This window comes from Mustela nivalis, assembly GCF_964662115.1.
Source record: "Mustela nivalis genome assembly, chromosome: 8".
Lineage (NCBI taxonomy): Eukaryota > Metazoa > Chordata > Mammalia > Carnivora > Mustelidae > Mustela > Mustela nivalis.
Genome location: NC_139027.1, coordinates 107,613,192 through 107,685,280, shown reverse-complemented (window position 1 = coordinate 107,685,280; position 72,089 = coordinate 107,613,192). Strand labels below are relative to the sequence as shown.

The window sequence follows — 72,089 nt, the reverse complement described above, 5'->3', positions numbered from 1 at the left end:
TTTGGCATTTATCTGGTTTCAAATTTATGAAAACACATGGAACAGAGGTGAATGTGATCTAAAGCCAAGTCCAGCCCTGCCCACTCAAACCAAGGTAAACCTGACCAAAAGTGACCAAACCACAGCTGATCTTTATTTTTTTTGAAGATTTTATTTATCTATTTGACAGGCAGAGATCACAAGTAGGCAGAGAGGCAGGCAGAAAGAGAAAGGGGGAAGCAGGCTCCCCACTGAGCAGGGAGCCCGATGTGGGGCTCGATCTCAGGACCCTGGGATCATGACCTGAGCCGAAGGCAGAGGCTTGAGCCACCCGGGTATTCCCCACAGCTGATCTTTAGAGAAAAATAAGAAAAGTAGGCATTTGTGGTTGTAAGCCACTGAGATTTGGGGAGTTACTCATACAGCATTGTCATGGTAAAATCCAATCGAGGAGGTGGCTACGGGTAAGGTATCAAAGATATAGAGCTTCCAAATATAAACTGGTAGTCAGTCAGTAGCTGTTGAATTGGGGGAAGGAAGAAAGCAGAGTGTTCTTGCTGGAAAGACACTGAGTAAAAAAACATAATCTCCTGAGAGTGACCAGGTGGGATGGCTGCCCTGTGGCATTGAAACTTTTGATTACAGGCTTCTTCCCTGTTTGGAGACATGCTCTTTGCTCTCACAGGGCCAGTCTGCTATCCTTCAGATGTAAAGTTTCCAATACAGTCTGAGGATAAAGGGTGCAGAGGAATGTTTCAGAGAGTGAGGTTTGGAGCTCAGCTACATGGGCTTCATTCCTGGCTATGCTGCTTTCCTGACTTCGGCAGATTATTTAGCCTTTTTGTGTCTCAGTTTCCCTATCTGGAAACTGGGACTAGTAATAAAGTGTACGTACCTCATGTAATCATTGTGAGGATTAACTGTTTTAATAGGTATAAAGTACCTAGAACAGAATCAGGAATGTAGTAAATGCTTAGTAAGCATTAGCTAGTATTATCGTTATGGTTACTATAATTTCACCGAAATTGAGGGCACAGGACCCACTGCACTGTGCTGCATGTCCTGTGGGGAATTCAAATAGATACCTGAAGACATGGCCACCACCCTAAATCAATGTGTAATCCAAAGTGGGAGATGATACTATATAGGTACTTAGTATATACAATAGTAAGCACTGTCCCCCCAGTGCTTCACAGGAGGGCCCATGTGTTTTGAACCCACCCATACTGAGAACTCATTTGGTCCAATACTGAGATGAAGATGGGGAATAAAAGCTGAATTCATAATAGAGATCTGACCAAAGGGCTATGAGAATGTGGAAGGGAAGGCAATTGCAAAGGTGTGGGGAAGATGGAAAATCTCCGCAAAAGGTATGAGATTGAGTTTAGATCAGAGAATGCTCTCACAGAGAAAAACAGTTAAGGATGAGGAAATGTCAGTCAGAAGAAGCTTCTGTAGAGAATCGAGGAATGACAATTATTGTAGACTTGGGAAACTGATGAACTGGGGTCCTGGTCACTGTGTGTGTGTGTGTGTGTGTGTGTGTGTGTGTGTGTGTGTGTGTGTGTGAAAGGAAGAAAATGCAATTGAGAGAGGTTGAGGAATCTGCCTTATATCACGCAGAAGTTTGGAGGCTAGGTGAGAACTCGGGGTCTTTCTTTCTTTCTTTTTTTTTTTCTTCTAAGATTTTATTTATTTATTTGACAGACAGAGATCACAAATAGGCAGAGAGGCAGGCAGAGAGAGGGGGTGGGAACAGTCTTCCTGCTGAGCAGAGAGCCCGATGTGGGGCTCGATCCAAGGACCCTGAGATCATGACCTGAGCTGAAGGCAGAGGCTTAACGCACTGAGCCATCCAGGCGCCCCATTCAGGGTCTTTCTGACCCTAAGCCTTGTATTCTAATATACAGCATTTTGTCACAGATGCCAGTAGAAATTAGAAAGGAATACCAATTGGGGTCATATTTGGAGGGTCTTGAAGGTCAAGCAAATGAATTTGATCTGTAATTGCTAGTCAACAAGGGACCTTAAAACAGAGAGGGGGCACCACACTAACTGTGCTTCTATTAGGCATATCATTTTATGTCTGGTGGGCCAAGTGATCAGAGCGGGAACATTTGAGAGCTGAGAAGTCACAGTAGAAGCATCAGTAGAGGTGTGCAGGGCAGGTCACTGGTGCTTGCTGGAGTCAAGTGACAAGGAATGGCCTCCATTTTGTTCAGCTGGCAGGGACTCATTTTGAGATAACAGTATTGGTATATTTGTACTGAGTTGCCCTATTTTTTTTTTTTAAAGCATCTTAACATAAAGACATTTCTGTCTAAAAACTTACAGAAAACCTGCTGGAATACCCGGATTTATCTTTTGTTAACATTTTGACTTAATTTGTTTATTTGCCTTTTCTCCTCTCTCTCATTCTAAATATGCATAATATGCATGCATACATACATGTATAAACTGATTTTTATAAACCATTAGGGTGTAGGTTGCATACATTATAACTCTTCACCCCCTAGATTCTTAAGTATGAATCTAAGGTTGAATCTAAGTATAAATCTAAGAATTCAAGGTTTCCTAAGGATGAGGACATTCTTTAAATAACCATGGTCACTTGTGAATTTCAGGACATGTATAGCATTATTTTCCTTCTAGTATAGGAGGCCATCTAAGATCACATATTTCACTTAATTTTCATATCTTTTTAGTTTTCTTTCATCTGGAACTGTTCCTCAGCCTATCTTTTTAGTTATGACATCGACAATTTTGAATAACACAACTGCCTCCTTTATTGGAATAATCCTCATATGGGGATTTCTGAAAGTTCCTCATCCCTAGATTGAGGCTGTGCCTTCTCAGCTGGAATACTGCATTGGGGATATTGGGCCCTTGTCATGATATCACATTAGGATACATACTTTGTCCACTGGCTCCTCGTTAGTTATGTTGATTTTGATCAATGAAGGTATTGTCCAGATTTTTTCCCCACTAAGGGATTGTTCAATTTCCTTACAGTATATTAATAAACTTCTTTTTCAACTAATAAAAGTTTATTGAAGACACTTAAGACCATGCAACTATCTTGCTCCTCAACAATATTTCTCCATGAATATAACTCTGATAATTCTTGCCTGATCCTATATTTGCTATGATGGTTGCAAAATAATGATTTTCAGGGCTGCCTGTGTGGCTCAGCTGGTTGAGCATCTGACTTGTGATTTTGGCTCAGGTCATGATTTCAGGGGTGTGAGATTGAGCCCACATTGGGCTCCCTGCTCAGCGGGAGTCTGCTTAAAGATCCTCTCCCTCTGTGTTTCCCTCCGCTCATGCATGTGCATGCTCTCTCTCTCTTTCAAATAAATAAATAAATAAATAAATCTTCAAAAAATAATAATGATTTTCTAACTACATTTCATCTGCTGCATCTGCCATCCAGTAATCAGCATTCTTTCTGAGCCTTCCTTTCCTGCTGTTTTTTTTATTATTTTGTCCACCTACTTTTGGTACAGATTCGAAGATTAACTTCCTTAAATATTTTGGTGCTCCAATTGTCTTAGATCTGGCCTCAGGAGTTCCTTCAAACTTCTTCCTGTGGCCTTGTGATACAACCTCATTTTATTTTTTTTCTTTTGTGTAGTTTTTAAAACTTTCTTGCTTAATCAACAAACCTGAACAGACTATTTTCTATGGTCATGTTTCAGAAACTCACAAGCTCATTAAATAAATAAATCCAACTACTAACCTTCATTGATTCTTGTTTAGAAGCCACTTTCCCTGAAAATCATTCACTCTTGTTTATAAACTATACAGAGCTCATCTAAAAATTTTTCTTCTTACAGATGGTCTTGGTTGATTCAGAATTTCAGCACCAAAGCCTGGGCACTTACCCAGTGCTCATTCTACTTCTGTGCTCAGATGTTTCCTGTAGTTTGAACTCAATGGATGGTTAAGCTAAAATGTTACTAGGCAACAAAGATCATGGCCCATGAATTCAGACAAGCATATGTTCTGATCATGATATTCTGTGGGGAAGACAGAAGCTGCGGTTAAAAATGGGAGAAGTTTCAGAGAACTCAACACTCTCTTGGCAATATTCTTGCTCTCAAAGGACTTGGTCCAAAGTGTCCCATTTAGAGATGTGAGTTGGAATATATTCTCTACCAGCTCATCCTCGGTTGGGGAGACAGGAGGCAATTAAAGAAATAATAAGTTACCAAAATATCCTTCATTTATAAAAGCCTAGGATATATATGGTTATCTAAGGTGAATACCCAAACTCATAGGTAGTAGGCAGTAAAGGTACCCCATCTAGGTTCCTCATATTAAGATGGTACACCATGCCCAGCTGCTGTGAATGTTGGCCACTAAAGGCTCACACCTGCTCCATTCTTCAGAGAATTGCCCTAAGGTAATGGGAACCTTCAAACCCAGGTAATTAGGCTTCTATGCTTAGCCCCAGGACAGCCTGAAGTCAAGGACTGATGGATTCAGGGGTCAAAAAGTTGATCCTTTTACCTCAAATTGAGACCAATTCTGTGATGCTATCCATGTTCAAGACATTCCCATGGGACCAAAGCTGAGGCTGGAACTTGATAACTAGTTTCCTTATCCCACCTGCTTCTTTCCCTCCCTTACGAATTTCTCCCAAGAGCACTCTCAATAAATCATGTGCCTTGGGACCCAAATTCTAATAAATTCAAGCTACTCTTCTAATAAATTCAACCTAAAGAATCCAACCAAATTAATATGGGAAATGTCTTAAAGTTATAAATAATCTCTATGTGATTTTCAGAGTAACAGAAATGTCTATTTTTGATATGAATCATTTGACATAAAGAAAAAAATATTTAAAACCATCTCATAATATCCTAGTACTAATACTTTTTGAGCAGTACCACCATCTTCCAGTGATATTGGTTAGAAATCTCAACAATACCTTTGACTTTTTTTCCCACTGACTCACCTCCAGTCACCCAATTCTGCAGGTTCTTGAACACATCTGGTCAAGAACCTCATGACCTCTCTTTGACACGTTCTCCTCACTGACATTTTGCCTCCATTCTTCCCCTCTTCTGTTCTCCATAGTTTCTACCATGCAGTCATTTCCCTTTGAGGTAAAGCCCACAATGGTCCAGTTTGGACTGCCCACCCTCTTTCCAGGCCCACAGACCCGTGAGGCCAGTTGCTCTCTTTATATTCAAATAACACATTGCAAGGAGTCTTCATATATTCTTACCTTTCTTGTTTTCGATCATGCTTTTCCTTCTCTCAGAATTTGTCTTCCCACTTCTCTGCTTCTTAAAATGCTATCTATAAAAATCCAGTTTAGGGGCGCCAGGGTGGCTCAGTGGGTTAAGCCGCTGCCTTCAGCTCAGGTCATGATCTCAGGGTCCTGGGATTGAGTCCCACATTGGGCTCTCTGCTCAGCAAGGAGCCTGCTTCCCTCTCTCTCTCTCTGCCTGCCTCTCCATCTACTTGTGATTTCTCTCTGTTAAATAAATAAAAGCTTAAAAAAAATCCACTTTAAACGCTTCTTCCCCTCAAAGCCTTCTAAGAGTCCCTAAATCAAAACCAACTTTTCTTTTTCCCATGGGAAAAGTTGGTTTTGATTTAGGGACTCTTAGAAGGCCATTCCCTCAGGGCCATTGTTTCTTTGGGAAGGCTTACCCCCTACACCTGTATGCTTGTGTTTATTACCAGTGAATGCATCTAACTTTTCCACTGTACTCTAAGGCGCTTGAGGAAAATAACTACATTATTATCAACAAAATAACTACAAAGATCCTTCTGATATTATTGCTCACCCAGCTTCCCTACATTCAGCATGGTCCACAAAAGATGGCAGCAGAAAACTGTCTGCCCTAGGGAATGCCCCAGTCATTCCTCATGGACATGCTGCACCTTGCTGCTTGATTTCAGAGCTGTGTGCCCCTATCCACTCTTGCTTTTTATTTTTATTTTTTCCCTGTTTCTTACCCCCTTCTAATTTAGTGAAATTACCACTTGTCCTTTTGAACTTTTGTATTTGGGTTCTAGGTTGGCTCTGGATTCAACCCATTTCAATATCCCTTACAGCCTTGGATAACGGTTGCTTTTCCCAAAGCACATGCTTACTGAGAATTCAGTAAATACATGTATTCTGGACCCCATAGAACTACACTGCCCTGTTTGCTTTCCATAAGCACTCAGTTTATCAACAAGGAGTCACAGGAACCAAGAAGCTGGTCAATGGGTAGATTTTACAGTCAATAAGTGGGACGCCCTATCTCACTGGGTGGACTCTGGCTCACCCAAACTCAAGCCATTAGCTTTTACAGTGGTTTGGCAGATTCAAGTCCTGGTTCATACCTTTAATTTATTTTCTCCAAGCTCAGTACACATACAAGTTCTCTTGGAGAGTGATGGTGGCCATGATTTTAAGTTCAAAAACATTAGCACGAGAGATTGTGGCAAAGGGTGGGGTGTCCTGGTTTTCCTTGGAGTCAGTGGACTCAGATGTACCTAGACAGGCTTTTGCTGATTCGTGGGCAAATGTCCATGCAATTCTCTGTTCCTACTTTAGTAGCTTTTAATACCATTTTCAGTACTGTCTAAGTTGACCCCTGAATGGATCTTTCTAAGTGAAAGTGTGTTATCAGTTGCAAAGCACTATGAAAATGTTAGTTGCAGCTGTTTTAGCAACTGGTATTTCGAGGCAGGAAGAGAAATTCATTTTGGCTCTTCTCTTCTTAAAATTGAGAGGCTCTGAACTCTGACACTTAATTGTTCTCATAATTACAGCAAGAGAGAGAGAGAATTAAAACTAAAATTCAAGTAATTACACGTGCAAGGGCAAAAGTGGCGATTGTGTTAAAATGCATGGCCTGTTTTCACATTAGTTAAGACGGCTCTTAAGGAAAAAAAATTCTGAGATGCAGGAGGTGGGGGCAGGGCCTATCATGTGAAGATCTTGACCTCATAGTCCCATGACTGTGTTTTTAATTCTTTCAGCCCCAAATAAATGTCTTAGATCAAAGAATTATGTGTGAGTCGTGATGAATTTTTGCACCTTTACAGAAAGACAAGATTTATCCTTAAGAAATGTTTCTAGATCTTTGACATTTGATTTATTATGTAGTCATATCTTACATATAGTTATCAGAAACTTAAAATGTCTCCTCATTATCCAAATGCCAAGACTACATCTAGTTAGAAACCAGGCAAATTAGAGGACAGAGTTATAGCCAATGGAATCTTAGAAATAGTTTGCGATAAAAAATAGAGAAAACACATTTTCAGTTGAAAGGGCCCTGCTTCCCTCCTATTGTGGATAATGTTCTCTTTGTTGATTTGCTCATTTATACCTCCTGATGTTAATGCATCTTGGAAACTTTCTTGTTTTAACCTTTTATTGTGAAATAATCACAGATTCACAGGAAGTTGACAAGAAAAGTGCACCAAGGTTCTGTGTACTCTTCCTTGGGCCTCCCCCCAACACTTGCAACTTGCATTAACTATTGCATTAACTATTAACTCCAAAGTCTGGAGATTACTGTTGGTGCAATTCATAAAGCTTATTCCAATTTCATCAGTCAGGCTTGCACATGGGTGTGTGCACACACATTTGTGTGTTTAGCTCCATGCAGTTTTCTCACTAGTGTAACTCTGTATAACCACTACCATAATCAAAGTACAGAAAAACTTTTATCCCCATATGATCCTCTCATGTTATTTATCCATTTTTACAAAAATTTTTATTTATGTATTTATTTATTTTAAAGGGAGGGGGTGTGGGGAGAGGGAGAAAGAGAAAGAGTCTTAAGCGGACCCTGTGATCCCAGATCACAACCTGAGCTAAAACCAGGAGTCAGACACTCAACCAACTGGGCTACCCACATGCCCCTTATTTTCCTTTTACAGCCATACCCATCCTCTCCCCCATACCCAATCCCTATCAACCACTAACCTACTCTCCATTGTTCTAATTATGTTATTTCAGGAATGCTATATATGCATGGAAAAGTTAGAAAACTATATAGCTAATCCATGGCCATTCTGTACATTGGGAGCCTCAAGTGTAAATTTAGTGCCTCAAATCCTGGTTCTGATTTCGCTTTCCTAAGCAGCATCTACAAATATCCAGGAGAAGTCATGATCATACCTTTCATGGGGTAACCTGGAAGGCTGCCTCATTCTGATTCTCTCTCTTTATTCAAAACTAGTACTCTTGGAAATCAAACCCTAATCCATAACCAACAGGCTCTGAGCTGAATCTCTTCATGCTTAATGCTAGTAAGCCGTTTAGTTAAAATACGTACACATATATTCTTAAATAAATATTTGTCTTTCAATGTGCTTCAATGGGTGGATGGTAAAACAAACTGTGGTACATCCCTAGTAACCATACCCCTCAATAACAAAAAGGCACAGATTCTTAATACACAGAAAACAAACAAACAAACAAAAAAACCCAAAACTGGATAAACCTCAAATTATGCTGAGTGAAAACAGCCAATCACAAGAGGATGTATACTTCATGATTCCATTATATAATGTTCCTGTGGAAATGCAGATTCTAATTCAGAAGATCTGCATGAGCCTGAGTTTCTACAATTTTATCAAGCTCTCAGAATACTGACAGTGCTGGCTCATAGAATTCTCTTCGCTCAACAGTGAATAAGAGGATACCCGAGTTTCCCTTACAACATTTTTATTTTAATGTTAGTATTTTTAATAATCAATAAAGTCAATTAATCATGATTAAAAATCAAACATAAAAATTTCTACTTTTTGCTTTTGCCCCCTCCATTTAGAACTTATTTATAGCCTGATAATTCAAAGGTCCCTATGTTTATGAAAAGCTGGACAGAAATAGCTCTAAGATCCCATTCAGAACTTGATATTAATCTAAGTCTTTTGGCTCCATTTATCCTGAGAGCAAAGAGCAGGACAAAGGATTTGAGTACTGTTAGTTTATCTGGGAGATTATCCAAGGTAGAAAAGAATGGGAAAGTGCAACAGTGAAGAAGCAACTTTGTCAAAGAGGTACATTGTTGATATAATTGTTGTGGATAGAAAATGAAGGCTTGCTTTTACTGAAAGGTCCTGAGAAACTTCTTTAAGTTGTCCTCATGAAGACCTGAAAACTGACAATTTTATCTATGGTTCTTTTTTCTTTTTGCTGGGGGGAGGGGGTTTGGGAGAAGGGGGTGGGATTATGGACATTGGGGAGGGTATGTGCTTTGGTGAGTGCTGTGAAGTGTGTAAACCTGGTGATTCACAGACCTGTACCCCTGGGGATAAAAATATGTTTATAAAAAATAAAAAATTTAATTAAAAAATAAATAAATAAATAAAATCTAAAAAAAACCATAGATAAAATTGTCAGTTTTCCCTTACAACTTTTATTTATTTATTTTTTTAAGATTTATTTATTTGAAAGAGAGAGAGAGAGTGCATGCACATATATGAGCAGGGGGTGGGGCAGAAGGAGAGGGAGAAAGAATATTCAAGCTGACTTCCTACTGAGCATAGAGCTAATGGCGGCGGGGGCGGGGGGTGTCCAATCCCACAATCAGTGAGATCAGGACCTGAGCTGAAATCAAGAGTCAGGTGCTCAACCAACTGAGCCACCCCACCCTTATAACTTAAAAATACTTATTGCTTCCTTTAGACAAGTTTATAGGCTGAGGAGTGAAAATGCTGGGTACAGAAGGCTACATAACCAGAATTCAGTTACTGCAGATGTACCATTGAGAAAACTGGGATGCCAGCATGCCGGCCATTCTGCTCCACAGGGGCTCACCTGACATTGCCCAAATCACTGTCTGTAACTCCTCCAGAACCACAGCTTTGGCCCCTGCAAGGAGCCAAGGGCAGCAGCATGCTTGATGGGACTTGGTGAGTCTCGGAGGTAACCAGCTCTTACATGCTCTTATTCTCTTCATGTGGAGCAGCACACAACACCTCATGCGTGTAGTATTAACAAAGAATTTTCTTCTCATTTCATTTTGCCTTCATGCTTGAAAGGAGTAGACTTATTCTAGGTCATTTTAATAGAGCATAATTAGGCCCAGTGGGTTGGAGATTTGAGTTCAAAATAATGATAATTTTGATGATTGTTGCTGTCAAAGTTAGAGGCCTGCTTGTGAAGTGATGAACTCCCTGCCATGACAGGCGTGAAGCACAAAGCAAGATGATGGTTTACTGGGTCTATAAAAAGATTGTGTGGGACGATGGCCTAGATCAGGGGTCATCCATTTTTTTAAAAGGTCAGATAGTAAGTAATTTAGGCTTTTGGGCCAAATGGTCTGTCACAACAATTGTGTTGTAACCCCCCGAGTGGCCACAGACAATAATAAATGCTTTCTAAAAATAAAGCAAAACATTATTGATGGATGCTGAAATTTGAATTTCATATAGTTTTCATGTTTCATGAAATATTGTTCATCATTTGATTTTTTTTTTTCCCTACCATTTTAAAATGTGAAATCGGTCTCAGCTCACAGGCTGTACAAGAACATGGTGGTAGGTTGCTCTTGGCTTGTGGCCCTTTGTTTGCCAACCTCTGGCCTTAATGAACCTCAAAATGTCAGGAGTCTGAGGGTGTGGGGATTCTGGCCTTGCTTGGAATACTCTGGAAGGTGGCTTCCTCTAGCTGAGAAAAAAAAAAAAGATTTGCTTTTATGGGTAAATTCTTGCCTTCCACAGGTAAATGTGGTTCAGAGGGATGGATGTTTCATTGAATCTCACCGTGCTGGAAGTGTTTGCTCTTTCCTGAGAGAATTGGGATCTTTTCTGGCAAACGTTACCTTTCTCTGAGTCTGAAGGGTAGACTCAACCCACAGCCCAGAGTCCTAGCTCAGACGGTTTCACCTTTGTTGAGTTTCCAGGTGTTCTTTCATCTGGTTTCATCTAGAGAGCAAGCTGTGTATATGGGCAGCAGCCCTTAAGAATAATCTCGGGCCTTGTTAAGATTTTCTGAGACTGACCTTCACAGGGTTTTGAGTTACTGTTACTGGCTGTGAATGCACACCTTGGTGTAAAATGTACTTGCAGGGTGAACAGCCTGCAATAGCTTCAGGCATTGTCCCCCCCCCACCCGCCACCCCATCTGATATGGGAATATTTCCTGGGTGGATTTTTAATCTTTTTTTTTTTTTTTTTTTAAGATTTTATTTATTTATTTAACAGAGAGAAATCACAGGTAAGCAGAGAGGCAGGCAGAGAGAGGAGGAAGCAGGCTTCCCGCAGAGCAGAGGATGATCTCAGGGTCCTGGGTGGATTTTTAAAATGGCTTTCTTTCTTACTGAAGGTCATCTTTTGTCTTGACCTTTCCGCTGCCTTTATCTCATCAGTGAATTTTTTTGGATCAGACCAAGGGGGCAGAAAATTATTTGATCCCTGATTATGGAAGAAGAAATGGAGGGGTGCCTGGATGGCTCATTTGGTTAAGAGCCCGACTCTTGATTTCAGCTCAGGTCATGATCTCAGGGTTGTGGCATTGAGCCCTATGTGGGCTTAGCACTCAGTGTGGCATCTTCTTGTCCCTCTCCCTCTGCTCTGCCCCACCCCCAATAAACAAACAAACAAATAAATAAGATCTTTAAAAAAAAGAAAAAGAAATAGAAATTTTATAAGAACTTTTATAAGAAAGTTCTTATAAGAAATTTTATAAGAACACTAACACATGGGGTACCTGGATGGCTCAGTCAGTTAAGTATCTGCTCAGGTTATAATCCCGGGTCCTGGAATTGAGTCCTGCACCAGCCTGTGTGATCAACGGGGAGTCTGTTTCTCCCTCTTCCTTCTGCTTCCCCAGCTTGTGCTTTCTCTCTCTCACTCTCTCTCTCACATAAATAAGTAAAACCTTAAAAAAAAAAAAAAAAGAAAGAAGGAAGACTAGAGCATTTACTTGCTCAAGTAATTTCAGTGAAATCAGGAAAAGAATTTAAGGATGAAGAGAATATCATTAGCGTACAAATGCATGAAATAAATTTTAAAAGCACATGAACTTTATAATTTATAGAAAAAAATGGTTAAAAAATTTGAGAAGGTGGGAAAAACCTCCAGAATACAACGAGAAATCACAGATTTGCATTAAGTTCATTAAGATTAAAAAATTACATGATTTAGGGACACCTGGGTAGCTCAGTGGGTGAAGCTTCTGACTCTTGGTTTTGGCTTTGGTCATGATCTCAGGGTGGTGAGATGGAGCCTGCATTGGGCTCCATGATCCTTGTGGAGTCTGCTTGTTCATCTGCCTCCCCTTTTGTTTGGCCCCCTACCCCCCGGCATTGTGTGCATGCGTGAACACATACTCTCTCTCTGAAATAGATCAATAAAATCTTTAATAAAACAACACAATTTAATAAAGCCACAATGAGGAAACACACCTAGCAGAATGGCTAAAATAAAAAATAGTTAAAAAAATGCTGGCGAGGATGAGGAGAAACTGTATCACTCATACATTGTTGATGAACATGCAAAATGGTATGGCTTCTCTGGGTCACTTTTGACAGGTGTTCCTAAAAATAAATATATAACCACCATTTGACCAGAAATTGCTCTCTTGGGGGCATTTATCCCAGAAAAATGAAAATGCGTGTTTAGACAAAACATGAACACAAAAGTTTTTACTAGTTTTATTCATGATAACCCCAACCTGGAAGCCACCCAGATGTCCTTTAAGAAGTAGATGGTAAAAAAAAAAAAATACTACATTTTTACCATGGATTATTACTGGTGAAATACAAAGGAATAAACTACTGACAAATGCAACAACCTGGATGCCTCCAAAGAATTGTGTTTATTGAAGAGATGCAAGTCTTAAAGGGTTACATACTGCATGATTCCATTTATATGATATTCTTCAAATTGCAAAGTAATAGAAATGGAAAACAGGTTAGTGCTAGCTGGAAAGCAGGAGGGGTTGGGGACAGGAGGAAAATGTTTATGTCTATAAAAGGGCACCATGAGGAATCCTCTGGTAATAGAAATGTTCTGTGTCATGACTCTATCAGTATAATACCCTGGTTGTGATATTCTACTCAAGTTTTGCAAGATGTTATCATTGGGGTAAGTTGGGTAAAATGTATTATTTCTTGTAACTGCATGTGATCTATAACTATCTCAACATTAAAAGTTTAACTAAAACTATGATTCTGAGAGCTAAAAGAGATATAAAGAAGTCTCTTCTTGCTTACATATTGGGAGTGGTGCCATTATCATAGGTGGGTATTTTTGGAAATATTTTAACAACGTAAAACCTCAATTTTTTTCCTGTCTGTCTTAGCAATTCTACTTATACAAATGCATTTTGGGAGGATCATTGAACACTCCTATAAAGACTTATGTATAAAAATATTCAATGTAGCATTACTTACAAGAGGAAAATATTTCAGACAGACATAATATTATATGACTAAGCCATATTGAAATATTTGTGCTGGGTACATATCATGGACTCTAATGCAGAATTCAAACTCATCTTTGTGGAAGAGAGAGAGGCAGTAGAACCCAATGGAGTGGTTAAGCACATGGACTCTGACACTGTAATTCATGGTATCAAGTTGTGACAGCCCTGCCTCTGTGCTTTGTGATCTTAGACGAGTTACTGAACGTCTCTGTGCTACATTTATCCCTTTGTAAGTTACAGATAATGAGGTTGTTGCGAGAGCTAAAAAAGTAAAGGCTGGTGTTCCACAAATACCAACTGATGTGTCTCACATTTTGGGGCCCTTTTTGAAAACGTCCTAGAATGAGCATACTTTATTTTTATAGGTTTGAAAAATGAGAAGGAAACAGATATTGTGAAATAAAAGACAGGCAATATAATACACTAATTCATGATGGTAACAAGTGGGGAAGGATCTTATTTTTCTGCATGGTTTCCCAGATGGTTTGTGATGTGAGTTAAGTACACTTATAAATGAAGCCTTTATTAGTCAGAAAACACAGAATGTTCTACATATGAAGTCTGTGCACCTCTTAAATTTGTCGGAGCTCCCTAACTACAGTCCAGTTTCTCTCCCATAGCTTAACGATCTTTACTATTCATTGGCCCCGCCCGACCTTATAGCCTTCATAACCTGGCCACGCTATTCTCCTGCTTCCCACACGATTCCTATTGCCAAATTTTTGTTGTTGTTATTGTTTTGTTTTGTTTTTCAATGCTGTCTAATTGTAAGCTTCATTTCTTTCACAAAACCTTGCTGCAAATACCTTCCACCATGGCCTGACTTCTCTTAAAATTCTTTCTCTGTTCAGTGTCATCCCAAATGATTTAGCTCTCATGGTTGCCATGTGGAATGCTATTTTATGGTGGTGTTTTTCTGCACGAAGCTGCAAATGGATACTTCTTATACCCTTAACTGAAATTTAAGCCTTTGTGGTCAAGGGCTGTTTTTATGCTTTTGTGTTATGCAGAGAGAGTCACGGTTGAAGGAAAGAGAGCCAAGGGGAGCCTGACTGTATGGGCTTAGTCTTCAGTGCAGATGAGTGGAGTCGGTTTCCTCCTAAGCTTAGGTAGTTGGGCAACTATCCTCCAAGAGACAGGAAGTGGCTTTTCTTTTCTCAGAACCATCATGTAGCAGAAGATAGTGTTAAGGGAGACATCCTAAGATCTGAATTGTGAGACTTGAAAAATCCCAAGTAAAAGTAGCTGGGAGATCTGGAGGTACAGAGTAACTGTGTCTATATTTGGGGGTTGAAGGGCAGCCCTGCCAGGAGGAAGAAAGGGAGGTAAAACATTCTCTTACAAAGCAGAGCGTTGTAAAACAGTGAGATGCCTTGTTCATATGTAATCTTATGCAATCCCAATACCTAAAAAATCACAAATAACAAGTTTTGTTTCAAATAAGCATCTTTGCTAATTTCAACTTTTAAACTTTACAACATCAATGATATCAATATTTCTATCAAATTAAAGAGCTAAAATAGCAATTATAGATGCCAGTTACATCTTAATATTCACTCTGCTTTCTGATTTATTTCTCTATGTTGTATTGAGCTGCAAAATCACAAAAAGTTTGATTCAGTAAATTTAACAATTGTAAATTATTACAAAATGATGGATTCTGTTGTTCTGTTTTTAAGGAGCTTGTCTTGCAATCTTGAGATTTTAAAAAATTTTTTCTTAAAGATTTTATTTATTTACTTGACACAGAGAGAGAGAGAGAGAGAGAGAGAGAGAGAAATCAGAAGTAGGCAGAGAGGCAGGCAGAGAAGAAGCGGAAGCAGGCTCCCTGCTGAGCAGAGCCTGATACAGGGCTCCATCCCAGGACCCCGAGATCATGACCTGAGCCAAAGGCAGAGGCTTAACTCACTGAGCCACCCAGGTGCCCCAATATTGAGATATTCTTTTTTTTTTTTTTTTTTTTTTTTTTTTTTTTTTTTTTTTTTTCTTTTTTTTTTTTTTCATTTTTTGACTTTTTATTTTTTATAAACATATATTTTTATCCCCAGGGGTACAGGTCTGTGAATCACCAGGTTTACACACTTCACAGCACTCACCAAAGCACATACCCTCCCCAATGTCCATAATCCCACCCCCTTCTCCCAAACCCCCTCCCCCCAGCAACCCTCAGTTTGTTTTGTGAGATTAAGAGTCACTTATGGTTTGTCTCCCTCCCAATCCCATCTTGTTTCATTTATTCTTCTCCTACCCACTTAAGCCTCCATGTTGCATCACCACTTCCTCATATCAGGGAGATCATATGATAGTTGTCTTTCTCTGCTTGACTTATTTCGCTAAGCATGATACGCTCTAGTTCCATCCATGTTGTCGCAAATGGCAAGATTTCATTTCTTTTGATGGCTGCATAGTATTCCATTGTGTATATATACCACATCTTCTTGATCCATTCATCTGTGGATGGACATCTAGGTTCTTTCCATAGTTTGGCTATTGTGGACATTGCTGCTATAAACATTCGGGTGCATGTGCCCCTTTGGATCACTACATTTGTATCTTTAGGGTAAATACCCAATAGTGCAATTGCTGGGTCATAGGGCAGTTCTATTTTCAACATTCTGAGGAACCTCCATGCTGTTTTCCAGAGTGGCTGCACCAGCTTGCATTCCCACCAACAGTGTAGGAGGGTTCCCCTTTCTCCACATCCTCGCCAGCATCTGTCATTTCCTGACTTGTTGATTTTAGCCATTCTGACTGGTGTGAGGTGATATCTCATTGTGGTTTTGATTTGTATTTCCCTGATGCCGAGTGATATGGAGCACTTTTTCATGTGTCTGTTGGCCATCTGGATGTCTTCTTTGCAGAAATGTCTGTTCATGTCCTCTGCCCATTTCTTGATTGGATTATTTGTTCTTTGGGTGTTGAGTTTGCTAAGTTCTTTATAGATTCTGGACACTAGTCCTTTATCTGATATGTCGTTTGCAAATATCTTCTCCCATTCTGTCAGTTGTCTTTTGATTTTGTTAACTGTTTCCTTTGCTGTGCAAAAGCTTTTGATCTTGATGAAATCCCAATAGTTCATTTTTTCCCTTGCTTCCCTTGCCTTTTGCGTTGTTCCTAGGAAGATGTTGCTGCGGCAGAGGTCGAAGAGGTTGCTGCCTGTGTTCTCCTCAAGGATTTTGATGGATTCCTTTCGCACATTGAGGTCCTTCATCCATTTTGAGTCTATTTTTGTGTGTGGTGTAAGGAAATGGTCAAATTTCATTTTTCTGCATGTGGCTGTCCAATTTTCCCAGCACCATTTATTGAAGAGGCTGTCTTTTTTCCATTGGACATTCTTTCCTGCTTTGTCGAAGATGAGTTGACCATAGATTTGAGGGTCTATTTCTGGGCTCTCTATTCTGTTCCATTGATCTATGTGTCTGTTTTTGTGCCAGTACCATGCTGTCTTGATGATGACAGCTTTGTAATAGAGCTTGAAGTCCGGAATTGTGATGCCACCAACGTTGGCTTTCTTTTTCAATATCCCTTTGGCTATTCGAGGTCTTTTCTGGTTCCATATAAATTTTAGCATTATTTGTTCCATTTCTTTGAAAAAGATGGATGGTACTTTGATAGGAATTGCATTAAATGTGTAGATTGCTTTAGGTAGCATAGACATTTTCACAATATTTATTCTTCCAATCCAGGAGCATGGAACATTTTTCCATTTCTTTGTGTCTTCCTCAATTTCTTTCATGAGTACTTTATAGTTTTCTGAGTATAGATTCTGTGCCTCTTTGGTTAGGTTTATTCCTAGGTATCTTATGGTTTTGGGTGCAATTGTAAATGGGATTGACTCCTTAATATCTCTTTCTTCTGTCTTGCTGTTGGTGTAGAGAAATGCAACTGATTTCTGTGCATTGATTTTATATCCTGACACTTTACTGAATTCCTGTATAAGTTCTAGCAGTTTTGGAGTGGAGTCTTTTGGGTTTTCCACATATAGTATCATATCATCTGCGAAGAGTGATAATTTGACTTCTTCTTTGGCAATTTGGATGCCTTTAATTTCCTTTTGTTGTCTGATTGCTGAGGCTAGGACCTCTAGTACTATGTTGAATAGCAGTGGTGATAATGGACATCCCTGCCGTGTTCCTGACCTTAGTGGAAAAGCTTTCAGTTTTTCTCCATTGAGAATGATATTTGCGGTGGGTTTTTCATAGATGGCTTTGATGATATTGAGGTATGTGCCCTCTATCCCTACACTTTGAAGAGTTTTGATCAGGAAGGGATGCTGTACTTTGTCAAATGCTTTTTCAGCATCTATTGAAAGTATCATATGGTTCTTGTTCTTTCTTTTATTGATGTGTTGTATCACATTGACTGATTTGCGGATGTTGAACCAACCTTGCAGCCCTGGAATAAATCCCACTTGGTCGTGGTGAATAATCTTTTTAATGTACTGTTGAATCCTATTGGCTATTATTTTGTTGAGTATTTTTGCATCTGTGTTCATCAAGGATATCGGTCTATAGCTCTCTTTTTTGGTGGGATCCTTGTCTGGTTTTGGGATCAAGGTGATGCTGGCCTCATAAAATGAGTTTGGAAGTTTTCCTTCCATTTCTATTTTTTGGAACAGTTTCAGGAGAATAGGAATTAGTTCTTCTTTAAATGTTTGGTAGAATTCCCCCGGGAAGCCATCTGGCCCTGGGCTTTTGTTTGTTTGGAGATTTTTAATGACTGTTTCAATCTCCTTACTGGTTATGGGTCTGTTCAGGCTTTCTATTTCTTCCTGGTTCAGTTGTGGTAGTTTATATGTTTCTAGGAATGCATCCATTTCTTCCAGATTGTCAAATTTATTGCCGTAGAGTTGCTCATAGTATGTTCTTATAATAGTTTGTATTTCTTTGGTGTTAGTTGTGATCTCTCCTCTTTCATTCATGATTTTATTTATTTGGGTCCTTTCTCTTTTCTTTTTGATAAGTCGGGCCAGGGGTTTATCAATTTTATTAATTCTTTCAAAGAACCAGCTCCTACTTTCGTTGATTTTTTCTATTGTTTTTTTGGTTTCTATTTCATTGATTTCTGCTCTGATCTTTATGATTTCTCTTCTCCTGCTGGGCTTAGGGTTTCTTTCTTGTTCTTTCTCCAGCTCCTTTAGGTGTAGGGTTAGGTTTTGTACCTGAGACCTTTCTTGTTTCTTGAGAAAGGCTTGTACCGCTATATATTTTCCTCTCAGGACTGCCTTTATTGTGTCCCACAGATTTTGAACCGTTGTATTTTCATTATCATTTGTTTCCATGATTTTTTTCAATTCTTCTTTAATTTCCCGGTTGACCCATTCATTCTTTAGAAGGATACTGTTTAGTCTCCATGTATTTGGGTTCTTTCCAAACTTCCTTTTGTGGTTGAGTTCTAGCTTTAGAGCATTGTGGTCTGAAAATATGCAGGGAATGATCCCAATCTTTTGATACCGGTTGAGTCCTGATTTAGGACCAAGGATGTGATCTATTCTGGAGAATGTTCCATGTGCACTAGAGAAGAATGTGTATTCTGTTGCTTTGGGATGAAATGTTCTGAATATATCTGTGATGTCCATCTGGTCCAGTGTGTCGTTTAAGGCCTTTATTTCCTTGCTCATCTTTTGCTTGGATGACCTGTCCATTTCAGTGAGGGGAGTGTTAAAGTCCCCTACTATTATTGTATTGTTGTTGATGTGTTTCTTTGATTTTGTTATTAATTGGTTTATATAGTTGGCTGCTCCCACGTTGGGGGCATAGATATTTAAAATTGTTAAATCTTCTTGTTGGACAGACCCTTTGAGTATGATATAGTGTCCTTCCTCATCTCTTATTATAGTCTTTGGCTTAAAATCTAATTGATCTGATATAAGGATTGCCACTCCTGCTTTCTTCTGATGTCCATTAGCATGGTAAATTCTTTTCCACCCCCTCACTTTAAATCTGGAGGTGTCTTCGGGCTTAAAATGTATTTCTTGGAGGCAACATATAGATGGGTTTTGTTTTTTTATCCATTCTGATACCCTGTGTCTTTTGACAGGGGCATTTAGCCCATTCACATTCAGGGTAACTATTGAGAGATATGAATTTAGTGCCATTGTATTGCCTGTAAGGTGACTGTTATTGTATATGGTCTCTGTTCCTTTCTGATCTACCACTTGTAGGCTCTCTCTTTGCTTAGAGGACCCCTTTCAATATTTCCTGTAGAGCTGGTTTGGTATTTGCAAATTCTTTCAGTTGTTGTTTGTCCTGGAAGCTTTTAATCTCTCCTTCTATTTTCAATGATAGCCTAGCTGGATATAGTATTCTGGGCTGCATGTTTTTCTCGTTTAGTGCTCTAAAAATATCATGCCAGCTCTTTCTGGCCTGCCAGGTCTCTGTGGATAAGTCAGCTGCCAATCTAATATTTTTACCATTGTATGTTACAGACTTCTTTTCCCGGGCTGCTTTCAGGATTTTCTCTTTGTCACTGAGACTTGTAAATTTTACTATTAGTTGACGGGGTGTGGGCCTATTCTTATTTATTTTGAGGGGCGTTCTCTGAACCTCCTGAATTTTGATGCTCGTTCCCTTTGCCATATTGGGGAAATTCTCCCCAATAATTCTCTCCAGTATACCTTCTGCTCCCCTCTCTCTTTCTTCTTCTTCTGGAATCCCAATTATTCTAATGTTGTTTTGTCTTATGGTGTCACTTAATTCTCGAATTCTCCCCTCGTGGTCCAGTAGCTGTTTGTCCCTCTTTTGCTCAGCTTCTTTATTCTCTGTCATTTGGTCTTCTATATCACTAATTCTTTCTTCTGCCTCATTTATCCTAGCAGTGAGAGCCTCCATTTTTGATTGCACCTCATTAATAGCTTTTTTGATTTCAACTTGGTTAGATTTTAGTTCTTTTATTTCTCCAGAAAGGGCTTTTATATCTCTCGAGAGGGTTTCTCTAATATCTTCCATGCCTTTTTCGAGCCCGGCTAGAACCTTGAGAATTGTCATTCTGAACTCTAGATCTGACATATTACCGATGTCTGTATTGATTAGGTCCCTAGCCTTTGGTACTGCCTCTTGTTCTTTTTTTTGCGTTGAATTTTTACGTCTTGTCATTTTGGCCAGATAAGAGTAAATGAAGGGGCAAGTAAAATACTAAAAGGGTGGCAACAACCCCAGGAAAATATGCTTTAACTAAATTAGAAGAGATCCAAAATCGTGAGTGGGGAGAAAGGGGATAAAAAGACGTTCAAAAAGGAAGAAAGAAAAGAAAAAAAAATTTTTTTAAAAGAAGAAAACACCTGAGAGAAATGTAAAAAAGAAAAAATATATATATTAGATAAACTAGTAAAAAATCGTTAAAAAAGAAAAAGGTAACAGTTAAAAAAAAAAAATTTTACCCGAAGGCGAGAAGAAAAAGAAAAAAAGAAAAAAAAAATGAAAAAGAAAAAATTAAGTTAACTGCAAGACAAAAAAAAAAAAAAAATCACAGGAAAAAAGCCATGAGTTCCGTGCTTGGCTTTCTCCTCCTCTGGAATTCTGCTGCTCTCCTTGGTATTGAAACCGCACTCCTTGGTAGGTGAACTTGGTCTCGGCTGGATTTCTTGTTGATCTTCTGGGGGAGGGGCCTGTTGTAGTGATTCTCAAGTGTCTTTGCCCCAGGCGGAATTACACCGCCCTTACCCGGGGCCGGGGTGAGTAATCCGCTCGGGTTTGCTTTCAGGAGCTTTTGTTCCCTGAGCGCTTTCCGTAGAGTTCCGGAGGACGGGAACACAAATGGCGGCCTCCTGGTCTCCGGCCCGGAGGAGCCGAGAGCCCAGGGCCCCACTCCTCAGTGCGCCCTCAGAGAACAGCGCCCAGTTACTCCCGTCTGCCTGACCTCCGGCCGCGCTCCGAGCTCACCGAGCCTGCGATCGGTTCAAGGTAACACCGAGCTGTGAGCTTACTGTCGGCTCTGTTTCTGTAGCCGGCTTTCCTGTTCCAATACCCGCAAGCTCTGCGACACTCAGACACCCCCGATCCTTCTGTGACCCTGCGGGACCTGAGGCCACGCTGACCCCGCGTGGGCTTCGCCCCGGTTTAGCCTCTGGACTGATGTCCCTCAGCGGAACAGACTTTTAAAAGTCCTGATTTTGTGCGCGGTTGCTCCGCCGCTTGCCGGGAGCCGGCCCCTCCCCCCGGGGTCTATCTTCCCGTCGCTTTGGATTCACTTCTCCGCCGGTCCTACCTTTCAGAAAGTGGTTGTTTTTCTGTTTCCAGAATTGCTGTTCTTCTTCTCTTCGATCTGCCGATGGATTTTCAGGTGTTTGCAATCTTTAGATAAGCTATCTAGCTGATCTCCGGCTAGCTGAAGCAGTCTCAGCTTGCTACTTCTCCGCCATCTTGACTCCTCTATTGAGATATTCTTAATTCAGCTTGAAGACTTGAGAAAGAAGTAAGATATTTATGGTTAATGCATGAAATCCCTGTACTGTTCAGTAACCATTTATACCATATTCTCTATAGCTCCTTTTCATTTTGAAAAGTTCAAAAAATTCAGAAGGATACAGAATAGTTTAACAAAGACCATACCCTCCACTATAAAAATGAACAAATATTAGTGTTTTATCCTTCTTGCTGCAGATTTACTTTTATAGTTATAGACATGACATTACAGATATTTGAGCCAACTCCAGAGTCAGCCACTGTCAGGAAATTTTTTTATTTCCTCCAGCCATCTATGTTATATTTTTAACAAATACATGTCTGTATAAAATGTAGGTCTATAATATATATTTTCCAAGCTTTAGCAAGTATTAGAATCTACTTCAGGGCTTATTAAAACAGATTGCTGGGCCCCACCTACAAGAGATATCTCAATCAGTAGGTCTGGAGTTGGGCCCCAAAATTTACACTTATGTTTTTAAGTAATCACCACACTCCATGTGGGGCTCAAACTCACAACCCTGAGATTAAGAGTTGCCTACTCCACTGGATTGAACTAGCCAGGTGCCCTAAGAATTTGTATTTCTAACATGTTCCCAGGATGTGCTGATGTTGCTAGTGTAAACATGAGATTTTTAGGATGATTTATGTATATTCTTATTTTTTAAAATTACTCACAGTATAATTTATCATTAAAAAAAAACTTTTAAAAGCACTCTGTAAGTAATCATGTATCACTTGTTTTAATTCAAAATCACGTTCTCATTATCTGTCCATGTGAGACATATCTATGCATAGTTTATTCAAGTACTCTAGAACAATTCTATGTCCTTTTCTCCTGTTATTCTGGTTTTTCCCAATTTTTGCTATATAAACAAGGCCACACTGAGCACTTTTCTACATGTCTACTAGTATAAATATACCATAAAGCAAAATGGTTGAATACTAGTGATGTGCAATTTCACATTCTCTAGATACTGTCCAGTGGATCTTCAAGGCAGTGGTTCTAGTTAATAAAGGTTCCCAACGTTTGCTATCCTTGCTGACCCTCAGTTATGTCACACTTCAGTCTTTCGCACAATTGATTAATATTGTTAGTTCATGTTTTAATTTGCATTTCCTAACTTTTTAGTGAGGTGGAGCATCTTTTTGTATTTATTGGTTACTCAGATTTCAAATTCTCTAAATTAAATATTCAAATATTTTCCTTTTTATTTTGCATGTTATCCTTTTATTACTGATTTTAAATAAGTTTCTCTTGTATGTTCTTTACTCATTCTTTGAGATGTACATACTATGAATATTTTATCCTCCTAAAATAACAGTAAGAAAGAAACACTAGTTTTTAAAAATGACAAAAGTGTAGAATGCATGTCATAAAAGAACATACATGAATGGCTAATAAGAGCATGAAAAGGTGTTCATTATCACTCGTTATTGGGAAAATTCAAATTAAAACACAGTGAGATATCACTCTAAACCCACGGGGATCCCTGAAATCAAAAAGACCATCAATAGCAAGTGTTGGAACAGATTAAGAATCACAGATATTCTAATAGATTGCTAATCAGAATGCAAATTGGTAGAACTACTTTGGAAAAATCATTTGACAGGTTTTTTTTTTAATTGAGGAATCATTGACATAGCATATATTAGTTTAGGGTATAAAATATAATGCTTAAATATATACATATTAGGAAAATAATGAACATAGTAAATCTAGTTGACATTCATAACCACATGCAGTTACAGATTTTTTTTTTTCATGATGAGAACTTCCCAGATACAAACTCTCCTAGGTACTTCCAAATATGCATACAGTATTATTAACTATAGTATTTGGCAGTTTTTTAATAAAGTTAAACATGCACCTATTCTATGACCCAGCAATCCCATGCCTAGATAGTGCCCAAGAAAAATGAGGGCATGTGTCTACCTAAGCCATATATGCAAATGTTCATGACAGTGTGATTAATTATTAACTTCAAACTGGAAACAACCCAAATGTCCATCAGTGGGAGATGCCTAAATAAATTGTGGTTTATTCATATAATGACTATGCTCCATAATAAAAAGATTGATTTACTGACAGATGTGTTTATGAATCTCAAAAACATTATGCTGTATAAGAGAAGCCAGACACAAAGGAACACACTATATGATTCCTTTTATTAAAAGTTCAAGAATCATCAGGATAGTGGCTGTGCTGCTAGGAATATGGTGGATATTGATTAAGAAGGGGCCTGAGGGAACTCTCAGGGCTGTTAAAATATGGAAATAACTTGAACCGCTGGTGGTTCTGAGACTGCATACATAGGTAAAATTCCTATACACTGAGAAGCTGTGTATTTTGGTATATGCAAATAATTATTTGCTAAAGCAAATCGTAAAGAATAGAATATCTAAAGCTCTTATTTTATTGAAATGCCAAGAAAAGTATTTCTTTGGGAGAAGAAATGAGTGGTAACTTGCTTTCATATAATAAAGAAATAGGTGTTTGATAATGACTGCTGGCATTTTGAAGATAATCACTATAGGAATTAGAAAGTACACTGCAATGTCCATAGAAACAAGGATTAAGAGTTGAGAAAGCAAAATTAAAAAAAAAATGCAAAATGTAAAGAAAGGTGAACAGAATAAAATGAATGTTTAATTGTTACTTTAAATGAGAGCAAGTTGAATTCTCCTATGAAAAACAGAGATGATTAATTCATTTACAAAATATAGTTTTCCATTATTTCATAAGCTATAAAAATGGGGGCAGAAACATTACTAGAAAATATAAAAAAGAGATCAAGTGGGGAAAGATGACAGAAAGAGATGGTGTGCCAAGTGTAAAAGGTATTATTTATCAAGAAAACACTTGTCTTACTCTTATATTTACTAAACAACAAAGAAAATTATATATGTATATGTACATATATATGTATATATAATATTGTTCTATGTAAGTTGTTGCCTTTCAATTTTTATTTATTGTCATATATTTAAAAATAGATTATACAATTTTTTGGATTTTTTAAAAACATTTTTAAAATTTCTTTTCAGTGTATGGTGCATATACACAATTTTTAAATATGTGAAATGTATAAAAATGGAAAAGCTGTCATTTACATTGAATGAAGTTATAAGCATATTTTATGGCTTTTTTTTCCATAAAATTTCTGACAATGATTAATGGTTTGACTTTTAATAAATGAGGCAAAAATAATTATTTTTAGGTTGAGATGATTTTGTATAAAAATTACATTGTTACTTCATAGGAATAGCTATAAGATTATTTTGCAAAAATTCTAAAGGTGAACCATGATAACAAATAACTATCATCACAGGATGACATGGAGGACAAATTTTCTGGCTTTCTCCCACAGGCATCTGAAAAAGAATGATAGATATTCCCTCCCTGATCACTGCAGCTCCTCCAGACCCCTTCACCAAACACAGGCAACACATTGAGTATGGGACACTTGGGATAGGAAAACTTGCTGTCCTGCCATCTGAGTTTCTCTGGCTCCAGGGGAGAATTTCCAGTTATCTTTGAAATTTTGGCTTTTGTGGGTTCTAGAGCAAGATTGTCTTAGAAGACGAGAAACTTTAGGGCTATGGAGGGTGAAGGCTAGGGTTGGAATCATGGTGGGAACTTGCATCCCACTGCCATACAATATTCTGTGAGTTGCAGGACCTCTAAGACTGTCAAGAATGTGCCTATACCATTATCAGAAAGCTTCAGGTTCTGGGAGCAAAATCTAGGAGTCCTCTTTGGTCAAGGCTATGTGCCCATGAGCTTGGTCACAGCTCTTTTTTTTCTCAGTATCAGTGCCCAGACTGCAACAAAGATCACCACTAATGACAATAGAATGTAGCCAAAGAAGCATAGAAAAAATGATAAATCTCCCTAGACATGGCTTGGAGTCAGGTGAAATTTACCTTAGAAAAGTTTTAAAAATATGATGGTTCCTTCCCTGCAATGTTTGGGAGTGAATTCATACTGCCCATATAGTATTTTATTATTTTTTATTTATAAGCAACTAGTGTGTGCATTTTTTTATATTTGTTTTAAGTTACTGTTTTTGGCATGATTAGCATCAGCTCAAGAATCCACCTGGTACTAATAGAATGTGATTTCTAGCTTCATCTTGAGCATTCTTGATCTTGCCATTTGCATCATCAAATTTTCATTTCAAATAGTCTGGTTTTAATCAGCAAACCATTTCTTGCTTAAATAACTATTGTTTGACTCAACAGAAAAAAGTATTAAAAATAAAATAGATAAGAACCACATTAAATATATAGCGAATATAAAATTTTGCATAACGTACTTCCACCCTGACGGAGCATATTATACATTTTCTTATTACTGTACAGCCAACTGGGATTTCACAACAGAATGATATGCAAAACTGATTTGCCTGGGTCTTACTTGTATTTAATAGAGCACAGTGTCCTTGTTCTGTAGGTTTGAACTTACTTGTACATTTTTAAGTAGATGGATGTGCACGGGCCTGAAGTTACAAAAGGTCAGTGCAGAACAGCAACCTTTCATTTCCATAACACATTTACACCAAGTTCAGATACCTAAGATCCTCTGCAAACTCAGGATACACTTTAATTAAACCAAGACAGCAGGAGGGCTTTTATTTAGAGAATTGCACAAAAACGAGTCGCCCACAAGCATAAATTACAACATTGGTAAACCTCAGTGTATTCAGCCTATATTTTAATAGATGTGATTTTTAAAAACCATTTTAAGAGGAGTTCAAAATATTCAAAATGGAAAAGTTGAAGTAAGAAATTGTGAAGCTCAGTCATATCTCTACAGAGTTCTGAGATGTTTAGAGAAGTAAGTTAACATTCTAATTTGTTGACACTTTTACTCCATATTTTCATTGAGTACTGGTTTATTCATATTATTATACAGGGCCTCGTGAAATAGGTTGGCCTACTCCAAACTCAAGCACTATGTAAAGTAAAAGTCACACACACAGTAGAAGCTCATGTAATTCTCATATTCTGCATTTGAGTATAGTGACAAGATCATTTCAGGGGATGTAGTATGCTGGTTGAATTGGGTGAATCCTAATGGGTTTTCTTAGAAAAATGCATTTTGTGAACAATCACAATGAGAGGGTAGGACTTCTTCATTTCTTATGTATAAGTGATTATTTTCCTGAGAAAATTACCCTCAGTGCTTCTCTGAACTATAAAAAGTATTTAATATTGTTTGTATATTTATATTGAGAGTATAATCACTTGTATCATATATATATTATTTGGCAGTGTGTTTGAAGGCAAAATTCCCAAAGAGAAGGTGGAAAATATCTCAGGAGAACATAATTTTTTAAATAGCTTTATTGAAGTAGGGTTGACATACAATAAATTGAACATATTGAAATTTATTAAGTTTTGATGTATGTGTAAATCCATGAAACCAACACACCAGCATCAAGATAATGAACAAGATAATGAAAGTTCATTACTTTCAAGAGTTTTGCCATGTCTCTTGGTAATTCCTCCTTCCTGCTCTTCCATTTTGGATATGGATTTGGTATTCTGAAGTCTTTGTAAACTTACTTATTAGTTTTAGTAGCTATTTTTTAAGAAAGATTTTATTGGATTTTCTAAATTCAATTTTGGGTAGAGATGATGAGAGTACATATCTCTGCCTTTTTTTTAGATCTAAGGAGAAAAGTATTTAGTCTTTAAATGTTAAGTATGACATTAGCTGTAAGTTTTGGATAAATGCCCTTTATTAGGTTAAGGATATTTCTTCTATCCCTACTACATTAGGAATTTCTATCTGGAATGGATGTTGGATTTTGTCAAATGTTTTCTTCTACATCTGTGAAGATAAGCATAAGGCTTTCCTTACTTAGTTTTCTAATACAGTGACATACATTGATTTTCTGACATTAAACCAACCTTGCCTTCCTGAGATAAACCTTATTTGGTCAGGATGTGTTACCCTTTTTGTATACTTATGTCATCCTTATCTTTCTCTTTCTGTATGTAACATATCTTTTCTTTTTTTTCTTTCTTTTGTTCTTTCTTTCTTTTTTTTTTTTTTTTTTCTGGCTGCCTCGAACATTTTCTCTTTATCAGTGATTTTGAGTAATTTGATTTTAATGCACTGTGATGTCATTTGCCTCTTATTTATTGGGGATGTTTTTTTTTTTTTTAAAGATTTTATTTATTTATTTGACAGACAGAAACCACAAGTAGACAGAGAGGCAGGCAGAGAGAGAGGAAGGGAAGCAGGCTCCCTGCCAAGCAGAGAGCCCGATGTGGGGCTTGATCCCAGGACCCTGGGATCATGACCTGAGCCGAAGGCAGAGGCTTTGACCCACTGAACCACCCAGGTTCAACCCTATTGGGGTTGGGTTATTTGGGCTACTCAGATCTGCCAGTTTTCATCAAATTTGGGGAATTTTCAGCTGTTACCACTTCAACATTTTTTTTTCCATCTCCCCCTTTCCCCTCCCTCTGGGCACTTCCCTCACATATGTATGAGGCCCTTTCATGATTTTGCACAGCTCACTGATGTTCTGCTTTATTGTCATTGTTCTCTTTTTATCTCTTTCATTTTGCTTCACTTCTATTGCTACTCTTTTTTTTTCCTGCATATCTAAACTGCTGTTAATCCCATTCTGTGTAATTTTCTTTTCACACATTGTAGCTTTCATCTCTAGAGGTTTCTTCACGTATATGTACTGATCAGTTCTCAGCTAAAAGCTCAAGTGGAACCTTCTGCTTATTTCTCCAGTCCTCTCTATATTCACTTCTCCCTTTTCTGGTCCTCGGTTCCTGAACTTTATTTACATTGGCATCCCAAGACTCTCATCTCTGTCTTCTCAACTCAGAGAGTCTACTGGTCTCATCCTGCATTCTCTCTCCATACACCATGGACTGGAAACTCTCTAGGCAGTCACCTGGGACAATCATAGAGCTAACCTTGTTTGTTTCTTGTCTCTTCAGGATCACTGTTCTTTACTGACTGATACTGAGTTTCTTGAAATATGTTTCATATATCTTATATGTTTTCTGGTTGTTTCAGATATCAATACAAACATGGTCCCCATAACTCCCATCTTGGCCAGAAGTGGAGTCCAAATCATTTAGTTTTAATTTCCTTTTATACAAGCCAGTTTTTGTCTATGCACATAATTAGCCACACTAACTCTTTTGGTTAAATTCTAAATCTTTAATAGAGTGGTTAAATTTCACCACTTTGAGTAATATTTCAAGTGCTTCTCCCAGCACAAACCATTGCCCTTTTAAAGTGATGTGTGGGGATTCTGCACAGGATTATTACCATCCACACTATAGGGGCAGCTTTCTTAAAAATAAATTGGGGGCTGCCTTGGTAGCTCAGTGGTTTAGCCTCTGACTTCGGCTCAGGTCATGATCCCAGGGTCCTGGGATCAAGCTCCACATTGGGCTCTCGGCTTAGCAGGGAGCTTGCTTCCTCCTCTCTCTGCCTGCCTCTCTGCCTACTTGTGATCTTTGTGAGTCAATAAATAAATAAAATCTTTCAAAAAATTAAAAAAAATAAATTGGATATATGAGGATATTGATAGTTAAAGAGTTACTTTAAAATTTCCTCATTTTTGTGTAGGGATAGAGGGCACATACCTCAATATCATCAAAGCCATCTATGAAAAACCCACCTCAAATATCACTCTCAATGGAGAAAAACTGAAAGCTTTTCCGCTAAGGTCAGGAACACGGCAGGGATGTCCATTATCACCACGGCTATTCAACATACTACTAGAGGTCCTAGCCTCAGCAATCAGACAACAAAAGGAAATTAAAGGCATCCATCTCGGCAAAGAAGAAGTCAAATTATCACTCTTTGCAGATGATATGATACTATATGTGGAAAACCCAAAAGAATCCACTCCAAAACTGCTAGAACTTATACAGGAATTCAGTAAAGTGTCAGGATATAAAATCAATGCACAGAAATCAGTTGCATTTCTCTACACCAACAGCAAGACAGAAGAAAGAGATATTAAGGAGTCAATCCCATTTACAATTGCACCCAAAACCATAAGATACCTAGGAATAAACCTAACCAAAGAGGCACAGAATCTATACTCAGAAAACTATAAAGTACTCATGAAAGAAATTGAGGAAGACACAAAGAAATGGAAAAATGTTCCATGCTCCTGGATTGGAAGAATAAATATTGTGAAAATGTCTATGCTACCTAAAGCAATCTACACATTTAATGCAATTCCTATCAAAGTACCATCCATCTTTTTCAAAGAAATGGAACAAATAATTCTAAAATTTATATGGAACCAGAAAAGACCTCGGATAGCCAAAGGGATATTGAAAAAGAAAGCCAACGTTGGTGGCATCACAATTCCGGACTTCAAGCTCTATTACAAAGCTGTCATCATCAAGACAGCATGGTACTGGCACAAAAACAGACACATAGATCAATGGAACAGAATAGAGAGCCCAGAAATAGACCCTCAACTCTATGGTCAACTAATCTTTGACAAAGCAGGAAAGAATGTCCAATGGAAAAAAGACAGCCTCTTCAATAAATGGTGCTGGGAAAATTGGACAGCCACATGCAGAAAAATGAAATTTGACCATTTCCTTACACCACACAAAAATAGACTCAAAATGGATGAAGGACCTCAATGTGAGAAAGGAATCCATCAAAATCCTTGAGGAGAACACAGGCAGCAACCTCTTCGACCTCAGCCACAGCAACATCTTCCTAGGAACAACGCCAAAGGCAAAGGAAGCAAGGGCAAAAATGAACTATTGGGATTTCATCAAGATCAAAAGCTTTTGCACAGCAAAGGAAACAGTTAACAAAATCAAAAGACAACTGACAGAATGGGAGAAGATATTTGCAAACGACATATCAGATAAAGGACTAGTGTCCAGAATCTATAAAGAACTTAGCAAATTCAACACCCAAAGAACAAATAATCCAATCAAGAAATGGGCAGAGGACATGAACAGACATTTCTGCAAAGAAGACATTCAGATGGCCAACAGACACATGAAAAAGTGCTCCATATCACTCGGCATCAGGGAAATACAAATCAAAACCACAATGAGATATCACCTCACACCAGTTAGAATGGCTAAAATAAACAAGTCAGGAAATGACAGATGCTGGCGAGGATGTGGAGAAAGGGGAACCCTCCTACACTGTTGGTGGGAATGCAAGCTGGTGCAGCCACTCTGAAAAACAGCACGGAGGTTCCTCAAAATGTTGAAAATAGAACAGCCCTATGACCCAGCAATTGCACTATTGGGTATTTACCCTAAAGATACAAACGTAGTGATCCAAAGGGGCACGTGCACCCGAATGTTTATAGCAGCAATGTCCACAATAGCCAAACTATGGAAAGAACCTAGATGTCCATCAACAGATGAATGGATCAAAAAGATGTGGTATATATACACAATGGAATACTATGCAGCCACCAAAAGAAATGAAATCTTGCCATTTGCGACAACATGGATGGAACTAGAGCGTATCATGCTTAGCGAAATAAGTCAAGCTGAGAAAGACAACTATCATATGATCTCCCTGATATGAGGAAGTGGTGATGCAACATGGGGGCTTAAGTGGGTAGGAGAAGAATAAATGAAACAAGATGGGATTGGGAGGGAGACAAACCATAAGTGACTCTTAATCTCACAAAACAAACTGAGGGTTGCTGGGGGGAGGGGGTTTGGGAGAAGGGGGTGGGATTATGGACATTGGGGAGGGTATGTGCTTTGGTGAGTGCTGTGAAGTGTGTAAACCTGGTGATTCACAGACCTGTACCCTGGGGATAAAAATATATGTTTATAAAAAATAAAAAATTAAAAACTAAAAAAAAAAAAATTTCCTCATTTTTCACAAAGATTTGCCTTTAAATTCCTGCCTTCCAACTGCAGTTTCCTTGCTTTTAAAAAATTTACATTCAGTTTTTGTTACAAATACTTCATTTTAAGAAGACATAAAAATTAATTTGTACAAATTTTTCAGTAACTTATCTGTTGAGAAGCTGCAGTAGTTCAAGGGCAAAATTGGGAAGCTCTTGGCAGAAAATATGAAAGCCACAGGCTGATGATGTGTGCTGGATTGTGCAATGGAGTCCTGCCAACATGTCTTCCAACCATGAGAAGTCTTTCCAAGGAAAATGACCCTGGCAACCATAGAGAGCGATCCTTGTTTGCACACCTGGTAAGTTGGTAGGTTTCCTGCAGAAGAGGTTAGTTCATCCCATGTTTCATTGCACAGAACATTTGGAGGGAAGACAAATTAGAGAAAACTATGATATATTTATCTAGTCTTTTTAGAAAATAAAAGGGAAATAAATAATTTGTTAAACTGGGTTCCTTGGAACTTTAAACATCTATAAAAGAATGATGTTACCCTTCTGGTCAGACCGATTGAGAGGGGCACAAAGGAGCCTTCTAGGGAGCTGGATATATTCTAGGTTTTGCTCTGGGGAGTGGCTATAAAGGTTCATGCCTACAAACTAATTGAGATTTAAGATTCATGAGCATTACCATATCCCTGTCATTTCTAAAAAATATATTTTTTAAAAGGGAGGTAAATCTAAGACTACAGGGTCTGTTAATCCTGGAAAGGTATTTGAATATTCACAAGGCACTTATCACATTTTATATTTTTCAAAAGGCTGTCATTTGGAAAGATAATGTCAAATAGGTATTATGTTTGTAAGTAACGAGAATACTAAAATCAAGCAAAGTTCTTGAGAAGTTGAAAAAAATGGTTTTAGTAACAAATGGAGCATTAACTGTGTATTAAATGGTAAAATTCTAACTTTGTCTTTGGGTAGTATCAGTAAGTATATAACAGCTAAGTTATGAGTACATACATTCTGAAAGGGAATCACTAAATAGAACTTGGGTTTCAGGAAGTCTTGCTTAATGTTTGAGGTTGACATCATATGGGACAGTTAGGCTTTCCAACTAAATTCCCTTATTGCCACAATCAGAGAGGGTATATAGCTAGGGCCAGCAAACTATGCCTCACAGCAAATCTGGGATGCCACCTGTTTGTGTCCGCCCGAGATGCATAAGTTGAATCCTAACTCCCAAAGGAATGCTATTAAGAAGTGGGGTCTTTGGGAGGTGATAAGGTCATGGGAGTAGAGCCTTCTTGAATGGTGTTTGTGCTCTTATAAAAGGAGATTCAGTAAGGTCCTTTATGTCTTCCATCATGTGAAGACACAGCAAGAGTTTCCAAATATGAACTATGAAGAAAGTCATAGAATGCATAGAATACAACCATGCAAGCACCTTGATCTCAGACTTTCAGCCTCCATAAATAAATAAATGTGAGAAATAAATATTTGTTGTTGATAAGCTACTCAGTCTGTGGTATTTTGTTATGGCAGCCACATAGACTGAGATAGCATTTATATTTAGAACTAAGTTTTATGGTAACACATCCACACTCCATTTATTTAGTATTGTCTTTGGCTACATTCATACTACAAGAGCTATGTTGAATGATCAGGCAAACACCACATTGCTTGCAAAGCTAAAAGCAGTCACTATCTTGTCCTTTGTTGAAAAATTTTGCTAACTCCTGGTCTACAAGAAGCATCACCCATAATTACCACTCTATAATTTTTATTTTGTGTACACAGAAAAATGCTGTATATTATGCTCAGACCATGATGTAAGCACCTGTAAGGGAGAAAGCAGGCTCACAAAAATCCTTGTATTTATTTCTCATAAAAGTTCTGTGATATAAAGGTGTTTTCTCAGTCAATTGAGCAAATGCATATTAGGGAAGGTAAATACGTAGTATCTTTCCTCAGCCCTCATATCTAAGAAGTGGCTAAATCCAAATTGAACTCATATCTGACTTGCTGCAACCCCTTTCTCATATAACATGGAATTTCCAATTCAGATTTGCAAACTATAAACCTTAGACCAACAGTGGGGTGAGTATGGAAATGCTATGTGCTTATACCAGGTTATGAGCAGTAAGATGGCAACAAATAAGACTGTGAAACCAAGATTTGAGAAAATAAACCATATGTGAGCTATATTCTGAGTCTCTTGTCAGATCTTTAAGAAATAAGACCAAACTCTGTAAGTCATAGAATCATGAGGAGATTAATCTATGCATGGGCCTTTGTTTTTGCTTTATGTAATTTTCTTCTTTCTTGCATGCAAGAAGATCATTTTGTTTTGCATAACATTCGTGTCTCTGATCTTCTCTGCCTCTGAATTAAAGGTTGGGACAGCTTGAGTGATGTTGGGGAGCATGGACTTATGGAAAGAATGAAATAAGAGGTGAGTATCATTTAAAACAACACTAACCTCTGGCTCTAGGAGGGATAGAAGGGCAGACAGAATTCTAGAAATCTCCCCAGGTCTTTTACCAGCTCTCAGAAACTGGCTTTTCGTTTCTCTGCAGGTGCCAGGTACAGTGTGCCTCAACAAAATGTTGATGGCCCAGCTCGTGGTTCTTACACATGGTTGAGGCAGAGGAACACTGATCATGGTCTATATAGAACCTTCTTGTTTTCTAAATAAAGGAATAATGCCCAAGTTTTTGCTATTTGGGAACACTCTGATGACCTGGGCCCTAGCCACACCAATTCAGGGCCCACTGAAATAATCTCAGTTCACAAGAAAAGCCCAATCCCTTATCCAAAGTATGTTGGGTTCTGCTCCTGAAATGGAAGAGGTTAATCTTGGGGAAAGGATAAAAATTTGGAGACGTAGATTGTGCTTATTTCTGAAGACTGATGTAACAAATTACTGTAACCTTGGTGGCTTAAAAGAACACAAATGTGTTCTTACAGTTCTTGAAGCCAAAGTATGAGATCAAGGTGTTGGCAGGGCCATCACCCTCCAGAGGGTCTCGGGGAGATTCATTCCTTGCCTCTTCCAGCTTCTGGTGGTATTGGCACGCCTTGATTTAAGGTCACAACACTCCAACCTCTGCCTTTGTTGTCACATTGCCTCTTCTTTTATCTGTCTCCTTCTCTGTATGTCTCAACACTTCTGCCTCTCCCTTATAAGGATACACATGATTACATTTAGGGCCCATCCAAATAATGCAGGATAGATTCCTCCTCAAGATCTGTTAGATAATCACACCTTCTGCCACATAATCTTAGGTTCTGGGTAGTTAAGATGTAGACATATCATTTTTGGGAATACCTTTCAGCCCATTAGACAGACTTTTAAGGAAAACTTTATGAGAATCTTCCTCTCTGAAAATCAGAATGTCTTTGTTTATCTCTGACTCTGAGACCTAGAAAAGCCTGGGGAGTGTAGGCAATAATAAGCTGGTGGCTAGCCCAGTTGAGATTTTCTATGGACCTGGTCTTGGGCGGTTGTTGCCTATTAGGCTGTGGTCATGCTTCTCTTACATTATCTTTAAACATTGGGGACACTTTTTAAACGTTATGGGCAGGACTCTAGTGTATTCTGAGGAATCAGGATGGGACTTGTGCTCACATGTGGGACAAAGAGATACAGTGATGGCTGTGTCTTAGATTTCCAGGGGTAATCTCACCCAGCAGAGTTGGCTGATATTAGAATATAGGGTAATCCTATGAGAGCACTGGGAAAAGGGAAAGTCACTAGATGGCTAAATTGGAAAGACAGGGCACAGGAACATGAAGGCTTTGAGTGCCATGAGGCAGTGTCATGGAAAACTCCACAAGGCAGCTAGGGGGCATTTTGAGGGGACAGGAGAGTGTAGTCTTTTCCCAACAACATCCCAGGAGACCAGAGGCTCAGCCCATAATAATCCTCTTGGACTTACTCATCGGCATCTGAGTTATTGTTTATAAAGTAAGCATAAGAAATATTGCTATTTGGGGATGGAGTGATGACTTCCAATACAAGGGTAATTTCACCCCAGGTTCACTTCAACTAAGATATGTTGAATACAACAAGATATCCATGTTATTACTGGAGAATGGAGGTTTATGATTTGAAATAAATATAGCTTAATTTTTTGTTCATCTATGTGATTTTGTTATGTGTCATTGGATCAACTACACACCTCCTATTCCCTTTGTAGAAAAAAATACATGTAATTTCACAGTTGAGAGCCATAGTCTTGGGGAACATGGGCACATCATAGTGGCTGTTAATTCAGGCCTACAGCAGGGCTGTCAAATGCAAACAGTGAATGGTGACGCTACAGGGAAATTGAAATAGAAAGAAGCCAAACTCCTTTTGTAAAATTTAAGAACTATGAAAAGGCAATTTAAATACAGAATTAACCCTGGTGAATCATTTGGCAAGATGTATTGGCGTCTTCTAGGTGTGGGGTTTATAGGCAGATTCAGTGCAACAGGCAGGAAATGGACAGACAGTGGGTGTGAAGCACAAGACAATGGGGTCCTTTGTTCAAATATTGCCGTGATGTGATTTTTCTGGATTTTATGTCATACTGGAAGAAACGGTGATGCAAGTTGGCGGTAGGATATGTCAATATTTTCCATCTCCAAAATGTCACCAGCAGTTAGGAAATGGCAATTCCGGTCACAAATCTCATGGACACTATTTATATTTTAAGTAGAAGGCAATTTGAAAATACATTGCATATTGTAAATCTCTATTGCTGAGTTAACTCAGTATGAGAATCCTAGAACTGGTTTTTACTTTAAAAGGTATCCAAATCAACATGTGCCATAATATGTAAATGGCCAGGGAATGCTGCTGATGTTTGGAGTGGGTGGTAATGAGTAGGTGCACTGCATGATCTGGGTGTTGAGAATTATACTTCCATAGCCACCCCCGGTAGGGTTTATGTAAGCATCCTTTACCGACCCAGGTATCAGTAATTCAGAACAACAGGGAAAGGTTGTACAAAGAGTTTTAACATGTATTAATCAACTGTTGTGTGCCCGGTATGTGCTAAGAACGGTCAGGTGTGATATTTAATTTATTCCTTTCAATATCAATTTTAGGTATAATTACTGCATGTTTTATAGATTAAGATGTAAGGAGAAGAGAGATAAAAAAAAAACAACTTGAACAAGTTCAGTCAGTAAACACAGAATCAGGACTTAAATTTGAGTCTTTCTGAGTATTGATCCTTTCAATAACATGATACCTCTGAAACAAGTAGAACACTTACTAGTTAAGTGAGTAAAAATTTTAATTTAAGATGGATGCCTCCTTATAAATATTCTTAAAATACTCTCATACAAGCTCCTTAAGATGGTAAACCTGTAAGGACTTCCTTACTCTCAGCTGGCTATTAGTTTATTGCTTTGTTATCATTGTTAAGCAGTTAAATCACTGGTTTCCATGGTTTTTAATTATGCAACACTATTAGTAAAAATTTTGTTATTATGTACATGTATTTATATATTCTGCTATAGTATACTTATAACACTATAAATTGAATATATGACCTACTACAATAAGGTAGATTGTACATTATAAAGCTAAAACAAAATAGAAATGTAAAAACTGAGAAAAGATGGTATAAATATTTTAAATCATTATTACAATGTATTCTATACTGTTTTATTATGTATTGTCATTATATAATTATGTTATTTGTTTTATGAATCATGCACACATAAAATATTCTTAGTAATAATAAGATCAAGTTATTTTTATTTATTTTATCATAATTTTTTAAACTCTTGGCTTGAAACTTACAATAGCATAATTTTAAAGTTTTAGCCTCAATTCAGTATATAATTTTATTTATATAAATACATTTTTTAATACTTTTAAGGCTTGAAGTATAATTAACATACAATGTTATATTACTTTCAGGTACATAGCATATTGATTTGACAATTCTATACATTACTCAATGCTCATCACATAAGTAGTCACCATCTGTCACCATACAATGTAATATTATTGACTTTATTCCTTATGCTGTATTTTTCTTCTCTGTGATTTACCTATACTTGAAAGTTGGTACCTATTAATCACCTTTATCTATTTCATGCATCTCCCTACCCATCTCCCCACTTACAGCCACCACTTTGTTCTTTGTGTTTAAGAGTCTGGTTTTTGTTGATTATTTGTTTTATTATTCATTTGTTTTGTTTTTTAGATTCCACATGTAAGTAAATCAAAAGGTTTTGGTCTTTCTGTGTCTGGCTTATTTCACTTAGCATAATACCCTCTAGATCTGTCCATGTTGTCCCAAATGCCAAGATCTCAGTGTTTTTTATGGCTGAGTAATAGTCCATGGTATAAATACACCACATCTTCTTTATGTCTCAATGGACACTTGAGTTGCTTCCATATTTTGACCATTGTAAATATAACTGAAATAAACATAAAGGCACATATATCTTTCTGAATTAGTGTTTTCATTTTCTGTGGGTAAATACCCAGTAGTGGAATTACTGGAACATATGGTACTTTTATTTTTAACTTTTTGAAGAACTTTCTTTTGTAAGTGGTTGCACCAATTTTCATTTTTGAATACTTTTTGAAGTATATCATATATTAAGGAACATGAACAAGCTTTATATGTATAATTAGATGGATTATTACAAAATGCACATAGCCAGGCAAAAAAAAGTAGAACAACCCTCTATCTCATAAGCTACTTTTCTGATCCCTGTAGTAACTATGCCTTCAGTCTCTTCTAATGGGATATCTTCTAATACTTTATTCTAATTCTATTCTAATATTTTATTTAATATTGAAAATTTTAAAAAAGATTTTATTTATTTATTTGACAGAGAGATATCACAAGTAGGCAAAGAGGCAGGCAGAAAGAGGAAGGGAAGCAGGCTACCTGCCGAGCAGAAAGCCCGATGTGAAACTCAATTCCAGGACCCTGAGATCATGACCTAAGCTGAAGACAGAGGCTTAACACACTGAGCCACCCAGGCGCCGTAGTGTTTTCAACCTTTACATAAAGCGATAACATAGCATGTTCTCTTTCATGAGTGGTTTCTTTTATTCAACTTTATGTTGATTTCATATTATTCAATTTCATGTTTGATTCATCCAGGTTGTTGCAAGTAATGACAATTCATTCATTTTCATTGATGGGCAGTGCTTATTTATGTGGACATAACAGATGATTAATTTTAATATTGATAGGCATTTAGCTAGCTTCAGATTGGTGGATATTACAAACACTGGAACTATAATCAATTTTTTACATATTCTTTATTGCACATATATCCACATTTCTTAAGTTCTAGGACTATGATTGCTAGGTGATATAGTAAATAAATAATTTAGTTTTATGAGAAACTGCCAAAAAGTTTTGCAAAGTAGTTGTACCATTTTACATTCCCACCAGCAATGTTTGAGAGATGCCCTGTATATGTACCAACTCTTGAGATTGTCATTCTGGATAATTTTAGGCAGTCTGGTGGTATGTAATAATAAGTATCTCAATATGGTTTTGATTTGCATTTTCACAATGACTAATGCAGTTGTGTACCTTCTTTTATATGTTTAATGGCCCTTTAGATAGTCTCTTTCTATTGTTTTTTCCTTTTTTGGATAGTCTCTTTTTGAGAAACAACCATGTAGAAACTTCCCCATTTTTCCATAGGATTATTTGCCCTTTTAAAAAATATATTGAGTTGTGAGAATGTTTATGTTCTCTATATACAAATCCTTCATGGATATACGTTATTTATTTTACAAATATCTTCACCCATTTTCTGGCTGGCCTCTTCATTCCCAAAATTGTGTGTTTTGATGAACAGAATTTTCTAATACAGTTAATTTTCATTTTGCCCATCTATTTCTTAGTGGTTACTGATCATCAAGTCTTATTTATTTGCCCATTTCCTTATGGTTATTCCTCCTTGCTTAAGTAATTTTTTCCTACACCAGTCACAGGAAGGTATTTTCCTATATTATGTACCAGAAGGTTTTTTTAACCATTTATGATTTGTTCTACCATCATACTCAGCCTGGAATTAATTTTCTATAGAGGATAATGTGTGAAAGATTGCATTTTTCTACATGGATATTTATTTGACCCAGAACCACCAATTGAAAAACCAGCCTTTAGCTATCACTCTATAGTATCACCTCTGTTATAAATCAACTGTCATGCTTGGGTCTGTTTTTGGACTCTATATTGTGTTCCATTGATCTATTCCTCTATCCTTCAGACAGTCCTACTCTGATTTATTTACTGAGGTTTTATATTGATAAAGGGTCATATAAGTCATTGTACCTAGGACTTTGATCTTCCAGATTATTAGAATTTCTTGTCCCTATTCACTTGCCTATATTCACATATAAATTTTAGTATCAACTTATTAGTTTCCACTAAAAATGTGGCAGTTCTTAAAGAGATATCATTGGCCCTATAGATTAATTTGAAGATTACTAACATCTAAAATATATTGAGCCTTTTAATATACGAAAATGGTAAATGTTTCCTTTTCTAAAGGATTTTTTTCATTTTTTCAGATTTCTTTAGTTTCTTTTTTTTCTCTGTGTAGAGGTTTCAAAATTCTTCATTAGATTTTTAGTAGCTATTTGATTTTTATCATGCTATTATAAATGGTATCCTTTGTTAACTGATTAGATTTCAACATTTATTAACACTTTGGTAAAAACACCGTGCTTTTGAATAGCAACAACAAAAGTATATCCTACTTGAATAAAAACTTAAATATATCAAAGAGTGTGAACAGTGTTCACAGCATCAATCTTATGATCTCTTCCAACATAGAGAGGAAGCTAATCTAGCAGGAATTATGATGCAGGATCTTTAGTGTCTAAGTGAAAGATATCAATTTTAAAAAGAGAATTTTCTAATTATTTCTTGATAGAATATAGGATTGAGATGATTCTCTAATTGATCTTGTATCCAGTGCCCTCATTATTTTTATTTATCAATATAATTTTTTTTATTTTTGGATTATCTACATGAACAATTATTTCATCACTTAATGAAAATTTTATTCCTTCATTTTATATTTTTTCACGTTTTATTTTATAATCTTCCTTTCTGCAATTGCTGTGCCTCTTGTACAATAATGATTGGAAGTATGATAACAGGTATCTCTGTCTTCTTCCTAAGATCATAGGAAAAGCTTGTTTATATGCCCTTTATCTAAGAAAGTTACTGTGTGTGAGTTTTTATTGTGAGTACTGAGATTTATCCAATGCTTTATCCTTTCTTCTCTCCATATGGTGAATGATACTGAATGAGATATGAGTGTGTACCATCCATGCGGTCTTAGACAATCTCCACTTTGTTATGATGTATTATTATTCTTGTAGTTATATTTTGCTGGGTTTGGTTGTTACTATTTTGTTTAGGTTTGCATCAGTGTTCACAAGGGAAATTAAGCTTATAATTTTTCTTTCTTATAATATCCTTATTAGGTTTTCATATTAAGATTATTCAGGTTTTTTAAAAGAAGCCAGGTGATTTTCATCTCTTTCTATTACCTGGAATAATTTGTGTATTGGGTTTACTTTTCCCTAAAACATTTGGTAGAAATCGTGGTAAACTAATTTGGAGTCTGAAGTTTTTTTGTTGTTGTTTGCTTGTGGCAAGGTTATTAATTGCATATTTACATTTTAAATAACTATCAGATTCATTGAACTTTCTGTTTTTTCTTGTTGATACAGGTTTATTAAGATTTATTTTTTCTGATTGTATCTAAAATTTCAAAGATTTTTACCACAAAGTTTTTCAGAATATTCTTCTTTTTTTTTTTTTTTTTTTCCACTTATGGTGCTATCCTGGTCTTTGCTCTATATATTTGTGCTTTAGGCCTCTTTTTTAGTTTCTTTATCTGTCTTGACAGGAGTTGATTAATTTCATGTTCTTAAAAAAAAAAAGGCAAATTTAGTCTTGGTTGATCCCTTCTATATTATATTTACTTCTGATTTCATTAATTTCTTCCTTAACCTTTTTACTTCCTTTTCTTTTTCAGGTTTAATTTGCTATTCCTTTTTAAAAGTATTTTATTTTATTGAAGTATAATTAACATACAGTATTTTTTCATTTCAGATATACAATATAATGATACAGCAATTTTATACATTACTCAGTGCTCATCAAGATAAGTGTACTCTTAATTCCTTTATTTCGCTCATCCCCCCACTCAAATCTCTTTTGGCAACCACCGCTTTATTCTCTTTTTTTAGAGTCTGGTTTTTGTTTGTCTTCTTTTTTCTTTGTTTATTCATTTGTTTTGTTTCTTAAATTCCACATATGAGTGCAGTCTCATGGTATTTGTCTTTCTGTCTAACTTATTTCATTTAACATTATACTCAGTAGATCTACCCATGTTGTTGTAAATGGTAAGATTTCTTTCTTTTCTATGGCTGACTAATATTCCTTTATATACTATATGCCAATCTTCTTTTTCCATTCATCTATCATTGGACACTTGGGTTGCTTACATATCTTAGCTTTTGTAAGTAATAAACATAGGGTTTCATAATCTTTTTGAATTAGTGTTTTCAATACCCAATAGTGGAATAATTGGGTAATATGGTAATTCTATTTTGAATTTTCCCCTCTTATCATAGTTTGAGCTATGCTCCACAAGTTTTGGTTTGTCTTATTTTTATCATCATTCATTTCAAAATACCTTTTCATTTGCCCCTTGATGACTTAGGAGTCCAGTATTTAATATTCACACATCAGTTTCAACAGCAGACTGTATGAAGCAAAAGAAGGATCAGTTTATCCAAAGACAAAGCACTGGAACTCAGTCAGTCAGATATGCACAAAGAAATGAGAATTTTAAAAAGTGAGGATAGCTTAAGAGACTTAGAGGACAACAAACAGACTGACTTTGCATCAGAGTAATTGCATAAGAAGAGAGAGAGAAGGGAGCAGAAAACTTATTTGAAGATATAATGCTAAAAACTTCCCTAACCTGGGGAAGGAAAGAAGCATCCAGATTCAGGAATCCTGGAGAATTCCAAAAAAGAGGAACTCAAAGAGATCCACAAGACACATTATAATTAAAATGTCAGAACTTAAAGACAAGGAGAGAATAATAAAAGCAGCAAGAGAAAAACAGTTTCTTTTATTAAAAGGAGCCACCAGAAGACTAGCAGCAGATTTTTCAGCAGAAACTTTGCAGGTCAGAAGAGTACAGCATGATATAGTCAAAGTGCTGAAAGAAACCTCCAACCAAGCATATTCTACTCAACAATATTATTCAGGTTGAGGGTGAGAGAAAGCATTTTCCTGATAAAAGCTAAAGGAGTTCACCATCACTAAACTGCCTTACAAGAAATGTTATAAGCACATCTTTAATCTGGAAGGAAAGGGTGCTAAATAGTAATGAGAACAAAGGTAAATATAAGTAGTAAAGGTAGTGGCTTAATTGCTTATAAAGCTAGTATGAAGGTTAACATTTATAAATTATGAGATATTGCAGAAAAAGCCAAAACCCTATTTTTTTTTCTTGAAAAACCAGAAATCTTGACAGTAGTAGACCAGCATTCCTACAGAGAAACAATGGTTGCGCTATTTAATAAAGCTGGTTTTCCCATTTATAGATCTAGCCTATAATCTGCACATTGCCACCTGGCCCAATTCTTTTGGAAAGCTGACCTGAATGTTTTTGAGTTTGATATCCTTGAAAAAACCTGACAATAAACTCTCATTGCTCTGAGAGCAAGTGCTTTATCTGGATTATGGTTAAATCACAGCACACCGCAGAATACCTAAACCACATTTGGTGACCAAATGGATGTCAGTGAAATAGTTAAAGCTTTAAAAAATTATCAGTATATACACCAGACTTGATTGTTCTTAACAAAGACGATTTGTTTTAATGAATGCCTGAAATCCTAGATGCCCCAGTACTTCAATTTATCCAATAATTTCTTCTTAAATCAAACTTTTGAGAAAAATAATTATAGGTGGTAACACGTAGCAAAACTGACTGTGAATAGAATTGCTTTCTTTTGTTTGGTGGAGGAAGGTAATTAGCAGGAAATGGCCAACAGATGAGATGTAGGAAGAGGAAGCTGGGAGCAGGAAGACTCTCTCAGAGGGAAGTGAAGGCCCTGTGATCACTAAGAATCAATTTCATTACAAATCTCAGCAATTGCTGGGAAGTTTCCTGGGATAAGCAGTTAAAGCAATTCATGCATATAAAAAGGAAACGCTTTGTTTAGTAAAACTGGGAGAACTGAAAACCATACAGAATCTTATGAGTTAGTATCTTGCTAATCATTGAACACCTTACAATTTAATGTAAGGCTTTTTAAAGCCCTTTAACTTGTTATTTAATTCAGAAGTGACTTGAAACTGCTGGGACTCTCACAGGCCACCAGCACAGATGCCTCAGTCCCACAATTTAGCCAGGCAGAAATAAACAAGATGTTTGTGTCCAAAAGTTTGACTTTTCCCTCTCTGTATTGGATGAACCTGAGAGCAAATGTTCCTTTAGAAGAGTCTGACCTCAGAAGATTCTGGAACATCTGGAGTCTGGGAAGGACTAACAGGATTTATATGTACTGATAGGAAAGGGCCACTCAGCACCTGGTGATAACACTGCATTCAATCAAGGGAAATTAAATTCTAACAGGATTAAAGGAGGCAGCAGTTAATACATAGGAGCAAGAATTCCCCCAAGCCGACATGTACGTTGAAAGCCTATCTTCTATGAGAGAAACTGCTAAGAAGATGACACAATGCATTAAGGAAGGAGGCAGCTTAAAATATGTGCAGAAATTCTAGCTTTTCATTCTGGTAGAGCAATAGAGATTAGGTCTGAATCTCCTAAGATTTATTGCCCCGTTTTCTAGCAGTGAATGCAAAAACATGCATTAATATAACACTGTGGAATCCATCCAAATAAGCTAAAATTATATATCAAGTTTTCAGTGTGACTATCACATGTGTACACACAGAGAGAAACTGAAACAATAAAGGGAATGTCCTAAAATATAAAATAAGAAAAACATGAATACTGTTCATTATCCCAAATCAGGGCTCTTTAGTACTTTGGTGTTGGGCCTTGGAAATCTGGCTGTTCATACTTGATGTCTCCGTGCTTCACAATTTGCAATGTTTCTAAATCCAAAGGACATGTCCACAGCTTATGCAAATCAAGGATCAACAGTTCCCTTATAGCAGCTACCAGGGACTTGTCTTTTCCTAAAAGTTCTCTATAACCCTGAGAAGAAAAATATTGTTCCTTTATGAGCATCGTCACTTTATCATCTTGCTTCCGGCCATAATTCAATGTTAGACAAAGCACCCCGCTTCTTTGTGGTTACTTTTTTCTCCTTGTAAAAATTGACTCAAGGCAATTACATGCCCCAGCTATTCAAAAAGCAAGCAAAGATTGGTGAGGGGCCCAGGCTAAAGGATAGGCTTGTCCTTCAGAGAGGTCATGCCTCAACTGAAACTTGCCCTTCCCCGGGAACAATGGTTCCCTCTCAGTCCTCTCTGAAACCGGCTTGTTGTTTTGCTTGTATCCTTCATTTCTGAGTCAGGGAGAGAAATTAGTTTCTATGGTAGGTTGATTGCATTAATGTCCCCTCCCTCCAACTTCACCCCTACCAGTATCTTCACCCTCTGCCTTAAAGAATTATAATACCTTCCTAGTCTGACTCCAAATTCAATTAGATTACAGAACATTTTCAAAGGCCAATGGGTTGTTAGTAAGGGTGATGCAAGAAGAGGCTTCAAGTATACTTTCGTGTTGGGGTTGGTTCTGTTGCGCTCTGTCAGGTTTATGTGAAGGCAAGGCAAGCCTACTGGAGGATGAAGAACATGTAGAATAGAGCCAAGTCAACCTAGCTGAGCCCATCTGAAAGCAGCTAATAGCCAGTGACCCCTACTTACGTGACATTCCCAACCCAGAGCAGAAGACTTCTTTAACAACCTATCAGCATGAAGTCTTTGTTTCCTTGTGGATAATCTCTTACTTTCCTCTATTGGCTTAGACCTTGGGAACCATAACTATGGTTTGAATAATTTTCCTAATAGAGAGGATACTCCCCTGGTGAGGATGGAGGGCAGGGAGAACATCTCTCAAAGTTCTCTTGGTTATACCTGGCTATTTCCTTGCTATGTTGGTTATACCTGGGCTATTTCCTTGCTACATTGCTAAATGGAAAAAAAATTTTTTTTGATTAGGTGTTTGGGTACTCACCCTACTCAGACTAGTCTCCATTGGGATGTATTGTTAAATGTGTTATTGTCCCAGATTTGATAAAGCCATTTTTGTTTCTCTTTGGAGGATTTTTCTTCATAAGAATTGAGATGATCCAAGAAATTCAGTGTATATTTAGGCCTGTGTCCATACAAATTGTTCTAAAAGAATTGGGTTGGAGATAAAATTAACTTTTTTTTAAAGCTGCTGAATCATCTTTATAGTAATAATCAATTGTGTGGCAGAATCCAATCTGTTATTTTTATAAGATAGCACCCTCTGTGTCTTTACTTGTATTAAGTTAAAAAAGAGCTCTAGTTGGAAGTTTGGATTTTATTGATAATTCCCAATGCTTGCAGTCTAGTCAGATTATATTAAAAAATTATCCGCCTGGGTGATTCTTATAAGAGATACACCCAACATACAAGGGCTTGGAAAATTTGCATATAAAAGTATGAGGGAAATATACAAGACAAATTTGAAGCAAAACAAGTCTCATATAATTATATTAAACTAAGTTTTAAAAAAAGACTTTCAGACAAAGCACAAGGTTATGGGTAGAAAGGGTCTTTATAATGATCAAAATGTTTTTAAACAAGAAAATATAAACTCCTAACCTTGTATGCTTCTAAAAAAATAGCCCCCACAAAAATACATTCCTAATATTTGAAGACATATTTAAAAGTCAAACAAAACTGCTAAGAAAAATTTATCTATAACTTTGAGGAAGGAAGCCTTTCTTAAATATGTCAAAAATGCTATACATTAAAAAAAAAAAACAAACAAACAAAAAAAAAAAACCTAGATTGAGTACATTTGACCAAATTCAAATTAAGAGCTGGTTCTCAGAGATACCATAGGGAAAATGAAAAGACTCCTGACAAACTGGAAGGAGATATTTGCAACATGTATCAAATCTGGTCCACCAATCAAAGGACAGCACAAATAATTGTGATACAGTTGACCCTTCAATGAAGTGGGGGTTGAGGGCACTGAGTCCCACACAGTAAAATATCTGTATAATGTTTGATTCCCTCAAAACTTAACTACTGATAGCTTGTGGACCAAAAGCCCTACTGGTAACATAATCAGTTAACACATACTTTGTATGTTATATGTGTTATGTGTGGTATTCTTAAAATAAAGTAGTTAGAGAAAAGAAAATATTAATGAGAAAATCAGTACTGTAGTCTATAAGTAGCCCCGGGCAGTACAAACCTGTGTTTTTCATATTTTTGCACAATAGATACTAGACTATAGTGAAAAAATTAAGTCCAGCTCTTATGATGAATGAACTTAAAAATAAGAAGAATATTAATTTTCATAAAATCTAAACACACATTGTTAGAATTATCACAAGAGATAAAGTAATCATGAAAAGGGCAGAAAATGATAAAAAAAATTTAGAATAATAGTGACTTCAGCAGTTGAGGAGAGACGGGCATAGAGAAAGAGGAATCAAGAGAATGTACCAAAATTAGTAATAATGGGGAAAATTCCAGGGGCTATTATGTGCTATGTTACACGTTTTACACATAGATTACATATATTATTTGGCATGCACCAAATGTTATACATTAAAAAGAAAAAAAATGAGACCAGTCCTTAGTTCTTCGCAAACTATCAAAAATAAATTAAATTCAAAATAATAAGAAGACAAAATGTCTCCAGAACTTCACATTTAAAAAGAAAATCAGGGCACCTGGGAGGCTCAGTTGATTAAACGTCTGCCTTCAGCTCAGGTCATGATTGCAGGGTCCTGGAATTGAGTCCCACATGGGGCTCCTTGTTCAGTGGGGAGTCTGCTTCTCCACCTACCCATCTCCCCCAGCTTGTGCTTTCTCTCGTATGTCTGTCTCAGATAAATAAATAAAATCTTAAAAAAAAAAAAAAAAGAAAAAAGGAAATCAGTCTAGGGCAGGGCGATAAAAAAAAGAAAAATCAGTCCATTAAAAAATGAATTCAGGGGTGCCTAGGTGGCCCAGTCGGCTGGGTGTTTGACTCTTGGTTTCCATTCAGGTCATGATCTTATGGATTGTGGGATTGAGTCCCACATCAGACTCCATACTCAACAGGGAAGGGAGTCTGTTTAAGATTCTCTCTTTCCATCTCCCTGTGCCCTTCCTACCTCCTACTCCATGTGCGTGTGTTCTCTCTATATATAATAAATAAATAAATCTTTAAAAAAAAGAAATGAATTCATTTGGGTGGAAGCTCTATATAAAAAGAAAATTATCAGAAAATAGAAAAATAGAGAGACACAGAGATCCAGAGACAGAAGGGAGAGAATACAGAGCACTTAACAAACACTAAAATTTTGGTATGGTAAATAATGCTTTTTGGCATTATTCTTATCCCACCTGCTTTTCTAAAATGATAAGGGAGAGACTCTAGTTGGATTAGAAGCATTCTTGGCATTTGCTATTCTGAATGTATTTTCCATCTTGAAGTTACTGTGCGTGAAGCCAGGAGCAATTACTTTTCAAGTGGATACACTGTCACCACCTTTCAAGGTGTCATTGTCCTGCATTTCATCAGAAATACTTGAGCCAGGCAGAGGTTCGCATGCCAGGCATTACAAAATAAATAGAGAATTGGAATTCTTACCATCTATAAATCAAGAAAATGCAAAATTGAGTTCTGACTAAAGAGGCACTCCCCCTCTTTATGAGAAAACCATGTCTTCCAACTTTTCCGGTATGGTGCAAAGGCTCATTTTAATGAGGAGCTTTTACTTCTTATTAGTCTTAGAAGTTAGTGGAATCTTAAACACCTTTTCAAAAATGCTTTCAACTTTTCTAAGACTCCTTAGCCATTTTTAAAGAAATTATTGTTTTGTTTTGTTTTTTTTTCCAGCAATCCTGATGAATAGCCCATTTTCTGAAGCTTGATTTAACAGGTCTTAGAGCTGATTGGTTGTGCCTAGGAGAACAACCAACAAGTAGGGACTGATGGCTTGTTGACCAGGTTGTTTTGCAGGAATGTGGGTGCCTAAGTGCTGGCATTGCAGAACTGCTCTGATTCATTTGCCCCAAGAAAATTCAAATATCTTTTGGGTAATTTTCTTATTTAGAAATATCATATCCTTTCTACTCCACCTTCATCTTGACCCAAATAAGTTTTGGCTTCAAGGTTGTTTTTTTTTTTTTAATTATTGTACACATAAAAGGTATACAACTTGATGATTTGATATAGATATACACTGTGAAATAACCACCACAGTTCACCTAGTTAGCATATCTGTCACTTCATGTAGTTATAGTTAAGGTTTGGTTTGGTTTGGTTTGGTGGTGTGGATACTTGGGATAAACTGTTTCAGTAAGTTTCAAGTACACAGTACAATGTTGTTATCTGAGGTCATCAGGCTATACATTAGATCTTCAGAACTCATTGCTTTTGCCAAACTGAGACTTTACCGACATCTTTCCATTCTCCCCTTCTTCCAGCTCCTGGTAATCCCCATTCTACTTTCTGCTTCTATGCGTCTATTTTAGATTCCACATGTGAGTGAAAGCATGTTGCATTTTCTTTCTGCATCTGGCTTATATCAATTAATATGATGTCTTCCAGGTTTGTTTGTGTCATTGCAAATGGCACAATGCTCTTCTTGTTCAATATTCTATTGTATGTGTATACCATACTTTCTTTGTTCATCCATCATTGGACATTAAGTTGTTGCTGTATCTTGGCTATTATCAAAAATGCTTCAATGAACATAGGAGTATGGGTATCTCTTTAAAATCTTGATTTCAATTTTTTAGATATATACTCAGAAGTGGGATTATTGGGTCATAATACAGTTTTATTTTTAATGCTTTGAGGAACCACCATACTGTTTTCCATAATGGCTATGACAATTTATATTTCCACTAACACTGTAACAGGATTCCCTTTTGTCCACATCCTGGCCAGCATTTATCTTTTGTGGTCTTTTTTTAAATAATAGGTATCCTAACTGGTATGAGGTAATATTTCATTGTGGATTTGATTAGCATTTCCCTGATGGTTAGTGATGTTGAACACTTTCTCATATACCTCTTGGCCATTTATGTGTCTTCTTCAGAAAAATGTCCATTCAGGTCTTTTGCCCATTTTAGTGTCAGTTGTTGTTATTATTATTATTATTATTATTATTATTATTATTGCTATTGAGTTATCTGAGCTCTTTATATAGTTTGGAAACTGACCCCTCATCCTATATATGGTTTGCAAGTATTTTCTCCCATTCTATAGGCTTTTTTCATTGTAGTGATTGTTTCCTTTGCTTTGCGGAAGACTTTTAGTTTGATATAGTCTCAGTGTTTATATTTGCTTTTGTTGCCTATACTTTTGGTATAATATCTAAAAATTCATTGCCAACACCAACATCAAGGCACTTTTTCGAGGGTATTTTTGAACATATGACATAAAAAGGATATTCATTTTCCCTGGAAATGTCAAACTCCCTCCCAATGACTCGCAGACTGAAAACTGGCTTCAATTTATCCGTCGTTTTCCAGAAGTGTTTAATAGCTTCAAAGAATTATGTTTCCATATCCTTTGTGGATTTTAGCTGGGATGCAGTGTTCACAACTGAATACATTAAGGAGATGATTCTTGAACCACTCATATACACTGTAGTGAAAGTTAAGAATACACAACTAGTCTGCTTTACACAGACATATGTAACCCGTTCCCCTCCCACCAACACACACACCATTTAATCTATTTAAAATCTGTTCCTAACCTTTAGGTTCCTCAGACCTTAGGGAAATAAAACCAAGGTCATAGCTATATAATTGCAAAGACCCAACTGTGTCTTATTAACCCAGTCACTTCATGAGCTAATTCAGGGGCCATGTGTCCACAAAACCACAGTGTGCTTAAGATTTATAATTGAATTTAAAAAAAATGAAAGCTCCTCATGCCTCTCTTGTGTAAGGATTCATGAAATCTATGGCTATCATACAGAATCTAATGAACAGACTGCCTTTTTATATCAAGCCTTTTCTTTTTATTGTGATGCCAGTTTGTGGTGAAGGATGTGGAGTTGCTTTCTAAAAAGTCATTCTAGCTTAACATTAGAGAGATTAGAAAACAATGCTGAGAGTACATTTGAAGAAGTTCCCTGAATTGCTCTGGGTTCCTAGAAAAATCAATCTAAAAAGATAGACATTTTCTATCTACGAATATCTGTGATTTAAAAATGTCCACCGGGAAACACTGTCTATGTCAGTAAAATGATGAGAGAATGTACTTTTCCAGGCTTTCTGAGAAACAAATGCCAAGCAATGATTAAACACAAAAGTTTTGTTGTTGTTGTTGTTGTTGTTTGTTTGTTTGTTTTTTAGGGGAAACACTTGTGAAAATTGGACAAAAGCTTTCTAAAACATTCTTCCATCTTAAGTTCCAGCAAGGCCAGTGGGATATCACTGAACCAAAACCAGCCCTTGGAGAAGTCCTGTGATTCCCAGAAATGGACCTGCCTTAGCACAAGCTATGATATGTTCAGTCATTGGCCTCAATGCCAACTCAGAGCTCAGTGACTGGACCCTTGGGATTTCAACCTTGTGTCATAAATTTCATGTTGTAAACAAGACACAATAGCTTAGATAATATTATAGAATATGATTTCTTAAAAACAAACAAACAAAAAATGACTTCTTTATTATTCAACTTGTTACTATAGAATGCTGCATAACAAATAGCCCCCAGATCTGTGTATTGCCTGTTGGTGTACCTTGTCGTTGTTGTTGAAATACAGACATCAAGTATGTATCGAGTAGAAAGGAACTGAGGTAAGAAGGCATTCAGTGTAAGGCTTCATGTTAATCTGACTAAAAGTTGGCCTGTGTGTGATGTTTGCTCTAGCTATAAGTACTAAAGATTTTAAATTCCTCTAGTGTCCTTGTGTTTTGTCTCCCCTGTTGACGTTGGGTTTCTCTGAGTATTCTTTTCAGAGAGAGACTGTCTGCTATTTCAGTTATAAAGCAGTGACTTTAGGGCCTGTGACTTTAGGCTGTGACTTTAAGAAGTGTTTCTCCAGTGGAATAGCTTCTCTCCTCCCCCGCTCCATACTCCCTAACCTGGCTACATCATTCCCAGCTGATTTTCATGAAGCTCTGTCCTGTTGACTATGTTTTTCCTTTTCTATTTATTTTTTAAAGACTTTATTTACTTACTTGACAGAGAGACAGAGAATGAGCAGGGAGAGGACCAGAGGGAGAGAGAGAGAGAGAAAGAAGCAATGCGGGGCTTGACCTGGGACCCAGAGATCAAGACCTGAGCCAAAGACAGACACTTAACTAAATGAGCCACGCAGGCACCCCTGTTTTTCCTCTTTTAGGTGAGACGGGAAAACTAGCAGGGACTGGAGTGGGAGGAAAACCCTTCTCCCAGATGGGATAATGCTCCGGCAATGTCTTTGGAGCATAGGCCCTCATCATGGAAAAGGTTCTGGGCATATCTCAAAATGATTATTTTCCCCCTTTTTGCTAGAGCCAGGAGGGGCTCTATCTTAGCTCTTCACTGTGAGAACCCAGTGAGGCTCCTGCAGGTAAAGCCTATAGAAGTATGGGAACTCCCAAACACTGTAGCCTCCCTAGTTTCTCACTGCTGTGCTTGTCTACATTCAGTCTCCAGGAATTCATGAAAATTAACATTTAAGAGTTCTTACCAGAATATGGCTCCAGTGGCTTTACACCAGGGAAGTAGATCTCAGCTGTGACTCTCATCTTGTTTGTTTCTGCAGACTGCAGGGTGGAGGTTTATCCCGCAACCTCAGTTTTCTGATGGAAGAAGTCATTAATATTTAGTTTCTCCAGCTTTTTCATGTAGGAATGACAGTTTCCAGTTCTTATGTGTTCCTTAAGCCATATTATTCACAAAAGAATAATGAGGTCAATACGTTTTTACTGTTTACTTGGAAGTAATTATAGATTCACTATTTCTAAAAATGTACAGGGAAGTCATATGTGCCCTACAGCCATTTCTCCCAGTGGTAGCATCTTGCATAAGTAGAGTACAGTATGAAGTCCAGGAAGTTGGCATTGTTATCATGTACAAAGCCTAATCAGATGTTACCTGTTTTCCATACGCGTGTGTGTATGTGTGTATAGTTCCATGCAACCAGATTATGTTTTAGGAAAAAAGAAGATAGAATCTAAAATAACCACAGAACATATTAAAGTAGGAAATTGACATGGATACAGTAGTATTAAAATCTGATGCAGAACTTATTTGGGATTTACCAGTTTTTATATGCAATCTTTTGAGTATAGTTCTATGAAATTTTGTCACATTTTAAGTAACCATCATAAAGTAAGGATGCAGAGCTGTTCAATCACTATAACTAAACTCCCCCCTGTTATTGCTTGCTAATAACTGATCTATTCTCCATCACTGTAACTTTGTTACCTTGAGAATGCTGCAAAATATATATATATATATATATATATATATATATATATATATATATGTATATATACATATATATGAAATACATTATTAATGAAGTGTAACTTTTTATATATAATCACATAGCATATTGCTCTTTGAAATTAGTTTTTTTTTTTAAACTCAGTATAGTATCTTTGAGGTCCACCCAAAGGTTGTTGCATACATTCATAATGTATTTCTTTTTACTGCTGAGAAGCATTCCCCTCCATAGCTGTGTTACTGTTTGTTTGTCCATTCAAGTGTTAAAGGACATTTGGATTATCTCCAATTTTTAGTGATTACAAATAAAGCTGATATAAACATCATGTATAGGTTTTGTGTGAATGTACACTTTCATAATTCTAGAATAAATACCCAGGAAGTGATTGATGGGTCAAATGATAAATGTATGTTTATAAGAAACTGCCAAACTGTTTTCCAGAGCAGTGATAGCATTTTATATTTCCACTAGCCATGTATGAGACATCCAGTTCTCCCCCATCTTGTTAACACTTGGAATTAACACTATTTTAAAATTTTAGTCATTTTTAGAAATTTTTAAATTTATTTTTTAAATTTATTTGAGAGACAGAGAACATGAGGTCAGCAGCAGAGGAAGAGAAGTAGACTACTCACTGAGTGAAGAGCCTGATGCAAGCTTAATACCATAACCCCGAGATCATGTCCTGAGCCAAAATGAAGAGTTGGACACTTAACCAACTCAGCCATCCACGTGCCTCTAAATTTTAGTCATTTAGTAATTCTAATCTAATTTAGTAATTCTAAAATTGTATACATTCTACTGGATAGTAGTAGCTTATAATAGCCTTAATTAACATTTCATTATGGCCTGTGATGTTGAACATCTTTTTATGTGTATATTTTTCTTCCCTATATTCTCTTTGGTGAAAGGTCTAAGCTTTTGGATCTTTTCTAAAGTTTTTTTTTTTTTTTTAAAGATTTTATTTATTTATTTGACAGAGAGAGAGATCATAAGTAGGCAGAGAAGCAGTTAGAGAGAGAGGAGGAAGCAGGCTCCCTGCGGAGCAGAGAGCCCGACATGGGGCTCGATTCCAGGACCCAGGATCATGACCTGAGCCGAAAGCAGAGGCTTCAACCCACTGAGCCACCCAGGTGCCCCAATTTATTTAAAATCTTAAAAAATAAGGAATTGTGAGAGTATTTGCATGGCTTTATGCTAAAAATTTTGAAACTTGGTTGAAATGGATAATTTTCTAAGAAAATTTAAATTACCGGGGCACCTGGGTGGCTCAGTGGGTTAAAGCCTCTACCTTTGGCTCAGGTCATGATCCCAGGGTCCTGGGATTGAGCCCCACATCGGGCTCTCTGCTCAGCGGGGAGCCTGCTTCCTCCTCTCTCTGCCTGCTTCTCTGCCTACTTGTGATCTCTGTCTGTCCAATGAATAAATAAAATATTTAAAAAAAGAAAATTTATGGACATTGGGGAGGGTATGTGCTTTGGTGAGTGCTGTGAAGTGTGTAAACCTGGTGATTCACACACCTGTACCCCTGGGGATAAAAATATATGTTTATAAAAAATAAAAAAATTAATTAAAAAAATAAAAATAAAAATAAAAAAATAATTAAAAAAAAAAGAAAATTTAAATTACCAAATTTATTCTAAACAATAAGATCATTATGGAGAAAATGCAGTAAATAGATAAACATCTACCTACACCAAAGGAAAAAAAACACATGCATTGATCATTAATACTTTCAGAGGAAAAAACCCCACAAATATATGCATTTTATGTAATTTTATTTATTTAATTATTTTTTTATCTATTTATTTGGGGGGTAGGAAGAGAATCTTAAGCAGGTTCCATTTAAGTGGAAATGTAAGGCTGGATCTCAGAACCCTGAGATCATGACCTAAGCCGAAATCAAGGTGAGATGCTTAACTGACTGAACCACCCAGGCACCCTTGCATTTTATGCAATTTTAGAATACAGGAGAGAAAAAGCTTTCTACTGAGATAAATAAATGCAGTTATTACTGAAACCAAACCATGACAAAGTAGCGGGAGGAAGTAATAAAAGACCAATTTAATTACATTCAGTAAAAGTATGAAATATTATTAATTACAGTGATCAAGTGAGGATAATGCTAAAAATGCAGAAAGACTAAATTCCAGAAATCTGAGTTACTATACTAATAAGTCAGTGAAAAGGACAAGAAAGTTACACTTAGCACATTCAAAAAAGGCATATACTACAATTCAAATTATGTCTAAGGCACATAATAGTTTTAAAAATGTAGTAATAGAATAATATTTATTAAAATGTAACTTCCATATATGTATATGTGTATATATAGATAGATTTATATAGGTATTATATAATAGCCAACATCATGATTAATTCTGAAAAGCTAGGCAGTCTCCCATTTAAACTAGGAACAAAAGAAGGACAATTGTAATAATCACTGTTCTTTATAATTGCTCTGAAAATATAAGGGATATAAATACTAGAAGTAGGAAGGAAATAATTATTATTATTTACAAATTATGTGATTATTACACATTCAAGAAACCTTAAGAAAAGCAACAACGATTAGAATTAGTGGAAGAATTCAGTAGTGTGGCCAATTACAAAATAATCAAGTAGAGTTTTCTTATATAATAATAACTCTTTAGAAGTTGTAATAGAGAAAATGATTGCATTCACAATAGTAAATTATGAACAATATTATTTCACAAATATAAAATACCACAATAAATGGACAGGTACTGTATAAAAAATAAAATTCTGCAAAAGGGCTTAGAAGTGTAGAATCAATATGGAACTGTATCTTATGTATAATGAGATATCACACTGGAAATAAGTCAATTTTTCCAAAATTAACCAATGTATTTAATTAAATTTACAGAGAAAATCCAAGTACAGTTTTGTTTTTCTTTCTTTTTAAGCAATGATAAAAATTATCTTAATATTTATCTGAAGTAAATGTGCAAAGGTGGTTAGAAAAAAACTGACAATGGAAGAAGCATACAGAGTGTAATTTACAATATACTAAAATATGTTGCATGAGATCACAAAAGATGACAGAGTAGAAAGCTTCAGTAATCGGTCTCTCCATCAGAACAAGTATTGAGCTGTCACGAACTGCTAGAATCAAATATTCTGGAATTCTAGATTCTGTTCAACACTAACCATGTCTAAGGGTAAGCTTGATGGAGAAAGAGGCATGGTCTGATGAGCACTGGGTGTTATATGAAACTGATAAATTACTGAACATTTTATTATTATTAAATTATTGAACTTACAAAACTAATGATGTACTGTAAGGTGGTTAATTGAGTTTAAATGAAAAAAAAAAAAGAAAGAAAGAGGCTGGTAAATTTCAATGTTTTGCATAGCAGTTAACTTACCTGCATCTCCTAGGCCCATGGCAAACAGTCATGGAATCACCCCCTTATGTTCCTGGTACTGCTTGCTGGTGCCAAAGTGGGGAATAAGGACTTTGTTGTCTGAAGATTGAGGTTGTGTGCTTTGACCTGCCTGGTGGATCACTACTGTCATCTAAAGCACATGAGTCCTTAGGTTTTTCCCCTTGTGACTAAATCTTACTTGCTCCTAATCGTTAAGGGTTTTGGGAGTAGAAGATTATGGACAAGCTAAGGCTGTTCCGAATTGAAGGCACTTGTAACAGCTATGCCCATTGACTAGAACGCTCCTCCCTCTGGGCTAATTTCTGCTAGACTGAATATCTTACCTCTTTCAAGCCTTTACTCGGATTTTATTTGCTCAATGAAGCCTACACTTTCCTATTTAATTCTACCCCTTACATTCACTCTGGTACTTACTGACTCTCCATCAAGCTCTACTGTGGGAATTATCACTTTCTTGTATGCTGTCTAGATTAATTACTTTTTTCTAGATTGTCTGTCTCTCCCAGACTAGAATATAAACTCCTTAAAGACAGGTTCTTCGTTCATTTTGTTACATGTAGTAGGTGTCAGTGTATGTTGCTGTGACAGCCCCTCAACCCACAACACACACACACACACACACACACACACACACACACACACATATTTCAGGGCTAAAAGCACTCATTCCCCTAGATCCTGGGAATGATGGAGGCTAAAAGCTCAAGAGATTATTTCTTTTGAAATTGTCTTCTGCTGAAGAGCTCCATCTTGCTCACCTTCATGCCCTTCCCTAAGGACCAGCCCCTGTCTAAAGACTTCTGGATGCAAAAGTACAGAGCCTCAAAATCCTTGCCTGAATTTGGGACCGCTCTGAAGAACTTGCAACGTCCACAGCTCTATGGGGGATGGGCTCCATGGATCAGCTTTCCTCTTTCCATATTTCGTTGACCTTCATGGGCGCCAACCCCAAGAACATATCCCCAAAATGTTCTTCCCCAGTAATTTCCCTCTCAGAGTCTGTTTCCCAGGGAACCCAACCCGCAACATCCACTAATATACCCCAGGTTCTAGAAAACTGTGAGACAGAAGTTTCTTTAAAAAGGTTGGATGTGTGAATCAATACAGATACACTGACAACTTCTTACAAAAGCTAAATGTTGACAATCGACACACCTACACATACCTTCCTACAAGTTAGATAGGAATTTCATGTTGTAGCTTTTATTTTATTTTATTTTACTTTATTTTATTTTTTACCCACTCAACAATATTTATTAAGCATCTGTTGTATCAGGCTGAGGATGCACAAGTAAATTAAAAGGACAAAATCCATTCTTCATGAATCTTAGAGTCTCATGGTCAAGTCAGAAAATACAGAAACAAAAGTGTATATAGTATAATGTCAGTTAGTGATGAGAGCCATGAGGACAAATAAAGCAAGATAAGAGGGCAGTAAATGATATAGTGGGGGTTGGAGTGATATTTGATATTTGAAACTGGGCAGTTTGGTAGGCCTCTCTAATGAGGGGGGTGGTTAGCTAAAACCAAAATGGAAGGGCATCACTTAGGAATGAACCATGAAGATGCCTGGGTTAAGAGTGTTTCATGAAGAGAGACAGCATGTGCCAAGGCCCTGGAGCAGGAATGTGCTTAGTGCTTTGAGAGAAAGGCAAAGAGCCTGGGATAGAGTGAGCAAAGTGGAGAGTGGCCAAGATAGTTGCATGCCTTTAGAGCAATAGTCAATTGCTGGGCCATGTATGGCTTATTGAGCGTTTGGGATTTTATTTTTTTATTTTATTTTATTTTAAAAAGATTTTATTTATTTATTTTCCAGAGATCATAAGTAGTCAGAGAGGCAGGCGGTGGTAGGGCGGGGAGGAACAGGCTCCCTGCTGAGCAGAGAGCCTGATGCAGGGCTCTATCCCAGGACCCTGAGATCATGACCTGAGCCAAAGGCAGAGGCTTAATCACTGAGCCACCCAGGTGCCCAGGGATTTTATTTTTAAGTGTAGCAGGATGACTTTGGGAGGGGGGGGCGGGGAACGTGGCATGACCTCTTCCCTGTTTTCAAAGGAATTTGTGTTTTTAAAGAAATCCCATGCCCTAATTGCTCCTGGCATTTTTAGACAGGTACTAATACCCTGTCAAGTTTTTCCATGGCACATAGTAGTTATTTAGTGTATGCTCACAGGACAATGCCTCTTGGAGTTTGCAATTTGGTACCTTTGGATGACCTGGAGCCCTTAGGTATACTTAATTCTGAACCACATTTGTGGTTTTGAGAGCCCACTTTGTGCCTGGAACAAACTTTATTTGATCTTCATATTCTTGAAAAATAGACCTCATTTCTTCTTTTGCAGATGAGAACACTGAGATTCAAAGAATTAAACAACCCACCCAAATTTGCACAGTCGCAAGTGACTATGGTGGTCTTGAACTCATCCTCTTATTCTGCCTCCTACCTTTTTCACACAACTTAACCACATGTATTTGCTCTCCTCTTTCATGGTCTGGGATAGGATAGGAAGTCTAAATAAAAATGACGCTCATTGTGCATAGTGCTAGACAATGTAGACACACCATTGAATTGGCCCCCAAACAACTCTATGAGTAGAAATATGATCTCCATTTTCTGAATGAAGACATTGAAATATAAGTGCTTGTGCTCAATCTGTGGTCTATCAGCTGGCATCATCTGCATCACTGGGGAGCTTGTTAAAAACAAAGAATCTGAAGTCTTAGTCTATGAAATGGAGAAGATAAAACCTTCCTCAAGTATTTAATGCCCTTCCACTTCTCATTGTTGGTATCACTGTTTGGACAAGCACCCTAGGCTCTTTTTGCAAATGTGGATTGTGATTTAGTATGTCTGCTAATATTCTATTGCCAATGCAGGCTATGCAGCCAAACTTGACCTCGACAGAGCTGGATGCATTCTCTGTCCATGAAGGGAAACAGGGAGAGAGAATGCTGAATTCACTGCTGAATGACAAACCAAATTGTCACAGAATTAGTAGGAAATAGGAATTTGGCTATTTTATTCAACCAACTACTTTTCTTAAATTATGACAAAGATTTTTCAGTTGTTTTCTGGGGTATCCTATCAAATTTAACTGACTATCAAAGGATCCTTTTTAAACATGACATTTAATGCCATCTCTGGAAGGAATTCTGGCTAGTACAATCTTCTCTCTTCTATCCCTTGTCAGACATTCGCATTCCTTATAAAATTGTACCTCAGACAGCTGTCTGGATGGACCCCCATTAATCCAGCTCTGTCCCTGTTCTAAGGAAAGATGAAAGGCTCCTGGTCAATAAATTAGTGATTCTGCATTAAATCAGTTGGACTCCTGGCCATCTTTTCTTTCAATGAGGTGTGCTAATTTTGGAAAAAATTTATTGAACTGTTAACTTGGTCCAGAAATAGAATATTAGGCGTGGCTGGTTGGCTCAGTGGGTTAAGCCTCTGCCTTCAGCTCAGGTCATGATCTCAGGGTCCTGGGACTGAGCCCAGTATTGGGCTCTCTGCTCAGCAGGGAGCCTGCTTCCCTTTCTCTGTCTGCCTGCCTCTCTGCCTACTTGTGATCTCTCTCTCTGTCAAATAAATAAATAAAATCTTAAAACAAAACAAAACAAAACAGAATTTTTCCAGCATGGCGGAAGCTGCTTTCACACTCCCTTCTAGTTACTGTGCTCCCAAGGGTAGCCATTATTCTGACTTTGATGAACATATGTGATTTTTGCCCATTTCTGTTTAGATAAAAGGAGTCATGGAGCATATACTCCTGCATCTTGCCTCATTCACTTAATACTATGTGAGATGCATCCATATTTTTATGTAAAATTGTAGATTATTACTCTTTAACTACATACTATATACACTTTTGTTTTCATATTTTCTGACTCGACTGTGAAACTAAGTTTCATGAAGAATGGATTTTGTCCCCTTAATTTACTTGTGTATCCTCAGCTGGATACAACAGATGCTTAATAAATATTGTTGAGTGGGGAAAAAAGACAAAAAAACAACAAAAAAAAAATGCTGCACCTATCTAACATATAGGAAGATATATGTAGGTGTGTTGATTGTCAACATTTAGCTTTTGTAAGAAGTTGTCAGTGTATTGTATTTATTCATGCATCCAACATTTACAAAGAAACTTCTGTCTAACACTCTTACTGTTCACTAATTATTTGCAAATGTCTATTTTTTAGATATTAGGAATAAAGCTGCTATGAACATTGCACTCTATGACTTTTGTTGAACCTGTGTATAAATTTCTTTTGATATACACCTCTGAGTGGGATCACTGGGTCACAGGATTCGTATAGTTTCATACTGAGTAGACACTTGCAGCTTCTTTCTTGAGTTTGGAGGGTGCTGTTGACTTAGTAAGGTGCATATGACTATGTTTCATTTATAACATTGTGAATTTCCAATTTAAATTTAGTAAGACTATTGCTTTCTGGGCCTAAGCTGTTCTTTGGTTGCAAATTAGGCAGTTTTGAAAGCAGCACTAACTTCTTTGACATCCTGGGGCTCTATCCAGTGTAGGCCTTTTAGATTAGTAAGATATGGAGGTTCTTGCCACCAATGCTGTGTGCATAGGCAAAATGTCCGAGTGTACCATCACCCAGTACTCTCCCGAGAGTGGATGATAGGTCTGGAAAATGATGATTATCCCTTTAGAGTCCAAATGACAGAGTCATTTATCATTTCAAGTCCTACAGACAGGGACAGGCCTGTTCAAGGGTTATGATAATTAGCTAAATGCTGTGCCATCCTGATGCTGGCAGGCTTGCCTCTCTATGGAGGGAGGCAGAGTCTTGGGATTTGACGGAGGTCACAACCCTATGGGGAAACAGAAAGAGACCTAGGAAAAGAAAGAGCTACTTATAAGCTATACCTCAGCATTCATAAGGCTCCAGAAGAGGTACCTGCCCAAGATAAGGCACCCAAGTTTTTTGTTCAGTGTGTGTCAGTTACAACTGATAAATTGACCCGAGACTTTTGAATATAGAGAAAAAATGTTAAGTTGGAGGTCTCCCTCCAAAAGGCATACTTATCAGATGGAAGTGGCCAGTGGGAACCAAAGACAAAATGCACAGAGGAAAGCTTCTTTCCAGCCCCTTCCTTAAGACCAGGTTGAATTTTCATGCTTTTTCCTGGTGATCTTTGTCTTCTGATGAGTACAAAAGCCACTGGGAAAGCTGCTTTCACAGAGTTACCACTCTGGTGGCGAAGCACATGGAAAATATGGGAAAAAAAATATGTAAATAAGGTACAAATTATGAATCAGAGTGATTCAGAAGAATATGAGAGAGTGAATATTTTTGACTCTAATTATATCAACAGGGAGGTGGCTAATTTGGCATTGAAATAGCCCAATGCCATAGTTATATCTTAAAATATATGCTTAAGGGGCACCTGGGTGGATCAGCGGGTTAAAGCCTCTGCCTTCGGCTCAGGTCATGATCCCAGGGTCCTGGGATGGAGCCTCGCATCAGGCTTTCTGCTCAGCGGAGAGCCTGCTTCCTCCTCTCTCTCTCTGCCTGCCTCTCTGCCTACTTGTGATCTCTGTCTGTCAGATAAATAAATAAAATCTTAAAAAATATATATATATATATATATATGCTTAAAAATATGCACTTAAATAAAAATTTAGCAATGTCTTGTATTTATTTTCTCATCCTAATGAAGAATGGACCCCCTAAGAGTAGTAGGCAGGGCCCCAGAAAGAACCAGATACACAATCAGATGGGGAATTTGAGGAAATTTAAAGGAATATGTTTACACAATTGCTGGCAGGATTAAGGGGAACCAACATAGAATTTTGAAGCCCCTGGAGCTATGGCAATCTTGCGGGGCTCTTTATCACACCTGGGGTGGAATGAGCTGGGGGAGAAAAGAGCTATCAGTACCCAGAAGCCATGTCTAGAGGAGAATCTCAGCCAGCTAGCATCACCTTGGCAGCAGGGAGCCAAGCGCACTTTCCCACCTCCCTCTGGTGTCTCTTCATTGGATGAATCCAGCTGGAAGCCCAGCTGTAAAGAACTTATTCATTGGTCCACGGAGGTAAGTTCCCTTTGCCCTCAAGTGGAAAAGGGCCAGAGGGATAAAGGGGAACCATTCAGCGTATGGATAATTAGGTTTCTCAAGAACCAAAACAAAGCTTGTTGTTTAGATAATGGCCTTTTTAATAAAATGCACACCTATGGTACTGTTATTATTTAATGTTCATTAAACACTTCTAGCTCATTAAGCATTCATTAATTAGGGTCTAATTCCACAAAAGCTTCTTTTCCCAGCCGTGAAAATCAGTATTGTTTTTTTTTTTTTTTCCTCAGCTGCCTTTATCTGGTGAAAGAAAAAAGCTTTTTTTAAAAACAATGTTACAGAGTTACGTAAAAACCCTGAAAAAAATATCAATAATCAGTTTCAAAAGGTGAACACAAAATTTCCTGAAGCATGTACAATTATATTAGGATTTTACAGAGAAAACACTATCTTCTAGCTGTAAGTCTATATTTAGGGCCTAAAATACCTGGTTATAGCCTGTTCAGCCCTAGCTATTGATTTAGGAATTCATAGAACTATTTATTCTTCTGCTCAATAGAAAAGATTGCTTACCATAGCAACCCCTGCATTAGCATTCAGCTTCCTGGTTGCAAAGCACCTTCGTAAGGAGGATGTACATCAATGTGCAAAGTGAGCCCAATTTTTAAAATATAATTTGAAGGGGGGGGCTGTTATATTAAAACTCACAACAAGGAAGACAACCTGAGCAAGAGAGACTCGCCATGGTCTCAGGTTTGTTTGCAATTATTTAAACTGCATATTTTCCCTGATTCCAGGCATTCTATTCCTCTTGTACCATCTATAAGCCAGGAAGGGTGGGAAATAATAAAATATTATGCACACCCCACACCCAGCATCAGAAGCTTGCTGCTCTCCATGGGGAGCTTTGACTTAGGTCAGGTTCACTCCCACTGTTCTCAGATTTATCTTTCTTTCTTCTGCTGGAAAAGGCAAATTCTTGGTCCTGCCACTCAAAATCTCAAAGAGAAAATATTTAGTCTACTTTTCTCGTGTGTTTCCTTGATGTCAATCAGGTGTCTGAAACACTAGTGATTTTTTTTTTTTTTTTACCACATATTGCGAAGTGAGGTAGCATTTTAATTAGGGGGAAAAAATTGACCTGTGCTTATAAGTGATAGTCTCTGCTTTTGTCAGTGAGCTCAGAATGGATGGAGGCCAAGAAGGCATGATCTGTGTATCAGTGATCAGGACCTTCAAAACTTTGTTTGGAGTTTCATAGGTTAAAAGGGGCTAGCTCACAGTTGTATTATGACATTGCTCATGGTCAAAGATAATACCAAAATATAACCCTTGAATGGTTAGTGACTTTGACATTCTTTTTCAGCTTTGGGACAATTTTTGCCTGATTGCAGACAATGACTGAACAGAAACTAAAATATGGGGGCTCAGGTAACTCAAAGGACTGGCAGATAGATAATCGGGGTCAAGAGAGGTGAACAAGGTGGTCTTTCCAAGGATGTGTGTTGGAGGAAGAGGGGCTGGAGAATGGGACTGTGCTTTGGGACAAGTAGAAGCCCTTTCTTCTGTATGCTTTGTGTCCGAGCCCCTTTTGAGTCTCATGAGGCAGGCTAGAGGGTTGAATGAGAACAGCATTTCTGATTGAAGCAGGAGCAAATATGTTGGTCTTCCTACATATATTTTTATCCTAGACACTTCCCTCAGAGATGTCACGGGCTTTGCTTTCAAGTGAAACTCCCTTTCTGCAGACTTGAGGGAAAATGAGATTCTGGGTCCTTGGCAGACCTATCATTGCATTAATTTTCATAAAGACTTGATTTAGCAATATGGGGTTCTTTCCATTTGAGCTGACCTCAGCATTAACAGGTACCGTCTGTGAGAGAATAAGGAAGTTTCATCCAAATGGACAAAGTGGGATGGGGAGTTGGTTCAAAAATAGATTTGGCTAGGTCTTCTACAGGTATCAGAGTTTTGTGGAATCATTTGAAAAGTCAGGCAGTTAATGAGAGATTGAAATATTAGCATTGCCTGAAATAGTAGTGCTGAGATATTATTTTCAGCTGTTATCAATGCTAAGGCATTCTTATTTGCCAACTTCTTTCTTTCTTTATTTTTTTAGAGAAATGGCACAAACGGGGGTGTGACAGAGGGAGAGCAAAAGAGGGAATCTTGTTTTTTTCTTTTTAAAAGATTGTATTTATTTATTTGACAGAGAGAGATCACAAGTAGGTAGAGAACAGGCAGAGAAAGAGAGGGAAGCAGGCTCCCTGCTGAGCAGAAAGCCCAAGGTGGGACTGGATTCCAGGACCCTGAGATCATGACATGAGCCAAAGGCAGTGGCTTAACCCACTGAGCCACCCAGGCATCCCAGAGAGAGAGTCTTAAGCAGCCTCCACCCTTAGCACAGAGCCTAGCACAGGGTTTGATCTCATAACCCTGAGATCATGCTGAGCCCAAATCAAGTCAAACGCTTAACCAGCCGAGCCACCCAGTTGCCTCACTTACCATTTTCTTTAGACCAGCTGTGCTCAGACTTTAGAACATCAGTAGTGCTTAGAGATTTAGTAATCCTGATGATTCAGAAGCTTCACCAGTAGTGACTCAGTCCTGAGTGGGACCAGAGAATATGCATTTCTAACAAGGTCCTGGGGATGCCATTGTGCTGGCTGGAGGGCCACACTCTGAGTAGCACTGAGTCAGTTCCCTGATAACTGGTTGTTGGACACAGGAGCCTCCAGGTGGTACAGATGCTCACCAAAGTCTGAGAAGAATTGCTTTAAATCACATGGTCTCAAATTTAGCTAACCACTGGATCTACCTGGTGAATTCCTTAAGGAAGGCCAATGCTTGGGCTCACCTAGCTGGTTTTGCTCAAATTGGACTGGCTAATAGTCTGAAATGGGGATGAGTTGCTGCTCCCCAGATGATTCTGATGCACAGACAAGGTTGAGAACCATTTCTTAAACCATCCCTTCGCTGCTAGGTTGCAAGACTAGACAGTCCGCAGTTTGTTCTTTTCAGTGTGTTGCTATGGAAGGGAAGAGATGTTTTGCCTAAAAATAAAAATTCTAGCATCTGAAAGGAAGAAAGTTTTCCCAGCTTTGTGTGAAGTCCGTCCCAGCTTACCTTACACGCTGTAGGGAGTGAGGAATGAAGGACTCTATTAGAAAGCACTGCCAGGGAGTCAGGCGGAAGAGGTAGAAATTTGGGCAGAAGAGCAAGTTGTATAAATCTGTAGAAGTGAAACCCATTTAGTTACCTCCAAAGGGCCAAATGTGCTATTTAAAATGCTCCAATAGAGCATTCAATTTCACAGCTGTCTATAGCTTTGAGGCCAAATTATCCTTCCCTAAAGTTAGGAAGCAGAAGTAGGAGCACTGCTCAAAGCCACAGGTACTACTGAGACACTAATTAAGCCCCAAAGACTTCAAGGACCCCTGTCCAGTCCTCTTAAATGCTTTATTCTTTGCCAACTGATACAGACAGATTTTTCTTGACCTTCCTCACACTTGACCCAAATTTCTAAGGCTGGGTATTATTAACATAAAGGGATGTCAACATTTTAAATTCCAGAGAATAGATGCCTCCAAAGCAAACCTGTATTCTTGATCTTGAGATTTACGTCTGCTTTTATTAAACGGTCTCTTCTAGGAATGTGTTAAATTAAAAATAAGCAAGATTCCTTATATTTGGGAAATCTATCTTGAAATTTAGGCAGCCAGTGTGTATATTATGCCAAATTTGAGCATAAGGAGACACAGGATCTTGATCCTCGTTTTCATCTTACCGTATGACCTTGAGAGTGTCTTTGAACTCTTCTAAGCCTTGTCAAATGGCAATGACATCTCCTGTTCCCTTTTGGCTTTAATCGTGTAAAAGAGTCTTAAGATATGGGTATCTGGCAAACTATGTGGTCAAAGTCAACTGCAAATTCGTTGTGCTAGTTTTCAGACTTTCAGCTGAAACACTAAGGAAGGAGATGGTTGCCTGTTTGCAATGACTCAGCTCCAGCTTCAGCGCCATCTCCTCCCTCCCTGCTTTCCTGCTGTGTACTAGCTGTTGTTTTTCATTGATATGATTTAAGAGACTGGAGAAAACAAGCCATATTCTTTAGCTCATTCCTCTTAGGGTACTAGAAGATAAACCACTTTTCCTATGATCTGCTTCCAAATCACTCTCACCAGCTGTGAATCTCCTGTTCACTGAAAGTTATCAGTTGAACTTTTCCCTGGTGTTGGTCTGTACTTAGTCATTCTTCTGAAAAGAAGTTCTACTTTGTTGTTTCCAGGAAAATTCAGCTATGTCAAGGCCTCATTCTGCTTCTTCCTAATTGCATCAGTGGGGGTGGGGAGATGAGCTTCTCTGATTTGCTGGTACATGGACAAAGACTCTCAAAAAACCCTGCTCTAGTCCTCCTGAGTAGAGCTATCTTTGCCAACCGATACAAATGCCCCATTCATGACTTTATAGCCATTGCACTCATGTCAAAGTTGGGACTACATTAACATAAAAGGATGTCAAAACTTAAAACATGGCAAAGCATAGATCCAGCCACACCTAACACTGGCAATGACTGACATTAATAGCAACTGAACTAGTATTAAGTGGTTGTGTGGGAAAATTTGCCCATTTTGCCTAAAAATGTATCAAAAGGCAGAAAGGAAAGCAGGGGAAAGGCATACTTCCGGAATTCAAGAGCCCTGGGCTTGAGGTCTGATCATTTGTTAACCAGCTAGGAGCCCTTGAAACAATTTCTTAGTTGTTCCAGATGTGAAACAGGTTTAAATCAGCGCATCTGAACTTTCATGTGCATTGGAATCCCCTGCAGACTGTTCAGTAGGTTTAGGATTCAGTTGGTTTAGGATTCCATCCTTCTAATATCTCCAAGGTGATGTCAGTGCTGTGAATCTGAGACCACACTCTATCAAGTGACCATAGAGTCTCCCCAAGTTATCTGCCAGCTCTGAAAGTAGATAAGGAGGTAAATAACTCTTAAGCTATTTTGAAGCATTCTCCTAAGAATGATGCTGCAGTCCAGATTTATTCAAATCATTATATGAATCCGTCATAGTATGTGAGTGGATTTTCTACATTTCACACCCTCATTGCAGGAAAAATGTCAACCACAGAAGTGAGGGTTTTTGGAGTAATGGTCGTCCTGTTTTCCCAAAATATTATTCTCTAGGCCTATTAGATGCCTTCTGATCTCCGTCCAAAATAACTCAGAAGAAATTGATAGTGAGTATTGGAAGCTTATTGGTTTTGTCTATCAGCCCAAGAATTGTGCCTAAAAAGGTTTTTGTGAAATTTATGAAACCTCTGCAATGGGTTGATGTTTTCATTGCCAAACCAGCTATTTTCTTCTCGCTGCTTGTATTGTAGCATGAGTGTCTAATTTTTATCCTGAGACTGAATCTTTATTCCAACTAGTGACACAGAATATTGACAAATATTTGCAGGCTCCTAATTTGAAATGCTCTGTTGACATTCTAACGTGAGTTACATGGACAAATCAAGAAACCTTTCTAGTGTGTCTGATGTGTGTGGCTTGGTTTGTGCACCTCAAGACGTGCTCATAAAATTAACAAATTTGAGGGTGAGGCTATAAGCTTGGATACCAATGTGTTTCCTTTTTTTTCTTTTTTTTTTTTAAACTGGCTAGTTTAACAAGGTTTCAGTGTGTTCGGGCTTTCAGTCAGAAATGTAGTCACTTGTGACTAGCTGCAGCTTCTTGGCAGTAGCAGCAGAAACAGGCTGCTGGTTCTCCTGAGGAAGTCATTTCTGAACTTCATTACAAAAGACTAACATCAGCAGCGAAGTCAAAGATGCGGCTTCTTTGCAGGATGTGCATGGGACACACTCCCTTTGATGAAATGGGAGGGGTGAACTGTGCACGGATTAGCTTCTGTTTTGCATTGGGGAGCAAAAAAGTTTAGGAGGAAGTTTCATTTGCCATGAACATCAGTGCTTTTCTGTTAGGTGTTGAAAAAAAAAATTCTGCTTAGAATAGAAAGTGATTGAAGATATATATTTTTTTAATTTTTATTTTTTATATACATATATTTTTATCCCCAGGGGTACAGGTCTGTGAATCACCAGGTTTACACACTTCACAGCACTCATCAAAGCACATACCCTCCCCAATGTCCATAATCCCACTCCCTTCTCCCAAACCCCCTCCCCCCAGCAACCCTCAGTTTGTTTTGTGAGATTAAGAGTCACTTATGGTTTGTCTCCCTCCCAATCCCATCTTGTTTCATTGATTCTTCTCCTACCCACTTAAGCCCCCATGTTGCATCACCACTTCCTCATATCAGGGAGATCATATGATAGTTAAAAAAAAAAAAGAAAGAAAGAAAGAAAGAAAAAGAACTACCTCAATGGGGGGGGGGGGAAACTAGTGTCTTTATTGTCTTGAAATATTATATCAAATAATCCCCCAAAATTGGAGCTCACATGAATCTTTATATGGTGCCAAATTAATGACAAAAGCAATGTACTTGGAATCAGAGCACAGTGAGTTGAAATCTGACTTGAGTCAATCACTGAAGAGTCTCTCACCTTCAGGTTTCTTTTCTATACAGTGCATTGTTAATTTAGATACTCACCAAGGACCCTATTAGCCCTGCAATTCCTTGATCAGTTTTCCAACGATATTTTGTTTTTCTCATGTTTATTTACAAATCCAAATTATGCTCACTGCGCTTCTTTACTAATTTTTTTTCTTTTTTACATTTAACATTTTTCATAACTTGGCCGTTTCTCTTAAAAAAAAGAAAGAAAGAAAGAAAGAAAGAAAGAAAGAAAGAAAGAAAAAACAGGGCACCTGGGTGGCTCAGTGGGTTAAGCCTCTGCCTTTTGCTCAGGTCAGGGTTCCAGGGTCCTGGAATCAAGCCCTGCATCGGGCTCTCTGCTCAGCAGGGAGCCTGCTTCCCCCTCTTTCTCTGCCTGCCTCTCTGCCTACTTGTGATTTCTCTCTCTGCCAAATAAATAAATAAATCTTAAAAAAAAAAAAAAAACTACACAGAGTTTCCTCTGATCTTTGGACTTTAAAATCCTAATAAAGCTCCAGTGGTCCAGGTGACAGAAAAGGGACTTGAGGAAAGGGAACAGGCAGGCCAAGTGTTCATCTGCTCCTTCTATCTTGTATTTTGGTGGGTTTGTCTTGTCAAGGAGCTGTGAACTTTGGAGGAGAGCTTCAAACTGACCACAAGTAATTGTTCTCTAGAAGCCACTTGTAAGTGGTTATCCATTGGCTCAGAAAAACCCTGGATGGAAAAATGAAGTCCAGTGGTGCACTGGGCTGGCTGGGCTCCTCCATCCTTATGAGACCAATGGTGTGCATCTCTGCCTAGCTCTTGGCTACAATAAGAATATTTATACCACAGAAATCAATAAGTGCTACACATGGAATATAACTTGTTAGAGCCAGTTGTTAAACATTTATGAGCATTACAACTAGATGTCACACATACACATAAAAACATACACAGTAATACCACTCACCTTCAGAATTTATGAATGTCTTTATCAAAGCAAAGAATTGAACTAAAAAGTCCCATTCCCAAATGCCCTTCTTTTATGACTTTTCCCCAGTTCACAATGCCCAGGCAGCTCTTCTTTTAAAAATGTGTACATTGTATCATTATTTCAGATACGCATGTGAAAGGATGACAGATTCATAATACTTCATATGGATTATGAATGAAGGGGAGAAAAAATAACCCAGGTTTGTATAATCCAAATTATTATAATTAATAATAGCACTAGTAGTTTATTATTGTTAGTATATTTTTTTCTATTTATAGTCCTGTGAAAAGGAAACAATTTCCTTAATCATTATGCTATGATTTAGGTTTCTTCTATCCACGGTATGAATAAATACCATGATGAACAACTTGATAATGACTTAGATGGCAGAGAAAGGCTATGGGATGGAAATATGGAGTGATTTTCTTTGGGCCCTGTACCCCCTGAATTGTTGGCAAGGTGGGGGAGAAGATGGCATGATCAATTTAATCTTGGCCAAGGAAAACTCAGCTGTCTGTCAAGCAGTTTGGAGAACCTGGAAATTTATGAAAGTCCTATAAAATGCTAACTGACTGGCACGTGTGGGTGTGTTGAAACTTAATACCAGGTGGTTTTGAGAAGAGCTTGCCAGGGTTTAAATCAACCTTATCATCAGGATCAGAGCAGATGCCAGCTATTTTTTTCTCCTGCCCCAATTCTGGACCTGATTGAGGACACCTGTTAGGAATATTTCTCACCCGATGCATATCGAGGCAAGCAACACTTCACGGAGAGTTTGGTAACAGGAAAGGTAGAACCTTTAGTGGTTGGGTAAGGCTGAAAACTTCCATGTACCATTGCTTGCCAAATCTATCTCCAGCTTGCTAGGCAGGCGTGTTCCTGAACCTACCAACCGAGAGGCCCATCAAGCCAAGTAATCTGGTGCGCTGTGTTCTCTGATAGCTGGGCTATGAGTATATTTGTGTATATCTCCACCTGCTCTGTTCACTCAAGTGGAGGCTCTGTCGTTGGTTTTGAATTTATTGAATTATTGAATTCTTCCTTTAATTGGATGCAGCAGACATTTAGTGTGAGATAGGCCGTGGCAAGACAGGGTATAATGAGGGTGCCTGGGTGGCTCAGTGGGTTAAGCCGCTGCCTTCGGCTCAGGTCATGATCTCAGGGTCCTGGGATCGAGTCCCGCATCGGGCTCTCTGCTCAGCAGGGAGCCTGCTTCCTTCTCTCTCTCTCTGCCTGCCTCTCAGTGTACTTGTAATTTCTCTCTGTCAAATAAATAAATAAAATCTTAAAAAAAAAAAAGACAGGGTATAATGGGTATGTCTCCGTTTTTGCAGACAGTATAAAAGAAATGATAAGATGTATTAAAATAATTAAAATACCCAAGATATAAGCCATATATATATATATATATATATATATATATATATGGTAATCACATGGGTTACTACTAAGATGGGGGGACAGGAAAAAGAGGATAAATCTGAGCAAGAAGATGTGGGAACAGTGACTTCAGGTGGGCAGTGGCATGACTAATTTTTCGACTGGCGAAGGATCCTAGGGAGAGGGTGTTCTGTGAATAAACAAGGTGATAACAATTGCTCATAATTACATAGTGCTTTTTGACAAAGGGCTTTCATGTATTTTATTACATTTAGTTAAGGTGGAAGTAGAAAACCCCCTGACTTGGCTGAGCATAGCTTCGAGGGACAGTGGTGGCGATGTTTCTGTGACAGTCAGTTGTTGCTAGACCACAGAGGATGTCTTAATCTGGATTCCTCCAAGAACCAGTCCTAACGTGAAGATTTTAGGTAGTTTATTTAGAAAACAACCCCAGGAGTCAGGATGCA

The 72,089-nt window shown here is 37.7% G+C and overlaps 1 long non-coding RNA gene across 1 annotated transcript; it reads left to right on the top strand.

The window, feature by feature from the left end:
• The first annotated feature begins 33,949 nt into the window (after positions 1 to 33,949).
• Positions 33,950 to 51,721, top strand: LOC309871045. The gene is made up of 2 exons (XR_014314987.1): positions 33,950 to 34,068; positions 51,176 to 51,721. It is a non-coding gene; the product is annotated as an uncharacterized lncRNA (long non-coding RNA).
• The last annotated feature ends 20,368 nt before the right edge of the window (positions 51,722 to 72,089 follow it).